This window comes from Notamacropus eugenii, chromosome 5 (genome assembly GCF_028372415.1).
Source record: "Notamacropus eugenii isolate mMacEug1 chromosome 5, mMacEug1.pri_v2, whole genome shotgun sequence".
Taxonomy (NCBI): Eukaryota; Metazoa; Chordata; class Mammalia; order Diprotodontia; family Macropodidae; genus Notamacropus; species Notamacropus eugenii.
Window position 1 is genome coordinate 153773384 of NC_092876.1, and position 72089 is coordinate 153845472.

Genomic DNA, 72089 nt, shown 5'->3' on the forward strand with positions numbered 1-72089 from the left:
AGATGCTCTCCTCCTACAGCCTATAAAATAGCTGTAAAAAATGACTCTAAACAAATGCTAGAGCAGCAGAAGCCACAAAATGACAGAGTGAAAGAGATTTTCAGCCCAAGGCAGCCTGGAAGGCTGACAGAAAATGTCTATCACACCAAGTATGGAGCAAAGCACAGCACAGTGTGGGCCATGCCTCAGCAAGGACAGGACTGGAGCAGTCTTAAAGGTGCCACTGGCAGCAGCTGCAGGTCCCAGATTCCTCAACTTATAAATGCCAAAGATAGCTTCAAAGGTCAGTGATAAAGCTCTTTCACTTGGGTGAGAAAGGAACATAAAGGTCTAGCCCCAGCCCCAGGCAGCTGCAGCTTCCGTTGTTGGATACCTAAAGCCCCTGGGGGAATTGATTAGCTGGTCTGGATCTCAGCCCTGAGGTATGGCCCTGGGGTGAGGAATAGCACTGGCATGGTGGAGCTAGTGTAGGTTCTGGAGAAGGAATCCTGCTCGCAGACCAGAGTGCAGGCCAGGAGAGGAATAAACTCCTCTCCCTTGATTGTGCCACCTTGGAGGAACTGAGAACTTACAGGTCCCCAGAGTATACACTCTCATTGACAAAGAACTCAGAAGTAACAGGCTGGGAAAATGCTCAAAAAAGGGAAAAAGAATAAGACTCTAAAAGCTTACTTTCTTGGTGAGCAGGTATTTTCTTCCATCCTTTCAGATAAGAAGGAACAATGCATACCATTAGAGGAAGTCAAGTCTTTTGCATCCAAAACCTCCAAAATAAATATGCAATAGTCTCAGGCCATGGAAGAGCTCAAAAAGAATTTTGAAAATCAAGTAAGAGAAGTGGAGGAAAAACTGAGAAGAAAAATGAGTGATGCAAGAAAATCATGAAAAACAAGTCAACAGCTTGCTAAAGGAGACCCAAAAAAATGCTGAAGAAATTAACACCTTTAAAAATAGACTAACTCAAATGGCAAAAGAAGCCCAAAAAGCCAATGAGGAGAAGAATGAGTTAAAGAGCAGGATTAGCCAAATGGAAAGGGAGATTTAAAAACTCACTGAAGAAAATAGTTCTTTAAAAATTAGAATGAGCAAATGGAAGCTAGTGACTTTATGATAAACCAAGAAATTACAAAGCAAAACCAAAAGAATGAAAAAATAGAGGACAATGTGAAATATCTCATTGGAAAAACAACTGACCTGGAAAAGTAGATCCAAGAGAAACAACTTAAAAATTATGGGACTACCTAAAAGCTATGACCAAAAAAAGAGCCTAGACATTATCTTGCATGAAATTATCAAGGAAAACTGCCCTGATATTCTGAAATGAGAGGGTAAAATAAATATTGAAATAATTCACTGATCACCTCCTGAAAGAGATTCAAAAAGAACAACTCCTAGGAATATTGTAACCAAATCCCAGAGTTCCCAGGTCAAGGAGAAAATATTGCAAGCAGCTAGAAAGAAATAATTCAAGTACTGTGGAAATACAATCAGGATAACACAGGATCTGGCAGCTTCTACATTAAAGGATCAAAGGGTTTGGAATATGATAATCCAGAAGTCAAAGGAACTAGAACTAAAACCAAGAATCATCTACCCAGCAAAGCTGAGTATAATACTCCAAGGGAAAAAATTGTCATTCAATGAAATAGTGAACTTTCAACCATTCTTGATGAAAAGACCAGAGCTGAATAGAAAATCTGACTATCAAACCCAAGAATCAAGAGAAGCATGAAAAGGTAAACAGGAAAGAGAAATCATAAGGGACTTACTAAAACTGAACTATTTACATACCTATATGGAAATATAATATTTGTAACTCTTAAAACTTATCTCAGTATTTGGGTAGTTGGAGGGGTTATAAACACACACACACACACACACACACACACACACACATATAGACAGAGGGCACAGGATGAGTTGAATAGGAAGGGATGATATCTAAATAAATAAAATTAAGGGATAAGAGTGGAATATATTGGGAGGAGAAAGGGAGAAATGGAATGGGACAAATTATCTCTCATGAAAAAGGCAAGAAAAAGCTTTTTCAAAGGAGGGTAAAAGGGGGAGGTGAGAGGGAAAAAGTGAAGCTTATTCTCATCACATTTGGCTTAAGGAGGGAATAATATGCACACTCAATTTGGTATGAAAATCTGTCCTACACTACAGGAAAGTAGGGGAGAAGGGGATAAGTGGGGTGTGGGTGGGATGATAGAAGGGAGGGCAAATGAGAGGTGGGGGAGTAATTAGAAGTAAACACTTTGGGGGAGGGATAAGGTCAAAAGAGAAAATAGAATAAATGGGAGGGGCAGGATAGGATGGGGGAAATAAAAGTAGTCTTTCACAACATGACTACTATGGAAGTCTAGCAAAACTACACATTTATAGCCTATATTCAGTTGCTAGCCTTCTCAGTGGGGATGAATGGGGAGGGATGAAGGCAGAATAGTTAGAACTCAAAGTTTTAGGAACAGATGTTGAGAGCTGTTTTTGCATGTAACAGAGAAATAAGAAATACAGGTAATGGGGTATAGAAATTTATCTTGCCCTACAAGAAAAGAGGGAAGATGAGGATAAGGGAAGGAAGGGCTATGATAGAAGGGAGGGTAGACTGGGAGAAGGAGTAATCAGAACACAAGATGTTTTGGGATGGGAGGAAGAGAAAGATGGGATGAAAATTTGAAACTCAAAATCTTGTGGAAATGAATGTTAAAAACTAAAAATAAATAAATAAATTGGAAAAAATAAATTAAAAAGAGCAGAGTGCCTCAAAAAAAAGAAGACTTTCATGTTGATCCCTGAGGAACACAAAGAGCAATTATATTTGATTTCAGAGAATAATGAAGTTTGCTCCATATCCATAGCCAGCCAGACAAGAGATGGGCTCAAGAAGTAGAATAAGACAACACCTATTTGGACATGACTAATGTGGAATTGGTTTTGTTTGACTATGTACATTTGTTGCTTGTCTTTTTTTTTATCATTTCCCATTGGATGAGACGGTAATAAGACAAATTATGTATTTGTTAATTTAAAAAATAAAATTTAATTTTTATAAAAGAAAGGACATGTCAGTAGGCTATCATATTGTTCCACTCACCATCCCTGACTTCCCAGACCAAAACACTATGTGTGTAAGCTCCTTGGAAACAGAGACTGTTTCAATTTTTTCTTTCTTTCTCTTGCATGTGGTACAATTCCTGATGCATAGAAAGTATTTAATAAATACTTTTTCATTCACGCATTCATTCAGTAAAAACCCAGATCAAACACATTATTACTTCACTCTATCCTCTTCCTATACCACACATTTCTTTATTTAAAGACTGCCTAATCCCCCAAAAAAGATAGCCTTGACCTAAGGAATAAATTACTGCCTGAGTCATTGTCAGATTATTGGGTGGGTTGGTAAAAAGAATTTGTTGGTAGCACATACTACATGTCTCAACCACTATTAAGAATTGTGAAAACTGGAGTTCATGAATTAGCAACTTCCCAGGAAATTACCTAAACTAGACAAACCAGTATAATGGAAAGAGCACTGGACTTAAGGTCAGAAGACCTGGATTCTAGTTCTGACTTTGCTATTTACTAGCCAGGGGATCTTCAGCAAGTGTTTTCCTTCAGAGGCCTCAGTTTCCTCATCTCTAAAATTAAGGGGGTTGGAAAAGAAAGCCTAGTCATGAAGCAACAGGAAAGGGAAAGGAAACTAGCCACTTTTTATTGGCACTGGAGTATGGCAGTCATCATGGCAATGAAAAAAATGGGATGTAGAATCCTGCATAGTTTCACAGGAGAGGGAAAAAACGCTAATTTCATCAGGAGAGCAAAAATTCAGAATCATTTAATTGCAGCCTGAATAAAAGGTCAAGTAGGGTAAGAAAGATAGAAGTTCCAGAATCCAGATCCCAAAGAACAGAGAAATGGGCAAACACATGCCAAGTAAGGCAGACTGCCTGATACTTAAAAGGAAGAATTCTTGAGGCAAAAACAAGAAACAAGTAACTTTCTTTTGCCAGTTTGCTGGGAATTCTCTGTATGTGTATTGCTAGGAGGAGGAGAAGGAAAAGGGAGGGACTTCCCTAGGTCTATGGCCAGAAAGTCAAAGATGGAGGAGCATCAGATAACTCTTTATAGGCCTGAAACTTGTAAGAATAGACAACTATGGAACAGCAAGAGAAAATCACCTACCACAGGTTCTAGTTTCCTTTCCTCTAGACTAGAGGTGGGGAACCAACTTCAATAAATACTGAATCAGTCATGTCAAATTGCAGAGGAAGCAGGCACAAAGTTATTCTGGGAAATATTCAACATGAAAAGAATTTACTTATCATATAAAAGCGCATCATGTGCACAGATCCCTTGTATTCCTTTATGAATTTAGAAAGTGGTGTATTGTGTAGATGACAGACCACCAAGATACCCCCTGCCATCATTTCCCTCTGCCATGTGGTATCATCTATTTTCTTTCATACCGGTAGGTCTAGAACTTAGCTTATATTACTTACCTTGTGTTTCAAGATGCTAACACATCTTTTTCTTCCATTTTTTTCTTTTATCATAAATCTTCCACCTGTTGGTTAAATTTTCTCTCATTAAGTGCTCTAGAAAGTTGTCCAGTATCCCCAAAATGTCAAAATATGTCCCAGATCCTGGGCCCTAATAACTATGGCTACCTCCAGATAGTCAGGTTTGGCTCAGTGATTAGTAATATATACATATTAAAGCCTCTAATAGGGGCTTCTCATTTTCTGTAAGTCACTCCAAAAAGGATCCAGTGCATTCCTAAGGGACTGAAAGAGACCAGGAAAGCTACACAGCAGACAGATACTAAGAGCCATGAACTCCTCGATGATGAAAGGATCTTTGCTTTAATTACATATATTTGCTCAAATAAACCTTAGCATCAGAATGCAAGAATCTCATCTCTTGCTTGGTATTTCAAGATATCAGCATGCAAATCAAGTCAAGTGATGGTAGACTAAAACCAAGATCATGTCTAGTGAGAGATTTTAAGATAGGCACTGGAGTAGCCGGAGTTTCATACATCACGGGGTTGCTAATAGGACCATGGGATCATAGATCCAGGACTGGAGGGGACCTTAGAGATTCTAAATCTAACCCCCTCATTTTCCAGATAAGTAAACTTCAGGCTTAAAGGAGTTGAATGAACTTCCTAAGGTCCCACAGGAGGTAAGTGGCTGAACACAGATTTGAAACCCAGATGTTTTGACTCCAAGTTCGGTGTTTAAATGAGAAAACCAGAGAAGAGTCAAGTCTCACTTCTTATAATATCTATGGATTACCTGAAAGAGGAATGTAATCAAGTTAGCAATATATTTCATCCCTATAGAAGTTGGAGGGATGGGGGGGGGGGTGCTGTTTATAAGGAAAATGAATATATCAAATGAAAAACAGAGCACAAATTAAAGGCAAGGATGAAGGTGGAGGAGAAGGTAGAAGACATCCTGTTGTGATATAGCATTGTGGACGACTGACTGGTGATTAATGACCACAGGGGAAGTGGAGATAGGAAATCAGAGGCTTGCTCTGCCTGGGGCAACTCAACCATTGAACTTCAAAGAACAAAGAGAATTGGAGCAGGCTGCCTGAAGGAAAAGAGATTGGAATTTATTTGGGTCCACAAGTTACTTGGTGCAGGGATGGAGGCTAGTCAGAAATGAATTCCTGGTGTGGTAACACCTTTGAATTCTGGCCTTCAGGGGATCTGCAATCAAAAGAAAGGGAATCAGAAACTGAGTGATAGAGGAATAAAAGAAAAAAATACTAAAATTATTTTTAAAATCAGAAGAAAAAAATTCAGTTAGAAACATTGAGTGCAAGCAGATAAGTCAACAGGTTAGCTTTTAGTAACAGAAGGGAAGATGGCCTCCAAGGCATTTAAATAAGCCCAGAAAGCTCTGAGTAAATATAACAAGGCACAAAAAAAAATGAAGAAATACATGATAAATGAAAAAATACAAAAACTTTGGGTCCCCTGGAGAGTATGGAATCACAGCAGGATGTTCCTGAATGGTATAAAAAAGAAATAAGAATCTTCAAAGCAGTATATATGGTCTATACAGGAGAAATGATTGACAGAATCTAAAAATTTGGATTTGCATTAGCAAGTGTCTCCAAAGAACAAAAATAGAAGAACCTTTAATTCTACGAGGAACACAAGCTGAAGAAGAAATTTAAAAGAATAAGAATCATGAAGTAAAGAACAAAAGTTTAGAAAAGGCGGAAAAGAGGATTAATAATGACAAGAGTAAAAAATACTTTTGAGAAAAATACACAGAATATTTTAAAAACTAACAAAATAAGTTGAAGGGGAAAAGAGGAAGGGGCACTGAAATACACTACAAATAATTACATTCAGTGGATCAGATGGACAAACCTCTGTTCTGCTCTTGGCATTTTTCCTGGGGTTGCCAGGTAGCAAACACCACATCAATCATTCCATAGCCCTTTTTGGAGTCATACTGACTCTCAGGTATATGACCATGTTCCAAGTGGAAGATCAGAGGAGTTTGGCAAGAAAGCACAGGTTGTCCACCAGCCAGTCCCACATCATCCATGCATCGAACCGTCAGTTAAAACAAGTTGTGAAGTTTTGAATATTGTGCATAAGCTTCCTTACCATGGCAGTATACTTTGCAGGGATGTTTACATTGATAATGAGGTAGACACATGCATTGCCAGAGCTAGCTCAATGTTTGGGAGGCTCTGAAGGACAGTATAGGAGAGAAGAGAAAATTGACTACCAAACTAAAGGTCTACAGAGCCATTGTGCTGACCTCATTGTCATATGCACATTTCTTCCATTTTCATTTTTGTTGTTCAGTCATTCAGTTGTGTCTAACTCTTCATAACCCCATATCTGGTTTTCTTGGCACAGATACTGGAATGATTTGCCATTTCCTTCTCTAGTGGATTAGACAAAGAGGCTAAGTGACTTGCCCCAGGTCACAAAGCTTGTTAAGAGTCAGAAGCCAGATGAGAATTCAGGTCTTCCTGACACCAGGCCAGCCCCTCAATTCACTGAGCCACCTAGCTGCCTCCTATTTTCATGCTCAGTGAAACAGAAACATCACATCTAGACCCTATGCCTCAATTTGTGATGTGCTATATAAGAAAACAGAAATTTAAAAAGATGATGTTAGGAAAGATGGATCCAGTCTATCCAACTTCCTTTTCTTTTCTCCATAGCCAAGTAACAAATATCTCCTATGAATTGCCATAGCATTATGTACTTTTTTATTTCACCTTCACATTCTACCTTATGTTAGAGAGAGTAAACTCATGAAGTCAGGGACCATGTCTCATTCTTCTTTGTACTCCTTGACATGCCCACCACATAATAAGCATGAAACAAATAATTGCTAAATTTAACTTTATTTACTCTAAAGGTTAGAATTGAGTTAGATAATATCTGACTTATACAGAGGAAATGATTTTATTGCATAACATTTTCTCTTATCTTACACAAAGGGAGATAGAACTCAGACTATGACATGATTCTCCAAGAAAAGGCTTCCATTTGAGCTGTCATCTATATTTGTTTCCTTTGGAATTCTAGAAAGGAGACCGGAATAGAAGTCACATGTAAATTGAGCTGTTTATGCAGCTCACTTAACAGAATAATTTATTTAAAATGACTATTGTTTGACAGAAATGACTGACCACCTAGTCAAAATCATTGAGCCAGCTACAGGTGTAGACACAGCTACTGGAATAGGGGAGGGAGGAGAATACGGGTTCCCATAAGCGAGAAAAGAAAACTAAAGTTAGAAGGGGTAAAATTATTCTGAAAAAGTTAAAAATGGAGATTTGTATCCCTTTGAAACATAAGAATAATTCTATTTTATTAAATTTAAGTGAAAGATTCTAATCACCGTAGGTCTCATTTTAGTCCAAACAGAATAAACAATTGATCCTGGGAAGGACAACTTTCATCACAAAAGGTAGATGTGACATAATCGCCAATAATGTTGGAAAACAAGCAATCGATAATGTTTTTGATTGATTATTGAGGGCTTGCAAATAAAATACTTTGTTTAAAAGTACCTTAGAAATTCTATGACAATTTAATCAAAATAATAGCTTAAGTAAAATATCAGTGATAATTTATTAAGAACTTAGTAGATTATAAGCACTGTGATAAACATGGAGTTGCCAATAAAAAGCAAAAAGACTATTTTAAGGCGAACTCACAGAGGGCAGACGATCACATGGTAGTCAGAAGAAATCACACAAGGACACTCTCGTGGTCTCTTTCAAGAACTCTGGATTTAATTGTGCAACATGGGAGATACTGGCACAGGACTGCTCAGCGCAGTATGCCCACATCAGAAAGGATGCTGTCCTCTATGAGCAAAGCAGAATTGAGACAGCACAAAGTAAACATAGGATGCATAATTTTGGAGAATCCACCCCAAATATTCACATGAACTATCTGTGCCCAACCTGTGGCAGAGCATTCCAAGCTCGTATTGGTCTGATCAGCCACAAATGGACACTGGAATTTCACTTTTTTGTGGAGATGTCATTTTGATCCTCTTCAGAAATGAAGGACAATGACCAATGCCTTTGCATTAGTGGCACCAGCCCCCATACCTTGACAACTCTCCTTTTTCACTTTCACTTCTTAACTTTAATGACTTCCTTCAAGATTCAGTTCAAATCTCACTTTCTGTAGAAGGACTTTCTTGGGGACCCAGATACTTTCAGATTACTTTCCATCTATTCAGTATATATTTTATATGTACCTAGTTGCTTACATATCTCCCCATTAGAATGTGTATTCCTTTAGGGCAGGGTCTGTTTTGGTCTTTCTTTGTTTCTCCAGCACTTAGTATGGTTCTTAAGCACTTCAAGCTTTTAGACTGAGTGTGAGAGAAAATTTCTAAAAATAAATAAATAAATAAGGAGTTTTATTGATTTTTGTCTAAATAAACTCATGAGAACTTTTTCACTTAAGTTCATTGATAATTAGTTATACTCTTTGGCCTTAGTTACATAGCACAAATAAAATGGCATGTAGTTGTAAGTGTTGATTCACAGCTCAATTTTTATTGATCTCTACATTTCTCCAGAGTCAGGTAAATGGTAAATAATATTTTTGCATTATAACATCTTGCAGCTATGATGCTGTACAGTAAGTAGTAAATGGCTATGCTTTCTTTTGGCTGTATTCTCAGTTCATTAGATGGTGAAAACTTTGCCTTTAGTATTCAGAACTGTTTTGAGAGGACATATCAGCTAATTAAATCTTTTGCTATCTTCATAAAAATATGGCAATATTTTGCATGAAAGGAGTTAAAGTGTTCTTAGACTGAAGATAGTCACTCCTGTGATGTTGTGGAAGTGATACTGAACAAAAGCACACCAAAAATAATAATGGAAGAATATGAGTCAATGCTTCAGATAGAATTAGCACATTATAAGCCTCTGCCTTACTATAAAAATAAATTGGAATGAATATAAAGGAAAGGGAAGAAGATATACATGATAGATACCAGGAAAAAATCTGTATGAAAAATAATCAAAGACACAGAAAAAAACAGTCTGTATGAAACCCAAACTAGGATGGTTAATTTGACCAATTTCTTTTATAAGCCTTACATATAATCTCATTTCAATTGGCAACACTCCCAAATGCATCTGTACAGTAGCTTATGTAGCACTTGGGAGCACATGCCAAACCCATACTCCATAAGCCCCACGGATGCAAACACATCTATTAGTCAGCCAGAAGACACAATCAGTTCACAGGAAAGACATTTAAAGAGACACTAGATCTCTTTGGCATTCAATTGTCAAATGCCATGCTAAGTAGTATGAGTTTTACTAGGTTGGTAAGAAATGACTCTTATAGGATTCTGAACAGCAATTTATAAGGACAAAAGATTTTTAAAATGAAAGTGAGCTAGGGCTGTCACACCCACAGGAAAAAAAAATGGGAGAATTCATCTAGTAACTACAAGGTCTAATATTAGTTATCTTTTTGCGTGGGAGAGTGGAGAATTATTTCCGGAGCTCTATCTCAAGAGATAAAGTGCTAAGAAGGATAAAGTTTGAATCCATTATATCCCATCAATGTCTGATCACTGGGATCCTGTTTCTATGCATGTGTCTATGTTTTCTCTGTGATAAGTTCTATATAGGTTCTGAGGAGATAGGTTGTCTTTTTTTGCATCCTTAGGAGATCTCCTTTGCACATCTGTTCTTGCCTCTGTATATCTATGTAGGGCTGGAAGGATTTAGAGAACCCAAGCTGGTCAAGTTACTAGGAATTAACAGTTACTGATGAAAGATTACTTCAGCCTACTATGTATCTAGCAGTAAAGGAAATAACCAGAGAAAATGTGCTATCATTTCCCAGAGAAGAAGTTTTTGATCTGAATAATAAAAATTTTTAAACTTTTTAAATATAAGGTTCAAGTTTGTTGACCGCTGAGCTCCATCCCCAAATTCTCCTTGCATCAGGCAATATTTACAGGTTAACCAGCCTGCTCAAATGATTGAGTATATTAACCAAATTCTTGTTTATTTGGAAGAACACTGAAAAGGTGTCATCCTTATGATATTTGGACTTCAACTCTTAAATAGTCTCTTCATCCTTTGGGTAAAGACCATCTGAGGAATTGTTTACATATAATATACCGGGAATAGGAGCCAAGCAAGGAGCAACATTTGAATGAACTGGTCAGACTTCAGGAAAAATCAGTGTAGTAGCTAAAATGCTGAATCGAATATCCATTGATGAAATTTGGAGCTGGTTGAGTCTTAGGAAATGACTGCTTCAGTTGTTTAAATAAAAAATTCACAAGATATCTGCTTTATAAACTTAATCATATGAATGATATGCAAATGTGGTTTTCACATGCAAAGGCTTCTATTCCAAGTATCTATTAGCCCAGTTGTTATAATGACTAAACAAATAGGCTGCAATAATTGGCTGGCCTTATTAATGCTCACATTTCATTACAGTTAATTGTTGTTAGACTGCCATATGAATTTATAGAGGAAATTGGTTACATGAAAAAGAACAATATCTTGAAAACGGAACTTGCTTCTATAGATGTCTGTAATCTATTTCCTATACAGTTCCACATACAAATAATCCCTAAAAACCCAGAAATGATCCTGTTACTTGCCTACTTTAAAATTTGCATTGGTTTTTCTATTGACTCTGGTATAAAATATAAAAACTTTGACCTGGTATTTAAAAGATGACTTTTACCCACCTTTCTTAGTCTTCTTTCACATTACTTTTTTCTCATACTCCATTCTGGTTAAACTGGCTAACTAGTTTTTCCTCATACATGACATTTAATCTTCCATCTTTACACAGATGATCAATTATGTCTGAAATATACTCAATCATCTCTATTTCTTAGAATCCTTATCTTCCTTCTTTAGTTATGAGCCTGGTTGGGAATAGGCTTGAGATAAGCGATAAAGCCAAAAGGGGAGCTCCCAATTTTAGAATTAGAAGTTGTTGCCCTGGTCCAGTCACTCCTTTTCTCCTCCCTAACTCCTATCCACAAACTACTGGACTTCAATATACATATTGACTCTCCCTCTAGCACTCTAACCACTATAATTTTCTCACTTCCTATGACCACCCCACCTCTGTCACACACACACACACACACACACAGATAGCCATACCCTTGATCTTGCCGTCACCCACAAATGTATCATCTCCATATTCAAGAATTCCAAAATTTCTTTATCCAACCACGATCTATTGGCTTTCTTTTCTTCATCCACCTTCCCTTATATAACCTTATTCTTCTTCTATATCATGTCTTCTAATGTCTTGACTCCTTAGTTCTCTCTTAGGCTATCTCTCCTGACTTAGGCTCTCCTCTTTTTCCCATCTTTACACCTTGGTCAACCAATTCAGCTCTATACTATCCACTTCTCTGGAGTCCCTAGATGATTTATCACATCAGCTCTTGCACTCTACCAAGCTTCAGCCTTGGATCACTCCCACCATTAACCATCTTCCCTCCTAAAAATATGCTAACAAATGAATATGGAGAAATCATGTAACCATTCTAATCAGATCCACTATAAATTTGTATTATACCATCTCAACTGGGCCCTCACTGCTGTTAGGCAATTCTACTTTTCATCACTTATCAACTCACCACAGTAGTTCTTCCAAACCTTTTCCTCCTAGATCAAATCTCTCATGGCTCCTATTCTTTCTATATTCTCCCATTCTCAGTTGAGAATCATCTCCCATTTTACAGAAAAAATGAGATGATTTGCCATGAGTTCCTTCTTTACTTTAAAAAGAGAATTTCTCTCTTTTCTGTTCTCTAATTTCTCTCTTTTTACTCTCTTCTTAATCCCATACTACTTCCAAATTCATCATTCCACCAAAATTGTTTTCTGCAAAGTCACCAATGATCTCCCATTTGCTAAATACAGTGACCTTTTTTCTCAGTCCTGATTCTCTTCAACCTCTTGGCAATTACAGCTCCAGCCCAATCAGAAGCCTGCCAGGGAATAATCAGGGCATGAAGCATAGACCAAATGGAGAGGACCCTGCAGTTCTGTCGCTCTGAACCCACAGAGTTTTCCAGCTTTTCCAGATAGTAGGTGATTCAAAGTAACAAGCTTCTGGAACCCCAACTAGAGCATGCCCACAAGTATGCTGCTCAGTCCCAAATAAAAGTCAGAAACTTGCAGAGCTTGAACAATGATCAGACTTAACTCTTGATCAACCACTTTGAGATCTCTACAATCTTGCAAATCTTCAACCTGAACTGTCCATGAGTGCTAGAATAACACAAATCTGAAAATCTAACAAAGTAGGACCACCCTTGACATTCCCTCTGAAAGTACATAGGGGCCATCACTAAAAATCTAAAGTCAGAAAATAGAGAATCCCAACATAAAAAGCTATTATGGTGATGGTGACACTCAAGAAAAACCCAGAAGAAATGAATGACTCCAAAATATCTACAAGCAAAACCTCAAAGAACAAGGTACAGATTGGGCATAAATTCAACTAGAATTCCTTTAAGACATGAAGCAAGAGTTTTAAAAAAGCTTAAAATATTTTTATAAATGAAACAAAAGTACTAGAAGATTTGGAGGAGAGAGGGGGAGGGAGAGGAAAAGGAGGGGGAGAGGGAAAAAAATCTAAGATATATGGAAGTGATTGTAGAAAACAGAAAACAAATAGAATAATATTTTTAAAAGTACTAGAATAAAGTGGGAAAGAAGTGAGAGCTATATAAGAAAAAAATGGAAATTGAATTATTAATTTGACTTGAGGCACAAAACTTTATCCAAGAAATATACTCACCGAAAAAATAGAAATGAATGACTCCATGAGACAACAAGAAATATTAAAACAAAGTCAAAAGACGAAAAAATATAGAAAAATGTAAAGTATAGCGAAAAGATTACTAGAAAAAAACAAATCAAGGAGATATAATTTAAGAATCATTGAACTATCTGAAAATCAATACCAAAAAGAGATTAGGAATCATATCTCAAGAAATCATAAAAGAAAACCCTCCAGATTTCTTAGAACCAGAGAGCAAAATAGAAATAGAGAGAATACACCAATAATCTCCTGAAAAAAAAAAACCCAAAATGAAAACTCCAGAATGATTAAAGCCAAAATTCAGAGACTCTAGGCTAAAGAAAAAATACTGCAAACAGCCAGAAAGAAAGAAAAAATTAAGTAATAAGGTACTGTAGTTAGGATCACATATGATTTAGCAGCATCATTATAAAGAAACAAAGAATTTGAAATATGATATTTCAGAAGAAGGAATATGTAGACTTGTAACCAAAAATAGTTTTATGTTATAAAACTAAGTATAAATCTCACAGAAGGAAAAAATTAACCTTTAATGAAGTAGAGGTCTTCAAATCATTCCTGATGAAAAGAGCAGAGCCACATAGAAATGTTGAAATTTAAACATTGTGGTAAAGAGAAACATAAAAATTTTAACATGAGTTAGCCCAAGGGACTAAACATTAATAAACTACATTTTATGGGGAGATGATGCATGTGTCACCTCACAATACTATCATCATGATGAAAGATAGCAGGAATCTAATTACACAAAGGGCATCAAACGGTTTTGTTATGTTTTGATACTCTTGAAAAGAAGAATGGGAAGAGGAGAGAAGAAGAACAATTAGTGGACAGATGAGAGAATAAGGATGAGAAGATTATCTCACATAATTGTGGATACAAGTAGAAGTCTACTCCAAAAAGCAAAAGCAATAGGCGGAAGCACATGACATTTAAATCTCACTCTCATCTCAACTGGCCAGAAGAGGGAGAAATACACACACGAACACACACATGTACATATGATGAGTAAAGAAATACATTTCACGAAACAGAGAAACAGGAGTGAAAGGACATGGGAAAAGGAGGAATAATAGAGAGAATAGGTTAATGGAGGACCTATTCCTAAACAAAACAATCTCTAGCTGGCAAAGTTGATGCCCCAAAAAGAAGAAAATGACAAATGCTCTTAGGGAGGGGCAACGGAAAAACATTAATATACAGTTAATGGACCTGTAAACTGGTCCAGCTATTTTGGAAAGCAATTTGGAACCATGTCCAAAGAGCTATTAAACTGGCATACCCCTTGAACCAGTGATACTGCTACTAGGAGTATTGGAGAGATTGAGGATAGAATAAAAGGACCTATTTATAGTGGTGCTTTTTACAGTGGCAAAGGATTAGAAATTGAGAGAGTTCTAATCAATTAGGTATTGACTGAACAAGCTATGGCATACAAACATCAAGAAATGCCATCTTAAATGGGATTGTTTCAGTAAAACCTGGAAAGGCTTCAATGTGATACAGAATGAATTGAACAGAGTCAGGAAAAAAAACCAATTTAGACAAGAATGAGGATACTATAAAGACAAACAACGATGAGAGACTTAGGAGCTCTGTTCAGTTCAATGACTAACCATCATTTCAGTGAACTACTTCTGAAACATGTTACATATCACCAAACAGAGTAGAGAAAAGATTAAGATAGATTCATTTGGACATGGCTAACATGAGAATTTGTTTTGTTTTTACTACTTATGTCTATAGTGGGGCCCAACAAGGGAGGGGGGAATTGGAGAGAAGGTTCATTTTTGTTGAATGAAAAAATATATAACTGAACTTTTAAAATTATGGTGTCAAAGGCTTCTAGTTTAATTAATTATGAAAGCCAAATGCAGAGTGAATTGAGCAAAAATAGAAGAACAATTTATATTCTAACAGCATTATCGTTAAAAAAAAAAAAACTATTCTGAGTGATCAAAAACCTCTGATCAACTAAATGATCGGCCATGATGCTAAAGAACTGATGAAAAAAATGCTGGTCACAATATGACACATTATGTCAGCATAATATTCAGAATAAGAAATGAATTTTTGGATTTGGTCAATGTGAGAATTTGTGTTATTTGACTATGTTTAAAATAATAGATAGCAGTTATATGGTGCTTTAAAATATGTCAAAGCACTTTTCAAATATTATGCTCCTTCATCCCCACAGCAACTTGGGGATGTAGTTGCTATTATTATTCCCAATTTACAACTGAGGAAGAGGTTAAAAACTTGCCCAGGGTCACACAGCTAGCTAAGTATCTGAAACCAGTGAGATTATTTATACCATCTATTATTAAAGTACTCTGATTCCAGAACTAGTGTGCTTTGCCATTATATATGCTATCTCCAAAGCTACTGTTGGGGAGCTTTTTATTAACGCAGGCAGGCAGTAACAAGAGCCTGGATTAGTAACAAGAACGGGATTAGTGACAAAAAAGTCATATGTGAATATGTTGCAGTGATAGAATCAACAGGATTTGGTAACTGAGTCAATAGAAGAAACAGAGGTACAACATAACAAGTAAAACAGAGCAACCATGGCATTGAGCCAGGGTACTTAAATTCAGAGGATTCTGATAGCATTTGACAATTCCTAAGCAACTTAGAAACAATTGCACTTAATGCCTGTTTAATAGGAATGACTCATTAAAATAGGAAGCTACCAGATGTCTTATTGGTGGCCACATCCCAAATAAGCTCTTTCCTGGCTCACAACTATCCTGACCTCTTCCAAAAAGTTTGAGGGCTTATCTCATGGTACTTTCTCTCTCTCAGCTGAAGACCTCATCTCTTGTTTTACTAAGAAAATTTACCAAGAAATAGACATGAGCTTGTTCTTTCCCCTTCTCTTCATCTCAAAATCCCATGGCATGATTTCAGACCAATTCCTCTACATCTGCCCTTAATCCCATTCCCTTCCATCTTCTCCACCAGTCTACAACCTCAATCATTACCCCACCTCTAATCTTCATCATCTCCCCATCACCTGGTTTTTCCTCTGCTGTTTGACCATGCCCAAGTCTCCTGTATCCTTAAAATTCCTCCTGCTATGTGAATCAATATTCTCCAACTGAATTTGCCACTGTGATAGATGGGAAGACAGAGAATCGTTTCTATATTAATCAATATTACATCCCTTCTTATAATTAGGACTCCTTTTTGTTCAATATTTTATTACCCATTTGTGTCTAATTGCAATTAGACCCTGACTCTGAACCTCTGGACTGGCCCAAGTTAAACTTGACCCAGAACAAGTCATCTATACTACTGGGAGAGTTACCTAGAAGCTGATAGATGACTTGGGCATGAATGAAGTGAAGAAGAATACGAGTATTGCATTGATCTCAAAAGACAAAAAGTCATTGAGGTATAATGGCAGAAAAATGGTCCAGTAACAGCAATGTGGAACAAGAAATATTCATATCTCTTGATTATGCATATCATCTCATGTTGTGGAAAAGTATATACAGGGAGTTGCCTAAAGTGGAGAGTTTTGCAAGGGACATAGTGTCTTCAAGGGATCCCTAAGATTTGGTTAAGGTGAGGAAGTGGGAGGAACAGTGACTAAAAAGTTTCAGGATAGGAACTTGCTGAAATATTTCTTGAATGAATAGATGGATGGACACTCATCCATTCAATCAATAATCATTTACAGAGGACCCACTATTTACAGGTACTACAGGAAGATAAAGCATTGTAATGAGATATACTCCCTACTCTCAAGGCACTCAAAATGGTGTAAAGAAGGGATATGTATAAATAAAGACCTGAATGTAAAGAAATATTGGCATAACTGAAGTAACTAAAGGGACGTGGAGTTACTTGAGGGAGATTTCACAAAGTAAGTGAGTTTAGAGTTTTGAAATGGAAAAATATAGAGTATGGCCATGAACATAGAGAAATTCCATGTAAAGTCAAGGACTTTTACATATTTGAACTCAAACTGTTGTCTACTTTTGCAGCCCTACATAGAGTTTCCATACTTGATTGCACCAAGATCTTCCCTATACATTTGGCTTTCTTCCCAGTATAGGGTAGACTCATGAATTCTAGATGAAAGGATATCCTTAAAAAAAAAATTTTACCTTTCCCAGAGAAGAAAATTACTTATTAACCTTTTCCTGGTACTAGTCCTTTGTTCTTTTGTTCTATTTGTTTGTCTGATTTTTTTCTTCTATTCTTACTCAATCTTCCTGGTCCTGCCTATATCTTTATCACAGCTCAGATGGGAGTCCCTTTAGAAAAGACCAAAATTCATTGAAATTTGATTTTCTGATCTGCAAGACAAATTGGCCTATTTTGGGCCACAGCCTTTAGTTCATGACTCCACAGAACAGCTTTACGTACATTTATCTCTATACTCTCACTTGTTTCTGGTCCTTAAACTCATCTGGAAAATGAGGTGAAGCAATGTGTTTTCCATGTCATTCCAGTACACAGTTGCAGTACACCTAATGCATCAGGTCCCTGCTTCTCTAACTGCTTTAAGAGCATCCTTTAAAAAAATGCAGGAGTCAATTGTTTCCTTCTCCTTGGTCCTCATAACGTTGTTGGAAGAAGTTTCAGAAAATGAATATTGATCATTGGAAGGAGGAGGAATAGTTGGAATCAAAGTACTAATGAGAATGAGCATGGTGTTCTGTACTTTTACTAGTGATAGAATCGTCTTTTTTTGTTTTGACCGCAGTGTGGGATTTCCCATCTGCCATGGTAATTGGGCTGGGATTGGGTAAGCAGGCAGTTTTTAGGGCACCTTTTCTAGTCCCTTCCTCACACCAGGAGATGAGCAGTGTGATCCTTAAGAGGCTGCTCACTCAGGAGGCCAAATCTCACTGTTGCTTCCAGTGAGAAACGACCCTATGGCCTAGGCGGCCTGTGAGCAGGGCTGTGACTACAGCTCCTACTGTATCCACACCTGTTGCTTCAACACTTGCCTATCCCCACAGGACTGTGAGATAGATAAAATGATAAAATGGTATGGGTGATGTCTTTTAATTCATGCATAAATTGGATTGAAATGAGGCAGAGTTGTACGAATTCCTTGGCCTCACTCTCTCCTCCAGAGTCATCACAGTCCAGTGGCAGGACAGAGTCAAGATGAGCACTGGTAGTTCAAGATGCATTGAATGACCTTGGCATCTAACCAATCTCTGAGTGCTCCACAGTAGGCCTTTGTGGCCATTGGATAAAATTGTTCTCATCCATCCATTCAACTAGGGGAAATCTTCATATGCTGGGGTAGACAACCCCATAACTCACCAATAGGTTTGAAACCTCTCAGTTACCCTCAGATTCTATTCCAACTGAGATATATAAAGTAGGGGGTAAATTGCTAATTGAAATTTTCCAGGTTATATGGCAAGAGGAGGTTATCCCCCAGAAGTTCAAGGATGCCTCCATTGTCCATCTCCATAAAGGTAAAGGAAATAGATTGTTCTGTGACAATCACGGCGGGCGAGGGGGATGTCTCTTTCTTAGTCATTGCTGACAAGTTTCTTGCCAGAGACCTCCTTAATATGCTAACCCTTCCCTTAGAACATGGTCATCTACCTGAGAAAAGTGTGGCTTCAGAAAGGATTGAGGAACAGTCAATACGGTATTTGCTGCCCAACAACTCCAGGAGAAATGCCAGAAGCAGAACAGAGGTCTGTACACAATATTTGTGGATCTGACCAAGGCCTTTCATACTGTCAGTCATGAGATCTTATGGGAAATTATGTCAAAATTTGGTTGCCCAGAGAAGTTCATCAGCATTGTATGTCAATTTCATGACGGTACGCTTGCATGGCTTCCAGATAATGAACAATGCTCTTGTGCTTTCCCAGTCACCAAGGGAGTGAAACAAGGCATGCTCCCATGCTTTTTAACATGATGACTTCAGTCAAGTTATCAAATGCTTTCTATAAGGATGAGCATCAAAGTCAACTACCACATTGATGGTAAATTCTTCAACTTGAAAAGGCTGCTCCTTCCACAGTCCAGTGAAGCTGATGGACCCTTTCTTAGACTATTTTTAAATGCATAAAATACACACAAAAAAATATTACAAAGGAAACCAATTGCATTGAACTATGAAACTATTTGAAAAAAATTCATGGATCCCTGGTTTAGAGGCATCTGGGTGGCACAGTGAATAGAGTACTGTCAAGAGGTCCTGAGTTCAAATCCAGCTTCAGACACTTACTTAGCTATGTGACCCTGGGCAAGTCACTTAATCTCAATTACTTCCCCTTCTCAAAAAATAAGCAAAAGTAAATTTGAAAAAACACCTGGTTTAGAATGATGAGATGAATTTTTTTAAAAAAAAAGGAAAGTAAATAGAAATTGAAGTAAAGCATTTCCACTTAATTTTTTAAAAACCAATCATATAAGTATAGAATGTGATAGCCATGGCTCATTGCTAAACAATAGTTGTTATTTTTAACTCCATTGGAACTTTGATCTCATTATTGTGTATCTTGTTTTTACAGTTACCCCTTTCTCATTACAACTTTCCCCATCATAGTTTCAATATGTCATGGGTCAGCATACGAAATTAAATGGGAATTTGGGGGAAAGGGAGTTTTACAGAAGTCACAGACAACACTTGAAGGCCAGAAGATACACTGAAAAAGTTTAGAAACTCAGAAATGCATGAAATAGATGTATAGTGCCATATAATTTCAACCCAAAGTTTGCAGTAAGAATCCAGACTTCTTCTCCAATACAAAGGGAGGCTCAAAAAATTTCATGCAGATTTTCCAGATTGCAGAGGGCACTGAGGCCCTAACCTCCATGATGTGGGAGGGATAATTGCTATGGTACCGATGCCCACATCCTCTCCCAACAATGTCAGCACATATTGACCTCTCCCTTCTAGATGACCTCAAGGGTCTCTTGCAATTCTAAATCTTATAATCTTAGGAACTGGATGTTAGTGTCATCCTAAATATCTATATTTAACTGAAGATAGAAGTTTCATATTTCATTCAGCACTGAATATTTCATTCACCACAAATGAGTGCTAACTTCTGCAGAATAATGTCATCCCTTGTAAAAAACAATTGTCAGCTTAGAATTATGCATATGTGTATAAATTACATTCTTAGACTACATACATACTCATACATATGGGTATGCCAAGCTTTAGAATTTTAGTTTATTACTTAAATGCCTACTGTTTAGGTGAAGGAGTAAAAGTTTGAGAATATTGATATGCTGGAGAGCATACCAAGCAGAGCAATCAGAATGGTGAACGACATTGGGTCCATGCTATGCAGAGACGGGTTGAAGGAATTGGGAGTGTTTAGCCTGAAAGAACAAGAAGGCACTTGATGGTCATTTGTAAATCTCTGAAGGGCTGTCATGTGGAACAGGAAGTGAACTAGTATTTTTTGTTCCCAGAAGAGGAAACCAGAAGGAAGGGGTTACCTTGGGAGGCAGTGGGCACCCTTTGTGAAGGTCTTTAAGCAAGAGCTGAATGATGGCTTGTTGGACATGAGGTCAAGGATGTTCTCATTCAGGTATGCGATGAATGAACAACGTGACCACTGAGGTCACTCCAACCCCAATATTCTGCGATTCAGAGGTATAGTCAGAATCTTCTGTATAAGAAGACCAATTGGGCAGATGCAGCTTGTTCTGAGAAGTGAAGCAAGGATAATTCACTAGCCTGTTTCCTAATGTAGTTATGACTGAAATATAGGGGAAATTTTAAGAAAAGATCCAGGGCTATCACTAAATGATAGTCAAATGAAAAAGGAAGGGGAATATGAAGAATGTACCATTGTTCTTTCTTTGCCTCTAGCAAAACTTCCCCTTCCCCCCAAAGCATTTACTGGCAACCATGAACTGGAACTATTAGGCACTTTTGAAGACCCCATAATGTCCTTGGTGATATTGTTTCTCAAGTAGCAAGGAAGACATTACTGTATTTTATATTTGTTTGTACTGACAATTATAGATGTGTACATAAATGTATATCTGTGTATATATGTACATATATGTTATATAATCTCACAGAATTCTTCAACCCCATGGAGAGTCAGTTGTTATAGAATGCTGAGTTCCTGTCAAAAATATGTGAATTTTATGCCAAGGGACACTCTATTTTAAAACTTAAGATATCAAAACATTTGTAATTTGCTCATAGAAGATAAATCATCTACTTTGAAAACTGCTTTAATTGTGTTGAATTCTGGGTACTGTTTTTTAAAAAATAACTGAATTCCCTAACCCCTTCTTACAACACACACCACACACACACACACACACACACCACACACACACCACACACACACCACACACACACACACACCACACACACACCACACACACACACACACACCACACACACACACACACCACACACACCACACACACACACACACACACACACCACACACACCACACACACACACACACACACACCACACACACACACACACACACACACACACCTTTTTGATATAAGTTCTAAAAAATAATAGCTAATACGTATGTATTACTTTATAGTTTTAAAAAACACTTGACAAATAGTATCTCATTTTCCTCCCAACAACCCTGGGATGTAGGTGATATTATTATCCCCAATTTACAAATGAGAAAACTGAAGCAGAAAGAGTGTAATTTATTTGTCTAGGATCACAAAACACTTAAGTATGTGAGGTCACATTTGAACTCAAGTCTTTCTTATTTCATGTCCAGCAATCTACCCGGCGTATCATTTAGCAGATCTGCCAGGAATATGGTAAATACAAGTTGGATAATCTTCAGTACATTTGCACCAGTCACTTTCTCGCAAGTTGTATGAACACAATATAATCATACAGTCTGGTGCCTGAGGCATTCATTATGAAGGACATTCAATTAAAGTGGGTGATTAGTAGGGAAAGATTGAGAGAAAATGCTGGAAAAAAATAGGTTTTACCTTTGGCAAGGTCAAGAAACTTATCAAACCTGCTGCTCAGTCATCTGCAGCAATAGATTTGAGTGGTGTGATCGTAAAAGCACTGGGCTGGAATAAAGAAACCCTGAGTTTGAGTTGTTGGCTCAATCATTTACTACCCTTCTAGCCTGGGGAATGTCCATTAACAGAGATACCTTACAAGCAATGGTGCTCAAGGTCTGGTGCTTAGACCCCTTGGGATCCCCAAGATCTTTCCAGGGGATCTGCAAGGTCAAAACTATTTTGATAATATTACTAAGGCCTTATTTGAATTTTTCACTCTCATTCTCTCATCTGCATACAGTGGAGTTTTCCAGAGGCTAAGTGACCTGTGAATGAAAGATTTCACTACAAATATGAACAGAGTTAATCTGTAGAATAGTAATTTTGTTATGAAAATGGATGAATCTACAGACACAGCTAGACTTGCTGTTTTGCTTGTTTCATCCAAAAAGATCTTCTTTTATGTGAATGCCTGGCAGTTTACACATATGTTGCTGAAATATTCAAAGTGCTGACTATCTTTATTGAATCTCCCAGTTTGTCCAGGAAAAACTTTTAACTGATGCAAAAGCAATGATGGATAAACTGCTTGTTTTTAATATTCTATATAACAAAATGGGAAGTACACACAAAATATTTCTACTGCATTCAGAAGTATGAATGTTGTTTCAAGGAAAATCATTTGTGTAAATTACCTGAACTAGCCATTTTTTCCCAAAGAACACAACCTTTATTTGAGAAAATGACTGACAAACTATGAGTATTCAGAGTTGAATTTGGCAGACATTTTTCTCAAAAACAAATGAAGGGAGCTTGCTACTCCAAAGAAAATAAATTATAGTATTCATTGTCAATGATAAATTTGAGCTTTCAAGAGAAAATCAGAATTTTGGAAAACTTGAATCTGCCACCCTGAGCCTGACAATTTCCTAATCCTTAAAGACTTCTCTGATGAGATCAATGGTGATATTAACGAATGTGGATTTTTTTATATTGTACAACAAAAGGTGTCAATATTTGGAAGGACTGTATAACTGAAGCAATATTTTCCAAATGTTGAAAAATCATTCATGGATAAAAGATCCATTCAAAATATAAGATAATGGATTTTTATTTTAACAGAGAACAAAAAGTTCATTGTCATAGTTTCAGACTCTATAATGCAAGTAACTATTAGAAAATCACCACTTGTTGAGTTGTGATGTAATGTAAAAGAATATCCACAATTGTCTAAAAAGTCTATTAAAGTACTTCTCCCTTTTCTACCTACAAATCTGTGTGAGGTCAGATTTTCTCCATGTATGGCAACCAATGCAGAAGCAGATCTGAGATTCTAGCTGTCTAATATTAAAGCAGGCACTAAAAAAATTTGCAAAAATGTTTAATGATGCCATGCTTCTCATTAATTTTTCTTACTTTTAGAAAATAAAATTTTTCATAAATATATTATTTATGATAATATGCAATGAGTTTATTGTTATTTTAAATGAATTAATATTTTTAATTTTTCATTTTAATTTCTAATATAGAAACATCCATAGATAAAACCCACACAAACAAAAGCTCTTTGGAGTCTTCAATAATTTTTGAGTGTAGTGCTAAGACTAAAATGTTTGAGAATCACTATTTTATAGTGTGATTATAATGTTCAAAAGAGATAAAGGACTTTGAAAATTCTAGCAAGCTTTTTGTAAGACAATGGGAGAATGATTTTTTAGACCCTTCATGGTCTCCAGCAATATTTAGTGTTACAAGGTTTTGGTTGGAGCTCTCTCTCTCTCTCTCTCTCTCTCTCTCTCTCTCTCTCTCTCTCTCTCTCTTTGTCTCTTTCTCTTCCTCCCTCCTTCTCTGCAAGCTGGAGCAGATATTTTTATTTGTCTTCATCATAATTTCATCCCTTAAAAAGTGGAGGAACCAACAAGGAGAAATTATATTCTGAATCTGATTCTCACTAATAGGGAAGTGGTTGGTGATTAGAAATAAAGGAATCTGTGTAGGAAAATAATGACTCCTTTTAAAAAGTGATGATAAAAAGAAGTTGAGAGATATCATAGATTTGAAAAGAGTGAATTTCAGAGAATGGACAGTCAGGATTTGACTTTCTCAGGGGAAGTTAGCCCAGGAGGAAGGGGATGTTCCAAAAAAGTGAAATTTTTGAAAAAAAAATCATTCCTATGAGAATAAATACCTTCAAGTTGCCTAGAGATATGTGTAAACACTGACTGGGATGAATTCATCAACTTAGAGTTTAAAGACATGTCGCCAAAATGGAAACAAGGTCAGTTAATGGAGAAAGAATACAGAAGTATGGCTCAGTCTAGCAAGACTCATAAAGTAGAGTCCTGGGCAAGTCACTTAACCCTGTTTGCCTTAGTTCCTTAGCTCTAAAATCAGCTGGAGAAGTAAATGATAAAACTACTCCAGTATCTTTGCCAAGAAAACCCCAAACTGGATCATGATGAGTGGGACATGACTGAAAATGACTGAACCAAAAAGAAAAAGTTAAAGACAAAAAGGTTTTAAGCTAGGTGGTACAATGGATAGAACACTGGACTTGGAGTTCAAATCTAAATTTAGATATTCACTGTGTGACCATGGGCAAGTCACTTAACCTCTATTTACTTAGGTTCCCTGAACTGTAAAATGGGATCATAATAGCAACTACCTCACAAGGTTATTGTGAGGATCAAATGAGAATATAATTACAAAACATTTGCATAGTGCCTGCAAAGTTTGTGTTTAATAAATGCTTATTCTCCTCCCCTTCCCTAAGCTATCTTGTGGGAAAGAAGAATAGCCTTAGAACAATTTTTATTTTAAAAAAATGTTTTCCTAATATTTATAATTATGGTTTTATTAAATATCAATCTGTTATCCTTGATTCTAATTCTAAATTCTTCATTCTATTCCACTAATATAGTTTTCTATTTTATATCCTATATGAAACATTTTTGTAACAGCTATTTAACAGTATATTTTGAGATCTGGCAAGATAATTGAGCACTTCATCATCATCATCGTCAGGTGATAATTTTTTCAGACACAGTGACTCACAAAAATTGTAAGTCAAGGCACAGAGGTGCCGGATTCTATTGATACAGGTATCCAGTGAAATTACAAATCTTGTATTTTTTTAATCAAATCCCTCTTCTCTATCTGTTCATATAGTGGTATGATTTTCAATGTTGTTTTGCAGTTAGTTTATTCTACTAGTAATTTTCCCAATATTGAAACATCATTGAATTTCTGGTGTAAATCCAACTTAATTACATTGTTTGGTTTTTTTAATATTTTGTCATATTATTTACTATTATATGACGAGACAAGGCAACATTTATTAACTGTTTAATAATTTTCAGGCACTGTGCTCAATACTGTGTTTACAAATAAAGGAAAAAGACAACCCCTCTCCCCAAGGAGCTGATATTCCAATAGGGAAGATAGGACATGAAAGACAACTGAAATGGGGAGAGAGAAGAGGAAGGGATGGTACCTCCATTGTTTCAAAGGTCCATAAAGTCAGAAGAAGGGCCAGTTCCCCTTCCCAAAATGGAAGCCAGATAAGTAACTCACCAATGGGAAAAGGGGACTGGCATGGCAACAGATTATTCCAGGTTGAGAAGGCATCAGGGTCTGAGGGAAGTTTCGCAGTCAGATGGCAGCTAAGGCACAGTGACAAAATCCAGAGAGTAAGAAGTAGAGTGGAGAGTGTGTGAAATATAGATAATTTTTGCATAGCTATCGATGAATAATGTTGGCTAGTGATTTGGGTTTTTTCTACCTCATGCTTATCAAGTGTGTGGTTTAAACTCCTATCTGCTTACTTGTAAGAATTAGATACAATCCCATTTCATTCTCTATGTAAATCAGCTTTTGTAATACAAGGATTATTTATTATTTGAAAGTTTGGAAAACTTCATTTGTGAATCCATCTGGTCAGGTGACTTTTTACATAGCATTTTTTTCAATAGCTTATCTGATTCCTCCTCAAATTGGTCTGTACAGATTATCTGTGGCTGGTTTTGTCACATTGGATATTTTATATTTTTATAAATCATCATCCACTCTTTTCAATTCCCAATTTTGTTATCACAAAACAATGCCTAGTATTCTCTGAATAATTTTCTTAATTTTGGCTTTGTTGTAGACTTTTCTTTCTCATTTCTAATTTTAGTTACTTGAACTATCCGTCTCTTTTGGAGAGATAATTATTTGTTGATTTTATTTTGATTTTTAAAAAATAGCTCTAGCTTTTATTCATTTCTTCAGTTGTTCTTTTATGTTCCATCTCATTAATTTCTGTTTGGAACCTGACAATTTCCCTTTCTCTTTCCTCTAAGGCCAGCAGTAACATTATGTTTAAGTAAGATTTATACCAGAAAATCAAGTATGTGCAATGTTAGGAAATTTTTCAATCATACAAACTATTTAAAGTTTTTTTAATATATAATGCAAGATTTGATTGGTGTAGAAGGAATTGAAAGAATAAACTATGAGACTCCAGCAGTGATGTCAGAATTTTGGTATGGAATGCTATAACAAGATCGCTGTGGCTAGTAGCTAACACTTTACAAATATGATTTCATTTTATCCTCACAATAATACTGCAAGGTAGGTGCTATCATTATCTTCATTTTACAGATGGGGAAACTGAGAAAGACAGAAGATAAGAGACTTGCCCAGAGTCACACAGCCAGTATCTGAGTTTAGATTTGAAATCAAGTACTGTGAATTCCAGAATCTGTACTCTATACACTTTGCAACCTAATGGTTATTTTCATAGAATTAATAAAAAATTTTTTTTTATCTATTTCCATCTTAGAGCAGTGGCAGGGACAGACCTACCCAGTTCCTGTCCAGGTGTCCTAGAGAGAGGTTCTCATACTCCTCAAAAGATCTATTTATACTGTAACTTTGCCAGTCGCAATTGTCTGGTTAAACCACTGTCTTCCCATCTCCATGAGTCCTACAACTTCCTAGCCTACACATCCAGTAACACCTTCTGCTGGTTTTGATTTCACCTACCAAGTAAAGTGATTTAGCATGAAAATGGATGGTGTTAGCTAGTTATCCTTAATAACCCAGAACACCAAAATAGTAACAAAACAAAGGAGCACTAAAATGGATTATAAAGGCCATTGAATTTGGAGTCACAAAACTTCAGATCAAGCCCCAGCTCCAACAGTTATTTTTTTTGTGACCTTGGTGAATCATTGTAGGTAACTGAGCTTCAGTTTCTTTATTTGTAAAATGGGGATTCTTGTTCTATTTACTTGACAAAAGGTGCTAAATAAATGTGAAAGTATTTCTGACAGGATTTCACATGTTTAAAGTGTCAAATAGGATAAAATGGGATATATACATGTTGAGAGAATACAAGTAGGATTAGTTCAGAGTCAACCTATGACAGAACAAACTGAGTTTTGCTACCAGGACACCAGAATTTAGAGGATTCTGACAATACTTGTTCTTCTGCCTGGTTTCAGAACAAATGAGTTTAGCAAGAGGCTACCAGACACCTCAGGCAATCTCTTTACCAGCCTTGTTCCATCTCTCTCCCCCAACTCCCAGGCAACAACAGATTTCCACTAGCTCTCACCATAACAAATAAAGAAAAGAATGCATGAATGAATGACAAATAAAAAACTAAAAATAAAATCCCAGTTGCATATCTAGTATGATTAATCCAATAAGGTTAAGGTGACATGATAAACTACCAAACTTTCATGTGTTGGTGGCATTTGGACACATATTTTTTTTTTCTATTCCCTTGAACTTCTGGGTTAAACTTTATTTAACTAAGTGATTGATTGCTTTGAGCCTAAGGTCTTCCCTTCCTCTTATCCTTCCTACTTCTGTGTACTTTCAACAGTCTTTCTCATCAATTTCACCACCAGTCAATTAGGCTAAGAGATTAAACTAAAGCTGATTAAAACTTTTGCCACTTGTTATAAAGATGTTAGGGGTTGAGGGAGGAAATTACAAACAAAAATAAGTCAGTATTGAGTAAAATGAAATTTTAGCAATTATCTGTGAATTTCAGCTCCTGTGATCTTTCTTGCTTTCTTATTACAAAAAATCAGGAGTTAGAAACATTTTCTTTAAAATAATTAGATTTGTCTTCCAAGGTCATTGGGATGTGGGGGAGGATGCATTTAAATATGATTGAGTGAATGATAGGCACAAGAGGTTTAATATTCCCTTCTTTACAGACATTTGAATCAAGTGAGAGTAAGAAGAAAACATTCTGACCTAATCTTGGGCAATGCAAATTATCAGCAAATGTGGTGTCCAGTAGATGAAATCTTTTCTGAGTTGCCAGGCTTATCTTTCACAACTTTGTTTGAACTTTAGCTCTGTCCAGAATCAAGCAGATTAATCTTTTAGGAGCTGCCTTCCAAAAGTAGTTGAAGGGGTCAGAAAAATGAGAGAACCCTGACTCTAAAATGATTGTTCTTGTTAACCTGCAAATTCAGACAATGAGAATTTTAAAGGATTAAAGTTGAGATCATTTCAATTTCTGGACATTTTCTTTTTATAAGATTCTATTGTCCAATTAATGCATACCCACAAGAAAAGGATATCATCAAAACAGTTTCATTCATTCAACATTTATTAAGCACCTATTTAGTGCAATAATAATTGTTGTCATTCAGTCATTTCAGTTGTGACTAACTCTTCATGACCCCATTTGGGGTTTTCATGGCAAAGATCCTGGAATGGTTGTCCATTTCCTTCTCCAGCTCATTTTACAGATGAGGAAACTGAGGCAAACAGGGTGAAGTGATTTGTCAAGGGTCACACAGGCTGGTCAATGTCTAAGGGCAAATTTGAACTCACAAAGATGAGTCTTCTGATGCTAGACCTAGCACTCCATCCACTGTGCCACCTAACTGCCCTTGTGAGAATTAGTCAATAATAAATAATAAACTGAAATAATAATATCTTATACTTAAGTGGTATTTTACTATTAACAGACCATTTTCCTTAAAATAAATCTACAATGTAGTGCAGGCATTACTATTGTCATTATGCAGATGAGGAAACTGAGGAGCAGAAAAATGAAGTAATTTATGCATAGTTACACATCTAGTAAGTAAGTGCCAAGGCTCAAAGGCTGGTTTTCTGACTTTACTCACCTTCAGTGATCTTCCTTCAGTACTTCCAAAAGGCAACTCACTGAGAAGTACAGTGGATAGAATATTGGAGAAAGAAGGAAAGAAAAAGAAAGAAAGAAAGAAAGAAAGAAAGAAAGAAAGAAAGAAAGAAAGAAAGAAAGAAAGAAAGAAAGGAAGGAAGGAAGGAAGGAAGGAAGGAAGGAAGGAAGGAAGGAAGGAAGGAAGGAAGGAAGGAAGGAAGGAAGGAAGGAAGGAAGGAAGGAAGGAAGGAAGGAAAAAGAAACGAAGAAAGAAAGGAAAGAAGGAAGGAAGAAAGATCTGAGTTTGAATTCATCTCAGATTTACTTGTGTGACTCTGGGCCAGTTATTTAGCCTCTCTCGGTCTCCTTGCCATGTTGACAGTTTACAGAGCATTTTCTTCACCACAACTATAAGATAGGTAGTAAAAATATTAGTCAACATTTCATAGATGAGGAAATTAAGGCCCAGAAATGTTAAGTGGCCATAGAGCTAGTAAATTAATCCCAAATTTTGTAACCTTTCTCCTCTACCAAGCTGCCTCCAAATACAACTATATTTGAGGAAGAAAACATTGTGGAACTATGTAATTGAAACTAAATAATGTTGTATGCAAATGTTTCTTACCGTTTTCCATGGTAAGGATTTATAAATATTTGATGAACTTCTATTTAGGAGGGGCAGCACAGTTCACTGAAAATAAAACCAGATGTTCTGACCTTAGCCCACATTATGCTCCTTCACACACTCTACTTTTGAACCAAACTGTCCCTCCACCTCACTTTAACATTCCACCTCCCTTCTTTGTATATTTAAATTGTCCCCCAAGCCTGGAGTTCATTCCTTTTTCATCTCTGCCTTTCAAAATCCCCACCTTCCTCCAAGACTCAGCTCATATTCCAATTATCAGATTCCCCCCCAGCCCTCTCTTCATCCTAGAGTTACTATGCATTTTACTTATATGTATATAGGTGTTATATCACTTGCTCATACTCACACACATACCCAACCCAGAAAAATATAAGTCCTTAAAGGCAAAGATTATTTAATTTTTGTATCGCCGGAACCTACCTCAGAATTTTGCATATGATTGCATGATTGTATCATAAATTCAGAGTTGGAAAAATGTTGGAGACTATCTAAGTCAGATAGTTCATTTTACAGAAGAGGAAAGTGAGCACCATAAAGGTTAAATGACTTGCCCAAGGACAAATAGCTAGGGTCAAGATCTGAGACCAGTTTCTCTAACACTAAATCCAGCACTATGGATTCAACTGTGCCAACTGCATCTGATAGATACTTTAAAACTATCAATTTTGTTGACCTGAAATTAATGGAATAGATTTGGAAATGGTACATGAGAATCTTTTAGCCTAATTCCTGTCTTTTCTTCCTTCCTCTAATTAGCACTAAGAGGCAAATGAGTTCATGCAAACATTATATGAAAAAGCCAGTCCTGCTTTTGTGAGAAAGATTAGCATTTGATTCTGCAGAAACAATATTCACTCTCAAACAAACATGTAGCTTGACTCAGCACAAGCGTACCTTTGGTCATGATCCATCCAAGAGTAGTAGATTACTGCAGTTGCAAGGGATTTTAGAGTATGTCTACTCCAACCTCTTCATTTTAGAGAAGAAACTGAGATCTAAAGGAGATGTAAAGTGACCTGCTTAGGTTTACATAGCTAGTTACATAGCAGGACTCGATCTCATTTCTGGTCTCTAAATCCAGTTTTCTTTCCTCCATATCCTACTCCCTTTCTTTAGCACATATTCCTTTAAGGAAGGCAGAGCTGTTCTCTGGTGGGATGGACCTTGCAGGGGCCACCATCATTTTCACTGGCAGGAACTTCCTTATACCATTTTCAAATGTCCCAAGGCAGAGACCTGAAATGAAGACAAATCATACTTTGTACTGTTAATTGCACTTGACTCAGAAGCATTTAACAAATCTATATTGAATCGAATTAGATATACTTGGCTGAAGGAAGAGTTCAGATGAGTGTCAAGAGATAAAGAATCTAATCTCCCCTAACAACATACTCTTGAAGATGCAGAGGACACAGTTGTGGGAAGAGATGTTCAAATGCCTGTGGAAAATGATTGGATTCCAAGGATAACTTTGGAAGTTCATTTGGGATAAAAGAGTCTCCCTTTGAAATATTCCCCAAACTTGGATTGTAATAATCAAGGGATACTATGACAGTGTTATGGTACATATGCTACGGTAGACAGTACTCTGTTTTTATGTAATATCAGCAAAATGGATTATATCAAACCACACAATCTCAGAAGTGAATGCAGAGATAGAACTCACATAGTCCAATCTTTGCATGAACAAGAACCTGATCTATTATATTCTAGATAAGAGGTCATCCAATTATCATTTAAAGACCACCTCCCCTCAATAATGGAGTGTTCACTATCCCTACTCAAGACAAGCCATCACACTTTGGGGCAGCTGTCATTGTTAAGGAATTTTCCTTAGACTGAGCTAAAAAAAACCTGCATCTCTGTACCTTGTGTCCATTGCTCCTAGTTCTTCCCTCTGGGGTCAAGCAAAGAACCTGACTAAATAACAATGAATTTGCAATATCGGATTATGATGTAGAAGAGTGTATCTTCCATGCCCACGTATAGTCACAAATTTTATACTGAATCAGAAAGATGCTGGCAGATAATTCCAAGAATATTTCAGAAACAGTACATTTATTAAAAAAATTTTAAAAGACTGGTTAATTATAGGAAAGTTATAGTGATAGAGCCCTGGAGTCAGGAGGACCTGAGTTCAAATCTGATCTCAGACACTTACTAGCTGTGTGACCCTGGGCAAGTCACTTAATCCTGATTGCCTCCAATAACAATAATAATAAACAGTAGATTTCAGCCAAGATGGCCACCTAAACAGCAGGCAGTGCTTCTGCCTAGATCTTACATACCTAGTCAAGCAAAACCCTGAAGTTCACTCCAAACCAAATAATGTCAGTGCCAGCTCATCTTAGTACAACCAAAGATGGACAATAACACTCCCTGATAACAAAAATAGAATGAATAAAAATCTATAACTCCATGAAAAAGCAAGGACTACCGGAACAAACTCAAAAGATTGCCATATTTTGATACAATTGATTCTGTTGGTATCTGATTGACATTAATTGACCATATTGATATCTAATATTATGGCTTAATTGGTATGTGACATAAAAAATGACTCATCTGGAAAACAGGTCAAAGAAAAATAATTCAAGAATCACTAGACTAGAAACTACAACTTTAAGAAATCTTAGACCTTATATTCCAAGAAATCATAAGTGAAAATTACCCTTATTAGAATGAGAGAGCAAGGTGCAGATAGAAACGTATCAATCATGTCCTAAAAAAAAGAAAAAAAGGAAACAGTGTAGGAATAGCATATTCAAAGTCAATACTCTAACATCAAAGAAAAAATCCTGTAAGCAACCAGAAAGAAGCAGTTCAAGTACCAAAGAATCAATCAGGATGACACAAAAATTGGCAGCTTCTATTAAAAATAAGGGGAAAATCTTAGAATATGGTACATTATTGCAAAAGACAAATATATAATCTTCCTACAAAGAATGACTTACCTTGAAAAACTTAACATAGTCCTATAGGGAGGAAAACAGACCTTTAATGGAAAAGAAAATTTGCAAGCATTAGGAACTTTGAAATCTAGATGTGAGTTACATGGTCCAATGTCACAGAACAGGTGGCAATACCTTACTTAGCAGGATATGTATTGAAAAGGCTGCTAGGACCTCTTCTATCCTTCTCAAGGGGAGTACTAACCTTCTCTCCTTTCATACAACATACATAAGGTTTAAGAGAAACTTAAAAAGATAAATTTATCTGATGAATCAGAAGGGCTTTTATGATGATGAGGCTAATATTTTAATGGGGAGAAGAAAGTGTCTCTTTAGAACTTCAGTGTCTTCAAAGGGTACCAAGAGGAATCCAAAAGTTCAAAAAGAAGAAAGAAAGTGATAAAACTTGCTAATTTTCATAATTTCATAATGAATGTATGAGAAGAATATAAGATCATAGAGGAAAGAGTAGGAGGAGAAGACATCAGATGAATCTTGTTCATCTGAAATGGACAAAGGCTTTATGCACAGAGAGAGAGAGAGAGAGAGAGAGAGAGAGAGAGAGAGAGAGAGAGAGAGAGAGAGAGAGAGAGAGAGAGAGAGAGTGTTTGGTATAGAAACACATCAGACAATCAGGAAACAAGAAGGGATTGGGAGGGGAGATGAAAAGGAAGTTAACACTGGAAAGGGAATAGTCACAAGCAACATAAACTTCCTTATCTTGAATAGGGAATTAAAAGACAAAAAAGGAAACTAGAATCGAAATAAATTAGATTGTCTCTTAGATGACTAAAGAATGACTAAGCAAATTCTGATATATGAATGTAATAAAATATTATTACATGGTGCAAAATGAAGAAAAAAGACAGTTTCAGAGAATTCTGGGTAGCATAACTTGAAATAGTGTGCAACAAGCAGAATTAGGAGACAAATTTATATAAGAACAATATTATAAAGACAAACATTGAAAGGCTTAAGGACTGTGCTCAGAACAAAGGCCAGCCGTCTCTCCAGAGGACCTATGATGAAGCATATTATTCATCTCCTGACAGAGAAGAAATAGACACAAAAAACAGAAACATAAATTTTGGGACATGGTCTTTGTATGGATTCATTTTGCTTGACTCTGCCTATCTGTTACAAGGATTATTTTTTGCTTTCATATTCAAGATTTATGGGGGTAGAGTTATTGGGGGAAAGAAGGATTAGTAATAGTGGTGCTCCAAAAAATAAGGCCATTGTAATGTTTTTAAAGTGCACACAGGAGAACAAAGGGAAATTCCAAAAGAAGCACAGACAAGCAGGACAGTCTTGAAATAAAATACTTAAAAAAAAAAAAAGAGCAAACTGTGTGAAATGGAGGTTCATGGTTTTCTATAGAATCTTCTTTTTACTTTCAACTCTACCTATGAAAATGGTCTTTTTTTTGTGCTTAAATTCAGAATAAAAAAATTAAAATAAAAAACCACTACATTCTAGAATTTTGCCAAGGATCAAATCCATTGACCTAGATTTTGCCAATCCTACTTTTCTTCTCCTTGTTTTGAAAATTTCGGCATTTGTCCTTCTCCAGCCTTGCATCACTTCTACAATTCTCTGTTTTTCACTAAGAGTAATTCAGCAATTACATCTTCCAGACCTTTTTGGTATCCTAGGATACAGTTCTTGCTGTTTTTGCTGCTTCTGGGTTCAAAGACTTAAACTTATTAAGTGTTATTAAGTACCTTGAGCTTCACCTCCTTATTAACAATGTTTCTGCTGTCCTTTCCAGTCCAAAGATAATTCTTCCTGGCAGGAAAAAATACATCTAGAAAGGAACTTATTGAACCCATTCATTTTACAGATCAGGAAACTGAGGCACAGAGAGGTTCAGTGACTTGGTTGAGAACAAGATTTGAACCTATTCCATTTGACTCCAGATTCAGGGCTTTTTCCACAATATCAGAAGTCCCAGAAATTAGATCCAGGCTGGAGAATCCAAGGCAGACTAAGTCAAGAATTCCAAGCCCCTCCCTGCTCCTGGCTGGAGGGCAAGGGGGGCGAGGAGAAGAGCAACAGCAACCATGCAAAGTCAGGGCTACAAGAACCAGAGGGTCTTTGCAGGTGTACCGGATCCACCAGGGAGACAGAAATAAGTGTCTCAGATTTTTAAAATATGACTAGCACTGATATAATCCATTGTTTATCCTTGCAAATAGCTTGAAACTGTTTACTAACAAGACAGATGAAATTGAATCCAAGAACTGCTCTTATTGGAAATTTAAGTCTGCTCATATAAAAACTATTCCCACTTAAATGTCCAGGTAGATCACTTGTTCACCCCTGCAGATCTAGATGCACTTTAAACAACTCCTTCCTATATTTTAAATTCTCTATTTTTTTCAGTCCTCCATAGGATCCTTCTCTGTTGCCTCATCTTGGCAAGGAGTGGACTCTAGGTTACTGAACATTAGCCTGGTAGGTGCTAAGGATGGAATCAACTTCAAGGATGGTTCCATGATGGTCAGTCTAAAGACCAGTCAAGCTAATTACAAATAGACCCACCATATGCTTAGTCACAAGGTAATGAATTTCTTGGCCAAATTAACTGTGGAAGACTGAAGAGGCATTGTGATCAATGTCAGTGGAGACAGCTACACACCAAGGAATTACAGAAGTAGTACTTCTTTTTAATCAGTTAATAAAGTCTAATAACTAACAACTAGTAAAGGACTTTTAATCAACTAATAAAATCACCTAAAATCATGTAGCCATAAATATAGATGAGAGAATTGGATTTGGAGATAGAGGATATGAGTCTAAATTCTGTTTCTGCCAACTCACAACCTATTTAACCTTAAACAAACCCCTAACACCTATGCATCAATTTTCAGAATTGTGAAATGAAGGAGTAAACTAGATGGTATCTGAGATCCCTTCTAACTCCAAAACTATGAGCCCCAGATTGTAGTAGGAGGTAACTTATTGGTTTCCTCTTCCTTACAATTGGATAAATGTTCCCTCCAAAGTTTTCCTTCTCTATAAAAGCACTTCTTCCTGAGCTTTAATAGCAAATTAATAAAATCTCAGAGCTGGGGGAAATCTATGTAGCTATATCTGTCTTTTTGTAAAGGGGAACAAACTATTGGATCAGCTTCATTTAATTTTTTTTTCTCAAATTTCAAGTGATAAGGCAGTGGATAAAGTGCTGGGCTTGGAGTCAGACAGATCTGAGTTCAAATTCTGTTTCACACACTTACTATCCATGTGACTGGGAAAATCATTTAACCAATCTGTGCCCCAGTTTCTTCATTTGTAAAATGGGGATAATAATAATCCCTATTTAACAGGGATATTGTGAGGATCAAAAGACATAAATATATGCAGTGGTCTGCAAACTTTAAGGTACTATATTAATGCTAGTTACTATTATTAAACTAAATTTTCTCTTTTTATTTAACAAAAATTTATTTTCTCAGCCTCCCACCATGGCAAGGGAGGAGAGGGGGAGGCGAGGTAGCCCTTGTAACAAATATGCACTCAGTGAAAATGAAGTCCTACATTGGTCTTATGCCAGGAATGAGGAACCTGTGGCCTCAAGGCCACATATAACCTTGTAGGTCACAGTTAGCCTTCTAGATCCTTGGGTACAGTCCTTTGACTGAGTCCAAGTTTCAAAGATCAAATCTTTTTATTAAAGGGATTTGTTCTGTGAAGTTTGGATTCAGTCAAAGGGCCACACTTAAGGACCTAGAGAATCAAATGCAGCCTCAAGCCTGCAAGTTTCCCACCCCTGAAACTCTTATCACACACACACACACACACACACATACACACACACACATACACACATACACACACACACACGCACACACAGCTTTAAAATACACATCAAGTGGAGTATGAACCAGTGTGAAAATGTGGGTAGTCATCCACAGCTCCTGGAAATCCGAGCTCTGGCCATGTCCCATAACATTGCCCTGAAATTATAGTCAGCCTTCAAGGACCTCATGCCTAAAGTCCAAGGTCTCCTGAGTAGCCTACAAAACAAGCTCTAACAGGCTTGTTATGACATGCAGGAGCTTTATGCCACCTTTTTCCTAAGTAATGGGTTTGAAGATCTAGACAAGTATCATCTGACCCAGAGCCAGTTTAAGTTGACCCAAGCCCAAGGAAGTATACAAGAATCGTTTTGCTTCTTGGAAGATAGTATACTTTCTAGCTGGATTGTAGGACCACTTTGTCTAAGTGAATATCCCTTCTCAGAGATAATGGCAGTCCCTAAAGAAAAACATCTTGAAATATGATATGGAATCAGGCCAATACTTTCAGACTCCTGGCAAGCTAATAACTGCACTTTGTATGCATTTCTGATTATGCAAATTAAACTTGTATTGAAAATTTTAAAAAATTGGGGACATCATGTCTACATGTGTGAAAGTGTAAAATCTATCATGAATCCTTTGGAATTGTGATTGATCATTGCACTGGCATTCTTAAGTCTTCAAAGTTGTTTGTCGTTAGTGTTGTTATTGTATGAGTTGCACTGGTTCTACTTGCTTCAATCTACATCAGTTCATACAGGTCTTCCCAAGTTTTTAATAATTTCTCACAGCATGGTAATATTCCATTCCATTCCTATAACAATAATTTTAGCCATTTTCCAGTTGATGAGCACCCCCTTGGTTTGTGGGTTTTTTCCACTTTTATTAGGAAGTTTTTTTCTGACATCAAACCTAAAGGTACTTTTTTTCTTTTTGCATTTCTTTACATTGTTCCTGGTTCTGCCTTCTGGAAACAAATATTTGCATATATTTAATGCTAAAGTTTAATCATTAGCTACACAATATGTTACTAATTATAATTATTCATCCGAGTTGTTACATCTCTATTTTGATTCACTGTAACCTTCCTTAGATTCAGCGGTATTTTGCCATTCTCAGTGCTCTTATGAAGATTTGTTTCTACAATCTGTGTTATCCTTCAGATTTCAAGAAGCATTCTAAAATCAATCATAAAGCTACTTCTGAAGTCCTCAGAATGAGGATAAAATAAGTTGCAATTCAATTAAGTTGAAATTTCACTCAAGAAGCATTTATTAAATGCCTTTTCTGCTCAGAGACCAGCACTAGGAGCAATATAATAACTAGTCAGGGAGATATTTAAGAAATGAAAATGATTATGAAGTGCTAAAAATCATGATGTTTCTTTTGTTTAAAAAGTCAGTAGTTTTGAATATTGTTTGTGGATATTCCGGAAAGTGACTTGTCCATTCATTTCAGTCATACCCTACTCTTCACGACCCCATTTGGGGTTTTCTTGTCAAGAATACTAGAATGGTTTGCCATTTCTTTGTCTGGCTCACTTTACAGATGAGGAACTGAGGCAAACAGGGGTAAGTGACTTGCCCAGGTCACATAGCTAGTAAGAATCTAAGGTCAGATTTAAACACAGGAAAATGAATCTCCCTGTCTCCAGGAAAGTAGGTAGGGAAAGGCACTGGAGCGCATATTGTTCAATAGAGTCAAAACCAAGAACAGCTGCTAATGAGAAATGTAGGTGCGTTAGTGCTCCAACCCTCAATCAGAGGGGAGAGGCAATTGATGGCATTGAAGAGGTATTGAGTATCAAAAGCTGAGGTCATCAGGATTAGGATAAGATTTCAGCTTATTCGTTTCTTCTGGGTGAGACACGATGTTGCAGGAAGTTAAAATCAAGCAGAGCTAGTGAGGGAAAATTCATGCACATATATACATGAAACAAACATTATGAAGAAGCATTTGATGCATGCCAGGCACTGGCCTGGGTATTAGATACAGACAAAAAAAAATGAAATAATCCCTGCCCTCAAAGAGGTTATATCATGAAAAAAATAACATTAGCAGAAAATTAAATACAAAATATATACAAAGTAAATCTAAAGTAATTTTTAGCTAGAATGAGGAGGTATATCAACTAGGGGAATCAAGATAGGCTTCCAGTAGGAAGTTGTCCTTGAGCTGATTCTTGGAGGAAACCAGGGTTTCAATGAAGCGACCATGAAGAGGGAATGCATTCCGGACACAAACAGGAGGGAACAGCAAGTAGGCCAGCGTGGCTGGAATATTGTTGTGTGTCTGTCCTTCATTCTTGAAGAGGACCACCACATCAGGGAGATGATGACATGACTTGCAGTTGATTCTGATTTGAGTGAAGGAGGGTTGTGCAAGGTTACCAGCCTCACTTTCTCCTCCAGAGCCATATGGATCTAGTGGTCAGATACTCATCAGCACAACTGGAGATGGCCCAGAATGCAATGGGAGACCCTGGTCCTTTTAGGCTAAGGTCTTTTCAGGCTCTCACTTTGAATGAGGTAATGTCCATTCAGTGAATAATCTTCTTTAAGGAGGGAGTCAAGGGATAACCTCTTTAATTTAAAAAAAAGCTGGAATATAAATTGGTGAAAGAGAATGATGTACAATAAACCTGGAAAGTGAGCTAGAAGCAACTGTAAAGAGCTGTTTTAAACCTCTACTATGTTTTTCAAGTGTTACTTTTGAAGTTCATATGACAAAATTAAAAAGGGAGGATTGATCCAATTCTCCTGCCCATATATTAATTTCTACATTTAGTACCTCTTGTCCCCTAAATGAGTTATTTTGTTATCAACTATCACACCTTGAGAAAAAATAAATACACAGGACTAATTTATCTTAATGGGGTTTATAAAGAAGATTCCGAAACTAGTAGAGATTTTGAGAGAACTGTAGGTGAGAATGAATGCTCGCCAGGTCTGGGTTTCCATTTGGGTGTCCCAGAATTACCTAGACAATGCAGAGGTCTGCATGTCCTATCAACTAGTGGATATAGAGGGATGATAACTTCCAGATGGCTCATGGGGACTGAACCACCAAAGATGAGCTGTCAACACCAAGGATGGTTCAAATGATTTTGCTTTCTTTGCAGAAAAGATCCCATCCCTGACCCATCAGTAATGTTTTAATTTTCTAGTTCCTAGGACAGTGACTCTCTACGTGGGTTGGTAAATGTCAGTTCGAAAGGTAAATCTTACTTATCTTCACCTAGGATGCAAAAATCTATTTCTAGGGTTCCATGAACTAAAGTGCTACCAAAACCAAAATGTATGTGTTCATCCTTCTTTGCCAAAGAAGACCATGCCATCAGAGAAATAATGACATGACTTGCACTTGACTTTGTTTGAGTGAGGGAGGGCTATGCAGGTCACCAGCCTCACTTCTCCTCCACAACCATCTGAATCCAGTGACCAGATATTCATCAGGATGACTGGAGATGACCCAGGATGAGGCAATTGGGGTGAAGTGACTTGCCCAAGGTCACACAGATGGTGCGTGTCAAGTGTCTGAGGTGACATTTGAACTCAGGTCCTTCTGACTCCTGCACTGGTGCTCTACCCGCTGCACCACCTAGCTGCCACCAAAAACAAAATAAAACAAGACAAAAAACCCTACTACTTTATTTGAGTTGAGAAAAGCATTATTTTAATTTTGGAAATTTAGAGATATTGTCCAAGCAGTTTAGAGACAAATAGTACCTGACAACAGATTGTAGAGGTAAAAAGAATAAATCATCACTAGTAGGAACAGAATTCCAGATTTTCCTGTTGCTGCTATTTTCATCTCTGAATAGATTGACTACTACCAAAGGAAAGTGCATTGAAGCAGGTTCTTTTAATGAAAGGATAACCTAGCCTTTGTGTTAAGGAATTACAGCTTCCCACACACACACATTTCTAGTTACTCATTCACTAAAAGTAAGAATAGCATTTACAGCCACAAAAATCTGACAGAGTGGATTACATGTACTATCAAAAGGGATGTAGTAACTACAAGTCAGACCTTATGGAATGTCCAAGTTTTGTTGGCATCAATACAAGAACTTTGAAAAGTTAAAGAGGTTCTTTTTGTCCTAGGGAAAAGAGGAAGCATTGGAGTTTCTAGAGCAGGAGAGGGATATGGCTAGACCTGTGCTTTTGAAATATCAATTTGGTTGATTGTGAAGGGAGTGTCTGAAGAAAGAGAGACCACTGAGGAGACTATTGTAATATGGTCCAGGTGAAACATGATGAGAGACTGAACCAGGGAGATGTCTATGTGAGAAGAGAAGATGATAGATTTGATATATGAAAATAAAATGAATACTTGGCAGCTGATAGATTATGAAGGATGAGGGAGAGTACAGAGATGAATACCACTCAAAGTCTGCAGACTTAGATGACAAAAAAATGGTAATGTCCTTCAAAAAAAATAAGAAATGTGGGAAGATAGGGAAGGTTTAGGAGGATAGATAACTAGTTTTGTTTTGGACATATCAAATTTGAGAATCCTTCAGAATGCCCAGTTGTAGACATCCAATAGGCAGTTGGTGGTATGGGGACAGAGGGTTTAGAAGAGAAGGGGGAGAAAGTGGAGATCCTAATTGTAAAGTTTTTTTAAGGATTTAGCCAAAAACAGGGGAAGAATATAGGATAAGGGTAGAAAGAAAGGTAGGATCCAACGAGAGGGTTTTTTTTTTAAGATGGAGGAAACTTAGGTTTGTAGGCAGCAGGGAAGGAGCTAGTAGAGAGAGGAAAGGAAGCTAGTAGGAGCTAGTAGAAAGGGAAAGATTGAAGATTTGGCAGGGGGTGATAGTCATTTCCCCCTCCCCTGTCTAGCAGGACCATCTGTGCTAGATATGTCAAGAGGGCATAGAATTAAAGGTACATATAGATGTTAACTGTGGCAAACATAAGAATCACCAAGACTGAAGTGGGTGATGAGGTCAAACAAGATATAAGATGAGGAGTAGATAAAATAGGGCTCTTAGAGAATGGTCTCAATTTTTTCAGTTAAGTGTGTGCCTAAGTCCTCTGGAGAGAGGAAAGGGTGCTATGAGAGGCTTCAAGAGAAAAGAAAAGATTTGGAAAAGTTACTGTGAAAATATACATATAGATACAGATATTGAAGTCCCCTGGAGTGGTAGGAGTTGGGGTAAAGAAGAAGACTCTAAGAATTCATGGAAAAAGTTCAGAGAATGTTCTGAAGTTGATAGATCACAACTACCAGAATATTCACTAAGTATAAATTTAGATTAAGTGATCATTGAAGAATGAGACATTTATGAGTGATTTATGGTAGAAGGATAGCCTTGAAGTGGGAAGTGAGAGGAAAGCGCATTCTGAATATCACCATGACCATGGAGTCAACATAGGCGGGGATGAATGAAAGTACAACCAGTCTAGGAAAGTGTGAAAAAGTGGTATAGAAAGTAATGTCATCAAGAGGGAACAAAGCTTCAGTAAATGCCAAAAAGATGGAAGAAATAAAAAACAGAGGTTTAAAATAAATATGATATTGTTAATTATGGAACAGGCTTTCCATATGGCACTGTAGGAGAAGGCAAATCTAGAATGGGACATCTGGGAGGTAGGATTGAGGAGGAAGAGAATGAAGGACTATGCAGCTAAAGGTGCAGGAGGAAAAGTTGTTCTTCAGTAGCTAAGAATTCAGTTTCACAAAGATGGGAAAAGTGGGAGGTGGTGGGAATATTCTAACCATTTGGGAATAAGTAGACAAACTAATAGTGAAGTTGGCTGATGAAGGCAGGTGATTAGAAGGCTTAATGATTTGTGTTGGCACAACTTTGGTGTACACAACTTGGTGTATGTCCATATATAGGGCAAGTGTAGAGATGTCATAGCCCTAGTCTTATCCAGTTGAGAGACCTAGCAAAAAGCCAGAAGCAGTTTTTCCCAGTCAAGAAGCCCCAACAAGTTGGTAATGATGATTAAATAGATAATTAACTTTAGAAGGGCTGTACAAAAACAGACATGGTTCCTAAATGGTGCAGTGGATAGGGCACTGGCCTTGGAGGACCTAAGTTCAAATCTGACCCTTACTAGCTATATGACCATGGGCAAGTCAGTTAATCCTGAGAAAGAAAGAAAGACTTGAGCACTAATATTCTTTTGGTGGAGCTGTGAATTGGTCCTACTGTTTTGCATAGCAATTTGGAATTATGCAAAGAAAGTTTCCAAAATATCCATACCCTTCCAAATGCTAAACATATTCCCCAAGGAAGTCAAAGATAGAAATAAAGGTCTATATACAATTATTAATATTATAGTAGCATTGTTTGTGGTAGCAAAGAACTAGAAACAAAACAGATGACTGTCAACTGAGAAATAGATTAATAAATTGTGGTACGGCAGAGCCAAGATGGCGGAGTAGAAAGACGCACATACACATAGCTCTGAACCCACAACCCACAGAACGGCTAGAGGGGACCAACTCACGGTGAATTCTGCACCCAGAGGCCAGGGAATATTGGAGCGAGGGAGATTTCTGTTCCGGAGAGACCTGCAAACCTCTCGCGGGGGGTCCTTCGCGCTGTGGACTGGGCGCCGGGACTGGGAGCAGAGGGCAGCCCTGCAGCGGCCGTGACACCGTGAGGAAAAGATCAGAGAGGGCTATGGGGACGGGATCTCCAGCGGCCACACGGGTCCCTCCACCCACAGAGGGACCTGCAAACCTCTCACAAAAGGTCCGTCGCGCTGCAGACGTGGAGCCCAGCCCAGACCTGCGGCGGCCGCAGCTCCGAGAGGTACAGATCCGAGCAGGCTTCAGGGATGGGATCTCCAGCGGCGGCACAAGCCCCTCCACCCACAGGTGACGGGGGTTGGTGAGAGAGTCTCTTTGGCGGGTCGAGAGGGGAGTGGGGTGCCCCCATGGCTCGGGCCCCCCCCGGAGATAGAAGCTGAGAGGCGGCTGCAGACAGGGGCTCCCCAAGCGGGCGGGAGCCTGGATCCATTGTGGAAGGTCTGTACATAAACCCCCTGAGGGAACTGAGCCTGAGAGGCGGCCCTGCCCCAACCTGACCACCTGAACTTAATTCTCACACTGAATAGCAGCCCTGCCCCTGCCAAAAGCCCTAAGGCTGGAAGCAGCATTTGAATCTCAGTCCCCAAACGCTGGCTGGGAGGACCAGGAGGCGAGGTGGGTGTGAGGAGAATATTCAGAGGTCAAGTCACTGGCTGGGGAGAATGCCCAGAAACGGGAAAAGAAATAAAACTATTGAAGGCTACTTTCTTGGAGAACAGACATTTCCTCCCTTCCTTTCTGATGAGGAAGAACAATGCTTACCATCAGGCAAAGACACAGAAATCAAGGCTTCTGTGTCCCAGCCCACCCAATGGGCTCAGGCCATGGAAGAGCTCAAAAAGAATTTTGAAAATCAAGTTAGAGAGGTGGAGGAAAAACTGGGAAGAGAAATGAGAGGGATGAAAGAGAAGCATGAAAAGCAGATCAGCTCCCTGCTAAAGGAGAACCAAAAAAATGTTGAAGAAATTAACACCTTGAAAACTAGCCTAACTCAATTGGCAAAAGAGGTTCAAGAAGCCAATGAGGAGAAGAATGCTTTCAAAAGCAGAATTAGCCAAATGGAAAAGGAGATTCAAAAGCTCACTGAAGAAAATAGTTCTTTCAAAACTAGAATGGCACAGATGGATGCTAAGGACTTTGTGAGAAAGACAGATATCACAGAACATAGCGAGAAGATTGGAAAAATGGAAGATAATGTGAAATATCTTATTAGAAAAACAACTGACCTGGAAAATAGATTCAAGAGAGACAATGTAAAAATTCTGGGACTACCTGAAAACCATGATCAAAAGAAGAGCCTAGACATCATCTTCCATGAAATTATCAAGGAAAACTGCCCTGAGATTCTAGAACCAGAGGGCAAAATAAATATTCAAGGAATCCACAGAACACCGCATGAAAGAGATCCAAAAAGAGAAACTCCTAGGAACATTGTGGCCAAATTCCAGAATTCCCAGGTGAAAGAGAAAATATTGCAAGCAGCTAGAAAGAAACAATTCAAGTATTGTGGAAATACAATCAGGATAACACAAGATCTAGCACCCTCTACATTAAGGGATCGAAGGGAATGAAATAGGATATTCCAGAAGTCAAAGGAACTAGGACTAAAACCAAGAATCACCTACCCAGCAAAACTGAGTATAATACTTCAAGGGGAAAAATGGTCTTTCAATGAAATAGAGGATTTTCAAATTTTCTTGATGAAAAGACCAGGGCTGAAAAGAAAATTTGACTTTCAAACACAAGAATGAAGAGAACCATGAAAAGGTGAACAGCAAAGAGAAGTCATAAGGGACTTACTAAAGTTGAACTGTTTACATTCCTACATGGAAAGACAATATTTGTAACTCTTGAAACATTTCAGTATCTGGGTACTGGGTGGGAGTACACACACACACATGCACACATGCACACATACATAGAGACAGAGTGCACAGAGTGAATTGAAGAGGATGGGATCATATCTTAAAAAAAAATGAAATCAAGCAGTGAGAGAGAAATATTGGGAGGAGAAAGGAAGAAATTGAATGGGGCAAATTATCTCTCATAAAAGAGGCAAGCAAAAGACTTATTAGTGGAGGGATAAAGAGGGGAGGTGAGAGAAAAACATGAGGTCTACTCTCATCACATTCCACTAAAGGAAAGAATAAAATGCACACTCATTTTGATAGGAAAACCTATCTCACAATACAGGAGAGTGGGGGACAAGGGCACAAGCAGGGTGGGGGGGAGGATAGAGGGGAGGGCATGGGGAGGAGAATGCAATCCGAGGTCGACACTCCTGGGGAGGGAAAAGGATCATAAGAGAATAGAAGTAATGGGGGACAGGATAGGATGGAGGGAAATATAGTTAGTCCTATACAACACAACTAGTATGGAAATCATTTGCAAAACTACACAGATTTGGCCTATATTGAATTGCTTGTCTTCCAAAGGGAAGGGGTGGAGAGGGAGGGAGCTAAAGAAGTTGGAACTTAAAGTGTTAGGATCAACTGTAATGTTCTTACCACTAGGAAATAAGAAATACAGGTTAAGGCGTCAAGAAAGTTATCTGGCCCTACAGGACAAAAGAGAAGATGGAGACAAGGGCAGAGGGGGATGATAGAAGAGAGAGCAGATTGGTCACAGGGGCAATTAGAATGCTTGGGTTTGGGGGGGAGGGGATAAAAGGGGAGAAAATTTGTAACCCAAAATTTTGTGAAAATAAATGTTAAAAGTTAAATAAAAAATAAAATAAAATAAATAAATTGTGGTACGTGATTGTAATGGAACATTATTGCTTCTTTAGAGAGAAATATCAGCTGATGCAAAGTAAGTAGAGAGTAGAGATAAGTAACACAAGGAGAATATTTAGGGGGATAGGAAGAGAGTTTGGAAGTGAAAGTGAGGAGGGCAAAAAAAGCATACTGACTCCTCTTCTTGGCCCAATGGAATGGATGAAGATAAGTCCAGTGTTGGAGAGAGTGGACAAGTTCATATCCTTGGTCCTGACTCTCCCTTCTCCATCATGCCTAGTGGTATTGTTTCTTCCTCTACAAAAATCTTGGCCATCCATTTCTCTCACCTGGACTATTATAATGGCTTATTAATTAATCTTTCTGCTTCTATTGTCCATGCTTCCTCCACTCCAGACATCATGCCCAAGTGCTCCCCACTGGAAGCATGAACTCTGCCCCAAGGAACCACTGATTAGAGCCACCTAGGTAGCACAATTGATAGAGCACTGGGTCTAGGACCAAGAAGATATGAGGTCAAATTCAGCCTCAAATACTTACTAGCTGTGTTACCTTGGGCAAGTCACTTGACCTCTCTCTGCCTCAGCTGCAAAATGGGAATAATGATAACACTTAGCACTCAGGATTGTTGTGAGGATCCAATGAGATGATATTTATAAAGCACTTAGTGCAGTACCTTGCATATAGTAAGCATTATAAAAATGTTAACTATTATTATGATAGGCCTCCACCTCACTTCCTGGCCACCAGTGCAGCCTCCACTCCAGTTCTTTCCATATCCTCCCTTTTTCCCCACTCCTATTTTTGTTTTCTTCTACCAGAATATAAATTATTTGGCTCGTCCTCCTTGTCCTCCTCTTCTTCCTCCTCCTTCTCCTCTTTCAGGGAAAAAATACCTCCCCCAATACCTTGGCAGTTTCTCTCCAGCTCAGTCTATTTGGAGGGGGCACTGAAAAGGTTAAGAGCCTTGACTGGGGGCACGAGAGTTACAAAGTGCTTTTCTCTCAACAATCAGGAACTGTTCTCTTTACCCCTGCAATGGCATTTTTAAGTTCTTTTCACTTGTCCAATATATAAACTGGTATTTGCTCTGCTTAGACTCCAAAAAGATCAGAAGAAACAGATCCATCCATACAAAAATATTTATAGAAAATCTGAACTGATGCAAAGTGAGGCGAGCAGAACCAGGAGAACAATTTTTAACAGTAACACTGTAAGGACAAACAACTTTGAAAAGACTAGAAAAGTCTGATCAACTCAGAGACCCACCATGATTCCAGAGCAATCATGCTAAAACTTCTGATGGCAAGGTGAATGACTCAGAATGTGGAGGCAAGGCTTTTGTGAGGGAAAGGCGGAAGGGGATATGGCTAATAGGGGAATTTGTTTTGATTGGCTACACATATTTGTAACAGGTTTTGTTTTTCTTGCTTTCTCCATGGGGAGGGGAGAGAAGGGGGAGATGGGAGAGAGAGAATTCAGCACTAAAAAGAAAATAAAATTGAATTTTTAAAAAAAGAATGTAAGTTATTTGAAGGCAAGTATGGTCCTACTTGCTTATTTATTTTATTTCTATTCCCTGCACAGTTCCTGGCACATGGTGCTTAATAAATGCTTATCGATTATGTATCTATCTACCTATTTTTCTAAACATCCTCACTCAATCCATTCACCAAAGAGATGGCAAAATAGTCTTCTTAAGACAAAGATCTGATCATGCCACTCCCTTGTTCAAGAATCTTCATTGGCTGCCTATTGCCTCAAATACAGATTCCTCAACCTGACCTGTATAAGTTACTCTACAATCCACCTCCAATGTTCCTTTTCAGACTTATTTTACATACTTCCTTTGGTGAAACTGAATTGCTAAGTGTTCTCTGAACTTGACATTTAACTTTCCTGTGTCCAAGCCATCTCCCAGGCCTGGAAGACACTTCATCCTCCTGACTGCCTCTTGAAATCTTAGTTTTCTTCATGATTTAGCCTAAATTTCAATTTTCTTTTTCCAAAGCTTTACCTGATCCTCCCAGTTGTTAATGGTCTCTTCCTTCTTGAATTATTTTGTACTTATATATCTCTGTGTTGTATTCCACCAATATAATATGAGTTCCTTGGAGACTGTTTTGTTTGTTTCTGTATCTCCAGCACTTGGTACAAGATTTTCTACTTAGGAAACTTTGTTAAATTAAATTGATTTTTTTTTGAATCAGTGAAGTGACAGACTCCCTCAAAGTCAGTAAGACCTAGGTTTCTGGTCCCACATCTGATACATACTCTCAGTGGGACTTTGGGCAAGTTAAATAACAGCTCCTTAAGACTATAAAGTACAGAAAAGGTGCCCATCTGCTTTAAGGGAGGGAGTTTCCTCTCCCAAGAGTGTCCTAGACCAATGCAATTGCAGATCCACTTCCAGTGAAATCTCTATCTCTACCATTTATACCAATTCACTAAGGAAAAATTAGAATTCCAGAAAGAAGGTAAATGTTTAAATTATGTCTTCAGGGCATCTCTCAGTAAATGTTTGTTGAACAGTAACATATTTACCTAGTGTTTTATGATTATAAACTTTACAAAGAATTTTGAGCCAAGGAATACTTTAGAATGATCTAGTTCCACGCTTCCTATTTAACTGAGGCAGTGAGTTGACTCCAGCTAGAGTGCTGAGACTGAAATAAGGATAGACCTGAGTTCAAAACCAGCCTCAAACACTCACTGTGTGACACTGGACAAGTCCCTTAACTTCAATTTCCCCAACTATAAAGTGGGAAAAATAATAGCACCTCTCTCCAAGGGTTGTAAAGATCAAATGAGGTAGTATTCGAAAGGGCTTAAGATGGAGCCTGGCGTATAGTAGTTTCTTAATAAATCCTTTTTCCTTCTTTCCTTTCTTCGTACATGGGAAAAAGAGGCTCAGAGAAATAACTTGCCTAGGGCTTACAGAGTAGCAAAGCCAAGATTTAAACCCAGGTCCCCTGAGTGCAGAGCAGATGCTCCTTCCAGAACATACATACCCTCAGAACAGCTCTATATAAGGTAAAATCCAGGTAACTGCTATGCCAGGCTGACTGTTGAGGAAATCAAAAGATGAAATGGCTTATCCAGATTATATGGCTCTAAACTGGGACTCATGCCTAGGTCTTCTGGTGGCACCTAGGTAGCGAAATAGATAGAATACAGACTCCAGAGTCAGGAAGACCTGAGTTCAAATCTAACCTCAGACATTTACTACAAGTGTGACTCTGGGCAGATAACTTAATCTCTGTCAGCTTCCATTTTCTTAACTGTAAAATGGAGATTATAATAGCATCTCCTTCATACGGTTGTGAGGATCAAGTGAATTAATATTTATAAAGTACTTAGCATAGGGCCAAGCACACAGTAAATACTGTATAAATGCTTATCCGGTTCTTCTTCCCCCTTCTAAAGTTCAGTCACTGTATTGTGCTGCTACTCCTATGAAAAGCTCATATCCATCTACCAACTCTATGACCAAGACCAGCATCCTGATATTTGGGGCATATAAACGATGTGACCTTTCCATTTTGCTGTATTTTTAGTGGATTGTGGTTTTACATAGTCATAGATGCAACAGGAATTTATGCGTGTTCATCCTTTGTTGCCAAAGAAGACCATGCCATCAGAGAAATAATGACATGACTTACACTTGACTTTGTTTTGAGTGAGGGAGGGCTGTGCAGGTCACCAGCCTCACTTCTCCTCCAGAGCCATCTGAATCCAGTGACCGGATATTCATCAGGATGATTGGAGATGACCCAGGATGAGGCAATTGAGGTTAAGTGACTTCTCTAAGGTCACACAGCAAGAGTGTCAAGTGTCTGAGGTGAGATTTGAACTCAGGTCCTCCTGACTCCTGCACTGGTGCTCTATCCACTGCGCCACCTAGCTGCCCCCAACAGGAATTTATAGACCAAGGAAGAAAGTTGAAATGTATAGACCAGAGAAAAGAGGAATTTACAGACCGGGGAGGAGAGAGGACAAACAAAACATGATCCAAATATTGAACAACAAGAGATGTCACCAGGTCTCACAGTCCAGAGGAGCTGGAGGGAACAAACTGACAGAAGCTAAACAGAAAGTTTCTATTGAGAAGCAAAGTCTTCAAAATAAATTTGAAAGAGAGGGATATACACGTTCTGCCAATAGAAGGAGGAGGGTTATACCAGGTAAGAGGAAGAGTTTTAGAAAGTCTTCATGTCCTGGAAGAGTTCTGTTGGATAAAAGGGGACCAGTTGGAGAAGGGTATTCAAGTTCTTGACTGTAACCGTTCATTTAATTCCAGAGACACCTGGGAGCCATTGCATAAAAGGGAGTAACATAATCAGTGATACTTAAGGGAAATAGCTGCCTTTGCTTTGAATAAGGAAACCCCAAAGGGATAAACATTAAGTCTAGCTCATGATAAACAATTTTCAGTGACAAAAAGAATCAATTCATACTATTCCAATTTCCCCAACCTCACCTTCCCTTCCTAAATGTATGGGAGTGGGAGGGGAGAAGATTTGCTCTAAAGAATGCATGTGTTTGTTTAATTAGGAAAAACAAACTTGAACCAATACATTTCATGTGATTGGCTGAAGCTATAAAGGTGACAGGGAGGAAAGGGGGAAAAAAATCTTTTGAAAAACAAATATAGATGAAACCTAATGCTTCCTCATTTTCATTAGAAAAAAAATTGAGAAATCTAAAGGAACAGACAAGCAAGAAAGCACTTTAAAAAATGAGTCACCTATTGACACATTCAGGATGAAAAACTATATAAACATTCCAGGCTGGATCAGCAATTATTGCACCAACCGTAGGGCTGCGAAAGGGAGTATCTGGGTAGAAATCATGCACCACTCCACATTGTGCATGCTGAGTCTTTTGACATGCTGCCTTGCTCTTCCACTGCCCCGGGAAGCTGGAAAAATGAATAAACAAGAATGGGGAAAAGCACAGGTAGGTGCCTGCATTTTCTTTCCTGAGACCCTATTAACTCAAAGGAGATATTTTAAGTGTATTTGTGCCAAGATGCTCTGGGTTCATTTAGCAGTACTATTTGTCCTTTTACATTTCTTTGCATAGAAGACAGTGTCTGATCTGTTGGTCATTGTTTCCTTTAATACTAGGGTCCATGAAACTATAATTTTAATGATAAATAGGTCAAAACTTATTTTTATTGTAGCTTTCTACTTAGAAAATATATTGGCATAACTTGTCCAAAATGGATCAAAAGTTGTTCAGACCCATCTCTGAACCCTCCTGTGCCTCAGGAGTTGAGTTGTCATAGAATTGTTAAGGGAAGTCAGGATTGTAGTTCAAGAGAGTAAAATCTATATTAATTTAAGGAAAATTTTGATGTCAAAGAAAAGATATTCATTAGAGACAGTATAATATAGTAAGTAAAGAATCACTCTCAGAACTATGAAGATATTGAGTCAAGTCTCATATCTGACACACAATGGTTGTGTGACCTTTGGCAAGTCACTTAATTTTTCAATGTTCTAAGGAAGACTGCAGACTGCAGGGAAGGTGCCAACTTGTTTTCATAAAGGGAATTTCCTTACCCAGGAGTTCTCTCCCAATATCAGTGAAATCATAGGTCCAGGAAATATCTTATTCAATAATAATTAAATTCCCCTCTCTTTACTATGAGATGCAGTGACAATGTTTTCCTTGTTTTTCCTCAAACACCGCATTCCATCTTCTGACTTTTCTGTCCCCCATGCCTCGAACTAATTCTCTCTCTGTCTCTCTCTCTCTCTGTCTCTGTCTCTCTGTCTCTCTCTGTCTGCCTCTCTGTCTCTCTCTCTGTCTCTCTGTCTCTCTCTGTCTCTCTCTGTCTCTCTCTCTGTCTCTCTGTCTCTCTCTGTCTCTCTCTGTCTCTCTGTCTCTCTCTCTCTCTCTCTCTCTCTCTCTCTCTCTTGCTCTCTCCCTCCCTCACCCCCTGTGTCTCCCCTTTCATCTCTGATTCTTGGCTTCTCTGACTTCCTTCAAGTCCCAGATAAAATCTCACTTATACAAAAACCGTTACCAATCCTTCTTAGTACTAGTGCCCTACCTCGACAGTTTATTTGTAATAAATCAAATATATATGTATATTTATATATACATTTATCTATAATGTATGTACATATATATATGTATATATATATTTGTTTGTATGTAGCTGTTTGTATGTTGTCTCTCTCCTTGAGATCAGGGACTGTCTTTTAGCTTTCTTTGTAACCTCAGCGTTTAGCACAATGCTTGGCACATAGTAGATGCATTATCTTAATAAATGTTTATTGACTGACTTACTAACCGACAAGTGTCTGAGTCCAGATCTGAAATCTAGCCTTCCTGACTCCCCTAACTACTAATAAACTCTTAGTCTCTGACTTAATGAACAAAAACTATCATCCCTCCTTTTCCTTATATCATGGAAAGAGCCTAGAGTCATATCATGGGTCTGGAGTCATAAGATTTGACTTCAAGTCCTGACCCTATCATATATTTGCTGTATGGTCTTGAGAAAGTAATATCACTATTGAGATTTAATGGGGACAATTAAACTTGCCTTATTGCATAGGATTGTTGTGAGGACCAAATGAGATCATAGATGGGAGAATATTTTTTAATTGTAAATTGCTATGTAAATGAAAGGTATGATTACCGATGTAAGTGAAAGGTGCTAAATTAATGCAAGTTTTATTGTTAGTATTATTAGCCATAAAATAGCTAGACAATCTTCAGTCACTTGTAAAACAGGGAAATTACTCAAAAATGTATTCTGTAAATATATATTTATCTAAATCTGCAAATGTAGCTACTCAAGTTGTATTTTTTATATCCACATAGCTTTACAAATGAAATGAACAAATCTCAAAACAGATTGGGAAAAAGTTTTTGGGTTTTGGGGGTTTTTGTTTTTTTGTTGTTTGGGTTTGGGGTTTTTGTGTGGAGGCCACGTTATGAGTGTGTCCTGTGGATACCAAAGGGGTGAAACGAACTATTTTGTCAGTTGGTTTTTAAATCAATGATTTATTGATTGGCTAATAGACAACTCCCAATAGGAAGGGAAAACATAACAATTTTGATCAAATCCTGGAGTTTTAAAGCAAATAGACTTTCCTTGCTCCTCTTAGTGAACTAGGATTTGGGTGCAATGACCAGGTGGGCAACTTGACTTAAAAAGGACAAGAAATAGTAAAAAAAAAATTACTTTCATTCTCCATAACAGGAATACCTCAAGAACTTCTATTCATATGATCCTGAAGCCCGAATACACAATTTAGAAGACAAAATAAAAGCAATGCAAAAATTCTTTGGCCTAGAACAAACAGGAATTTTAAACACCAACACCATGGAAATAATTCAGAAACCTAGATGTGGGGTACCCGATATGGGAGAATACAGTTTCTTTCCTGGGAGACCTAAATGGCATTCCAAAGTAGTGACCTACAGGTTAGTTTTATTTTAGTTCATTTTGGCAAAGCAACAAAAACCATTTTATAAGGTATAAAAAATATTGCTTTCTTGTCTGTCTACCAGGATTTCTTCTTATACTGAGGACCTGCCTCACTCAACAGTGGATAAGTTAGTAGAGAAGGCTTTTGATATGTGGAGCGAAGTTTCAAAGCTGACCTTCAAGAAAGTGAACACAAGACATGCAGATATTGTCATTGATTTTCCCAAAAGAGGTAAGGCTGATTCTTTTAAACAAATCCATCTTTTCTCCATTTTTATAATGAACTTGATAGACATCAACAAATACAATCATTTCCCTACATAAAGAACAGAAGAGAATTGCATGTGAAATTATGCACTTCAAATACATATGGCTAATTTTTAAACATATAAATTTAATACTAACTAAAATATTGCCATGCTTGTCTGTGATTTTTTTACAGAACTTCCCTTTTTCCTACTGTGTATATTTTCTCAGTGTTTTGTTAAGATTTTTTAATTTATTTTTTTCCATACTGAAACAGACAATAAATCAGTATTTTAAACATTTTTAGAAAATATGTTATTTTCCTAAATGCTATTATAACATTGAGAAACCACTGCTGGCTCAACGCAGGCTAAGAACTCATATGCCTTAAACCCAGGAACATAGTCAAAACCAACTTCAGTCCTGAAGGAGTCTGACTTCAAAGGAGAAAGAGATTATGCTCCCTTTTATTTGTCACATTCTTTGGTGTGTTTTTTCATCCCCAACCTTGAGGAGATAATTTATAAATGGCCTAGGGATGGCCTTGATCTAGGGTTTTCCCATGACAGGAAATAGAAAGGTATTCAATGTGCAATAACAATCAGATATTCAATAGGTGTTCATTTCCTTCACACAAAAGTAATGCTAAATCAAATGCACATTGACAATAAGACTTGAATTAGACAACAAGCAGTGCTAACTACTATATTTAGTCAAAAAGTTGATACTCCAAAAACCATCTAAAATTTAAAGCAGTTTGTGTGACTACTGATTAAAGCTTCTACATTTCACCTTGGCTCTGCACTGTCCAAACAACTCCTAGTACTTGACTTGGACTGATTATCTCATTAGTGGTCTTCTTCTCCAAGAACACTTAAGCAATTGCTGGGAATTCCTTCTCTTGCCACCATTCACTCTAACAAAAGGTACTCAGATCCCTCAGACTAACAAGGTCTCCTATAAATCTGGACATGATCATCTAGAAGATAAATATTAATTCACCTAAAACCAGGAAAGAAGAAAACAACAAACACAAAAGCGGAAAAAAAAAAAAACAGACAAGAGCCCAGGCACAAGTTCACCTAGTTTAATCCCCCAGCATTAGTTGCCATGTGGTTGAGGTCACCATGATGCCGGAATAAAGAAGGGTCCACCCTTTCTCACCCCTGACTGAAAGCCTAAGAATTACATGATGCTATATGGAAAGTCAAAGAGAGAGGGGAAAGGAAGAGAGAAGAGAGAAAAAGGGAAACAGAAAGAGGGAGACAAAGGGGGAGAGAGAGAAGAGAGAAAGCATCTCCTCTCTTAACTCTCAGTAGCCCATCACTCCCCAGTCCCTGTCACAACCAGGAAGGGGAAATGAAGGTGACACTCAGGGTTTGTCATGCTATCACAAAACGCCAAGTCCTTTCCGTGTTGGATACATGACAGGAACAGCAGCATCCAGGTCTCCATCATATTCAATGCACCCAAATACTGAGTCACACTCAGCTGTCCAAAAGCAAGCTAGGAATGGGTACATGTATGTACATTTCTACAAACCACATCACATTTATAACTTTTCTATCTTGTTAAATTACAATAGCAGCCCTTCTGATCAGCAATTATGTTGTATCTTGACAGGCCACAGGGAAAGAAAGTACATTGCTTGGTTAATGCACCAATATTCTCATTCAGTAGTATGGTAATTTAATTAATTTATGGGTTGTAACTTTATAGCATAGTTACAAAATTCATCACTTACAGTTATAAACTAACTTACAATTATAAAATTTAACAGAGTTGACTGAGGCTGATAAATATTAAGTGACTTGCCCAGAGTCAGACAAGTAGGAGAGGCAGAATTTGAATCCAGATTTTTGTGACTTCAATTTCAGAAATCCATCAAATAAGATTATGTAAAACATTTTTGCCACAATATGCTATTGTCAATGTCAGGTATTATGTTTTATTATGTTACATTATATTATATTTATTATATTGTATTATATTATATTACATTATATTATCCACTAAACCATTCTGTCTCTTCCAGGATGTTTAGTATCAGCATTAAATGTGATTAATAACAAGAATTTTTAGCATGAACAGAATTGAAAGATGTCACCCATATATACATGAATTGCTAATATTTGCTGATCTCAAATGATGCAAGTTGATCAAGATCGTTCAAGATTGAATGGTCTAGTAAATAAAGTCAATGTACACATTGAGAGAAAGCATGTCACTCAGCCAAGGAGAGCTGAATTTAAATCTTATCTTTCTCACATACTACTTGTGTGACCCTGGGAAAGTCACTGAACCTCGGTGACCTGGAGGTTGTTTTTCTATATAGGTTAAAGAAAAAGTGCTGATGTGAATTGATAGAAATTCTTCAACAGGAACTCCTTGTATCACAAAGTCACAAAGCCATACAAAAAAAGGATTTTTAAAGTTTACATTCTCTACCATTAACTAGTTCACTTTGAACTTTAGCTACAGTATCATAAAGACAAAGAAAGCTATTAGTGATATAATATTAGTGATATTCAATGACCAAGATTTAATTGAGCATATATTTACTAATTACCTACTGTTTGCAGAGAACTACACTAGAAAATGGAGAAGATATAGATAAGACAAGGGTTCTTTTCTCAAATAGCTTAATAGAGCAACGACACAAGACTATAATAAGTAATAATATATGATAAGTACTAGGTGAAGAGAATCCTGAACCTGGAGTCAAGAAGTCAAGAAGACACCTTCCTGAGTTCAAATCTGGCTTCAGACACTTAGTAGCTGTGTGACCTTGGGCAGATCACTTAACCCTGTTTGTCTCAGTTCATCAGTAAAATAAGCTAGAAAAAGAAATGGTAAATACTTCAGTATCTTTGCCAAGAAAACCCCAAATGAGGTCACGAAGAGTCAGATATGACAAAAAATGACTGAACAACAACAAATAAGAGAGATGCATGATAATCACATATAATGCATTAAAGAGTATATAATAATAGCTAGTATTTACGGAGTGCCTATTATGTGCCAGGTGCTGTGTTAAGTACTTTACAAAGATGTCATAAGATCCTCACAACAACCCTGGGAGGTAGGTTCTATTTTTATCCTCATTTTATAGATAAGGAAATTGAGATAGACAGAAGTTGAATCATTTAATCAGTCACACAGTTACTAAAAATGTCTGAGGCAGGGTGCGACCTCAAGTCTTCTGACTCCAAACCTAGCATTCTACCTACCTGCCAGTCTTGAAATATTTACCTCCAGGAATATAAATGTGATGAATATCAAAAATCCTCCAGATTTTTGTTCTAAGTCACCAATTATCTAAATGTTTCCATTCAATATTAGTGATAATTTATAGTCCTTTTTATCTCCCAATGAGTCTGGGAAATAGATTAACATCTAAGGCATTTCAGGAACATTGGACTGAAAAACAAAACCTGCGCTGGAATCCCAACTCTAGTAGTCATGTCTTCAGGCAAGTCATTTCCCCAATCTGGGTCTCAGTTCTCTTAACCATAAAATTAGAGGGTTAGATTAGATGATCTTTAAAATATTGTGATTCTGTGAACTTTGTGCCAAATGATGCCCAAGTAATCAAAAAGTATCAACATGCTTCCCAAAGAATCCAACTGCTCATAACAAAGTATAAGTCTACTTGGAGCACCAAGTTCATATATAAAATGGACTAAAAGGGACACAAAACTACATACAAGGTCATGTTGTATTTTCTTTCAGAGGAAAAAAAGGATATCACAACAACCTTGTGCTCATTTTCCATTATTCTTTCCCCACTGCTGTATGTGTGCAAAGTCCCCATATTCTACGTTGATCAGCTTGATAAGAAAACTATCACTTAATGCGTTAGATGGCACAGGAGATTGAATACTGAACCTGGAATCAAGAAGACCTGAGATCAAAACTAGCCTCAGACACTGACTAGGTGTATGACCCTGGGCGAGTCACTCAACATCTCTCTGCCTCAGTTTCCTCTACTGTAAAATGTGGATGATAATAGCACCTACCTCATAAGACTGGATCAAATGCTGTGAGGATCAAATGTGATAACATTTGTAAAGTGCTTAGTATAATGCCTGGCACATAGTCGATGTTTGATAAATATTTATTCCCTTCATCCCTCCCTGATAACACATATGGCTTATTGTAAAATCAGATTTGTGCAACCAGCTGCTTGTGGCCAACTCTAAGTGCTTAAGACAAGATACCTTTTTCTACCCAAGGAATAACAATGGTAATAACTGTCTATGTTTACCTCATTATACATACATACATATGTGTGTGCCACTAAACTGCCCCATATACATATAGTATGTGTGTATGTATGTATGTATGTATGTATATGCACACAGAGGTATCATGTGTCCCATTTTCATATATGTACATATATACACATATATAGATATGGACAACATGTATCCCATTCATATATATGTATTTACACATATATACATACATACACATGTGTGTGTGCATGGCAGCTAGGTGGTACTTACTGGAGTGCTTAGATGGAATCAGGAAAACCTGAGTTCAAATCCTGCCTCAAACACTTACTGTATAACCTTGGACAAGTCCCTTAACTTTTGTTTGCCTCAGTTTCCTCATCAGTAAAATGGACATTATAAAACACCTGCTTCCCAGGGTTGCTGTGAGGATCAAGTGAATTAATAATCATAAAGTATTTAGCATATTTCCTGGAACATAGTAAGCACTATATAAATGTTGGCTATTATCATTATTATTAAACATATGAAAATATATGTCTATATAGTGATGTGGATATAGACATAGAGGATGAGAGATAGATTATAGATATAGCTATGGATATAAATAAATATGGAGACAGATATAGAAAAAGATGTGGATAGAGATACAAATATATTTAATCCATGAAGAGCCAGTGTGGCATAGTGGGTTGAGAGTTAGCCTCAGAGTCAGGAAGACCTGAGTTCAAGACCTCCTTTGCTTTTTCTTTGTTTTGCTAGCACTTAGCACAGAGCCTGGCACATAAAAACGACTTTATGAGGGTCTGTTAATTGGCTTATTAATTGATTAATTGATCAACATATATTGGCTATGTGAACTAGACAAGCCACTTAACCTCTACAGAGAGCCCAAAGCATGTCTAATTACGAGTAGTTGCTGGTCAGTATAGAGAAAAAATTCCCTGCCTAATACAATCACAGGTCTGGAGCAAAAACATAAAGACCATTCTGGAAAGAGGTAGGGTAGCTAGGTAGTATTCTTACTTCACAAGTGGGAAGATAAGAGGCTTCCAGATGTGAGATGGTTTGCTCAGGGTCATATAACTTGTAAGTGATAGAGCCAAGGAATCAGATCCAGACCACAGAATTAGGGAATCATAGATTTAGAGTTGGAGAGGGTCCTAAAAGTCCTCTGATTTAGCTGTTTTATTTTACAATTGAAGGAACTGAGGCTCAAATCTAGGATGATCTAGGATCATCCAATTTTACCAGACTGTCTCCAGTCTTCAGGCTTTAAGCTCAATGCCCATTCCACTTTACCATGTTTGACTCTAGCTACATAGATTCAATCATTAGAATATTTCCACAGGTTAAAAAAACAAAACAAAACAACGTAGTTTGATACTAATTTATTTCCTCAGGCAGGTCAATGGCTATTGGTTTTTTTTTCCTCAGTTCATTGGGACTACCAACCATTTGATGGACCAGGAGGAACCCTGGCTCATGCATTTGCACCAGGAGAAGGACTGGGAGGAGATGCTCACTTTGATAAGGAAGAACTATGGAGTGATGGCCGCACAGTAGGTAATGGTTTTCCATGTTCCTTCCTGAAGGCAAAATGTCTCACTGGATACTTAGAATGTGCCATTTAAATCTGAAAATGGGAAAGTTATGATACTAATAACTTTAAGCTTCCTCCTTTACACTGTGACTAATGAGGGGGTGGGAGAAAGGTATTGTACATTCTATTCAATTCTACCATCATTTAAGTGCTTACAATGTGTCAGAAACTGGGCAACATACTGAGTGATAGAAAAAAATGGTACAGGCTCTTGAACTCAAGGTGCTCACCCTCACGGGGAGGAAGTGGGCTCTAACATGTAACAAATAAGAAGGGAGCTCACTTAGTAGCAGGAACTTGGGGTTTGATATGTTCTAGGAAGTCATAGCACTTCAAAGTAGTGAAAGCCAGGAAAACTTCATTATGAAAACCCAGACCAGGAGAAAATATAGAGCTGCTGTTCACTTTCCCCAACCTGCCCCTCTGTTCAGGTGTCCCCATGTATCAAGTAGTCAGCTGTCAGACAAATGCAAAGCAGTCCCAGTTCTGATGTCTCCCTTTATCCTTGCACTCTAACTGGATCACATCTTACCATAGTGTAAAAGGAGAGAAGTAAATCGTTATTTTTCCTTAAATGTCTTTCTTAGAAGCAGACTGGAGTTTATTCAGGCAGTTCAGTTACTAAATTAAACGTCCTGAATTGCGCAACCTACTTAAACTTTTCATTTCTAGCTTCCTGAAACAAGGCTATATGAGAAATAAATAAATTTGTTGTTGTTTTTTGGTCATTTTTCAGTTGTTTCAGAGTCTCCATGACCCTATCAGGGATTTTCTTGTTGCAGATACTTAAATGGTTTGTCACTTCCTTCTCTAGTTCATTTTACAGATGAGGAAACTGAGGCAAACAGGGTTAGTGACAAAAGGCAAAAAACCCAAATTATGCTTGCTGCAGCTCCTACTCCACCCCACTCTCCCTCCAACTCTACCTTCCAACTCTGTTAAAAATTTTAAAAATATGTATCTATACTTCAAATAATTGAGGATTATATTTTGAGAAGTTCTGGAATTATAATAATTTAACACAATGCTGTAATTGTAATAACAGTGATTTTGTAATAATTTAATGTCTTTTTTTACTGTAGGAATTAACTTTTTATGGGTTGCTACTCATGAATTTGGTCATTCCTTGGGACTAGCTCATTCTTCTGACCCTGACGCTGTGATGTACCCTACCTATGGCACCAAAAACCCAATGGACTTCAGTCTGTCAGAGGATGATATAAGAGGGATTCAGAAACTTTATGGTAAGGTTCAGAATTTTCAATACAAAATTTTAGAGCAATTTTCATAACAGACTTGAAGAAAAAAACTGGGAAATGGGCATCTACTTGGAAAGTAAACATTATAATCTGGGATTTTTTTTTCTTTTAGCTGTTGAGACCACAATTATTTATAACATATCAGCCATTTTTTTACCTCAGGTGACTGATTCAGAATGCTTAATAAATGAATGTTTTGATCATTTAATGAGATTAAAACATCTTACTGTTTTATCAATCAATAATAGCTCACCTTTACATAGAATTTTGCTCACAACGCTGTAAGTAATGTAATTTTCGCAGAAACTCAAGGAAACTTCCCACCTTTCCAGTCCTCTTACACTATATTTTCCTCTTTGTACTCTGTGATCCAAAAACAAGACCTCATCGTTCTTCCTCACATACAACACTCCTTTGCTGACTCCAGGCACTTTCATTAGCTGTTCTTCATCCCTAGCATGCTCTTCTTCATCATCTCCATCTCCTAGGTTTTCTGGTTTTATTCAAGTCTCAGTCAAAGTCCCACCTTCTTTCTCTGTCTTCTTTCACCTGAATACCTTCCTTTGCAGGTTATTTCTAATTTATCCTGTGTATAAGTTGTTTATACATAACTGTTTGTGTGTTGTGTCTCCCTTTAAACTATGGGGTCTTTGAGCTCAGGCAGTTTTTTGCCTTTCTTTTTATCCCCTGCACTTAGTACATTGCTAGATAGCAGGCATTTAATAAATGGTAGCTAGCCAACTGATTGACAGTTCAAAGTTACCTGGAAGCCACCTAGCCACACCTGTGCCTGGAGGAACAATCCCTACCGAGTGCTCTTCCAGCCTCCACATTCCTAGACCTCCCATGGCAGGCCATTCAAATTATGGATAGCTCTAACTGTTAGGAAGTTTTCATTCCATCATACTTAAATCTACCTCTCTATAATCTTTTACCCATTATTCCTGGTCTTTGGTCCTCTGAAGCCAAGCTAAACAAGCTTGACAATCCTCCAAATGTAACCACCAATTCTTCTTTTCCTCACATTAACTATCCCCAGTTCCTCCCACCAATCATCACATGGCATGGTTTACAGGTAACTTATCATCCTGATCACCCTTCTTTGGATATGCTTCAGCATGTCAATGTTCTCCCTAAAATGTAACATTCAAAACTAACTACAATTTCAATATGTCCTAACCAAAGCTGAATGCAGCAGAATTTAACCTCCCTCATTCTAGACACTGTGCCTCTCAATTAACCTAAAATAGCTCATATTGATCTTATTGTTGGTGGTGGTGTTGTTCAATTGTCGTTCAGTTATGTCTAACTCTTCATGACTCCATTTGAGGTTTTATCAGCAGATTTTATGGCGTCATTTGTCATTTTTTTCTCCAGCTGATTTTACATATGAGGAAACAGAGGCAAGCAAGTTAAGTGAAATGCCCAGGGTTGCACAGCCAGTAAGTGTCTGAAGCCAGATTTTTAACTCAGAAAGATGGGTCTTCCTGAGTCCAGACCCAACACTCTCTCCAGTACCTGACCTAGCAGCCCCCATCAACTTAATTATTTATTTATTTTTAGTTTTCAACATTCATTTCCATAAGATTTTGATTTCCAAATTTTCTCCCCATCTATCCCCTCCCCTCACCTCAAGATACCATGCACTCTGATTACCCCTTCCCCTGATTTTCCCTCCCTTCTATCACACTCCTCCCTTCCCTTATTCCCATCTTTTCTCTTTTCGTGTAGAGCAAGACACATTTCTACATCCCATTAAATGTATTTCTTATTTCCCAGTTGCATGCAAAACCAATTCTCAATATTTGTTCTTAAAACTTTGAGTTCCAACTTCTCTCCCTCCCTTCCTCCCCACTCATCCTCACTGAGAAGGCAAGCAATTTAATATACGCTATATATGTGTAGTTAGGCAAAAGACTTCCATAATAGTCATGCTGTGAAAGACTAACTGTATTTCCCTCCATCCTATCCTGACCCCATTTATTCTATTCTCTCTTTTGACCTTGCCTCTCCCCAAGTGTTTATTTCTAATTACTCCCTCCTCCCATTTATCCCCTACCCCCTTACTTTCCTGTGCTACAAGATAGATTTTTATGCCACATTGAGTGTGCATGTTATTTCCTCCTTAAACCAAATGTGATAAGAGTAGGCTTCACATTTTCCCTATCACTTCCTCCTTTTTCCCCTCCATTGGAAATGCCTTTCCTTGCCTCTTTTATGAGAGATAATTTGCCCCCATTCCATTTCTCTCTTTCTCCTCCCAATATATTTCTCTCTCATCCCTTAATTTTATTTTTTTTAGATATCATCCTTTCCTATTCAACTCACCCTGTACCCTCTATGTATATGTATATAATCCCTCCAACTACCCAAATACTGAGAAAAGTTTCAGAAGTTTTAAATATTATCTTTTCATGTAGGAATGTAAACAGTTCAACTTTAGTAAGTCCCCTATGATTTTTCTTTCCTGTTTACCTTTTCATGCTTCTCTTGATTCTTGTGTTTGAAAGTCAAATTTTCCATTCAGTTCTGGTCTTTTCATCAAGAATGCTTGAAAGTCCTCTATTTCATTAAATGACCATTTTTTCCCTGAAGTATTATACTCAGTTTTTCTGGGTAGGTGATTCTTGGTTTTAATCCTAACTCCTTTGACTTCTGGAATATCATATTCCAAGCCCTTCAGTCCCTTAACGTAGAAGCTGCTAGATCTTGTGTTATCCTGATTTTGTTTCCACAATACTCGAATTGTTTCTTTCTAGCTGATTGCAATATTTTCTCCTTGACCTGGGAACTCTGAAATTTGGCTACAATATTCCCAGAAGTTTTTCTTTTCAGATCTCTTTCAGGAGGTAATCAGTGGATTCTTTCAATATTTATTTTACCTCTGCTTCTAGAATATCAGGGCAGTTTTCCTTGAGAATTTCCTGAAAGATGATTTCCAGGATCTTTTTTCATCCACAAGCTTTTCTGCCCAGGATCTGTGAGTAGGGTTCCCTCTCCAGAGCTTCCACCAGCTCCAACACACCACCTCCTCACCCCAGGATGGCCACTCAGAGCTGAGACCCACATTGGCTGATTAATTCCCCCAGAGCCTGAGGGCTCCAAAAATGGACATTGTTGCCACTGCCTTGAGGCCAGGGCTAGGGAAGGACTCTGCTCCCTTCTCACCCAGGAGAAAGAGCTTTCTCACTGATCTTTGAAACTATCTTTGGCATTTGTGGGTTGAGTAATCTGAGAACCACAGCTGCTACCCATGATTCTGTGCCCTGAAGCCTGCTCTAGTCCTGTCTCTGCAGCACCACATGGCCAAGACTGGGCTGGGCTCCCCTCTGAGTCCTGTGGGATAGGCCTTTCTTGTCAGCCTTCCAGGCTGTCTTGGGGTGGAAATCTCTTTCACTCTGTTTTTTTGTGGCTTCTGCTGCTCTAGAATTTGTGGAATCATTTATTACAGGTATTTTATGGGTTATAGGGGGGGAGAGCTAGAGCAGGTCCTTCTTCTACTCCACCATCTTCCCCCATCGACTTTATTATAGACCAGTAAATCTCCCAGATCTTTTCCACACAAACTATTAGCCTTGCCTCATCCAACTTCTTTATGCTTTTGAAGTCACTTTGTTGGTGCCAATTTAATTGGATGTAATTTTCCATAACAAGGTTTGCATTTCTACTGATTAAACGCAAAGTCCTCTTTCCTCTCTGTGCACATATTTCCATATCTAGAATGCTCAGAATTTATACAGTGATCAAAGTATAGTTAGTCAACTGCCATCATACCTAGCCTTGGCTCCAAATCTGGATCCACCAAATTTATGACAAGCTTTGTGGAATTCTCCCTTTCTTCTAGTACATTTTGTTAACCTCCTCAACAGTGTATCCAGAAGGCAGAGACTGATTTTTTTTAACCTAAATGAAGAATTCTACTTGCATCTCCATTAAATTTCATCCTAGGAGATTCAATTTCATTGCCTATCAACATCCTTCTAATTCTAGTACTGTTGTCCAAAGTGTTAGTTATCCCTCCCTGCTTTGTGAGATTAGCAAGTTGGAAAGCATGCCATCTAGGCTTTACCTCCAAGTCACTGATAGTTAGAACAAAATAAGAAAAGATGCATAAGGACATCCACTAGACAACTCCCTTCAAATTGACATCCATCCATCACTGGGTCTAATGATTCAACCATCTACAAATTTAGCAAACTACACTATCTCCTACCCTACGTCTCTTCAAATGTTTGCTGAAATATTATTATACTATATATACAACATTCCTCTGATATAATAATAAGAAGAAGAATATAAGAATAACTAGCAATTACATAATGCTTTACAGTTTATAAAACACTTTACTAATGTGATTTCATTTGATCCTCCCAATAACCCTGGGAAGTAGGTGCTATTATTATTTGTATTTTATAGATGAGAAAATTGAGACAGACAGAGGATAAGAGACTTACCCAGGACTATATATGAATCAGGATTTGAACCCAGGTCTTCCTGGCTGCAGGTCCAACATTCGATCCACTAAGCTACCTCTTAGATGTTCCTGTCTGATTATTCTGTCAAGAAAGAGACTGGGGTTAGTCTAAATAAAACTATTCTGACTTTTAATTATTAGCCCTTAGAAAGAGCATCTAAATCAGCAAAATAATAAATTCAATTAAGTTGGAATTTAAGTTTTAAGCCAGGACCTTTCTCTCTACTACCCACTCCCAAGGATTCTTTTCTAAATTGTTAGAAGTGGCCAAATTGCCAATTTTCTGGTGGGACTTAGGTGTGTAGAAATAGGATGAGATTGGTGTTGAGACTGGTGACTGGGTAGATAGGTCTTTCAAAAAGTATGTGTTGATTCTGTTGCCATATTCACAATGCTGGGCTGGATAAACCACAGCCCTATCTGGTCTGACAAATCCTTTGTTTTTATCTTTGTGATTTTTTCTGTGTTTTATACAATGTCATAATGTTCTCTTCTCTTCTCTCGACAGGAATAAGAAAATAATTTCAGATCAATTACAAACTTAACAGAAAAATACACATTCAACAGACTTTACTATATTCCTGCTCTATCAAAATGTTTTTATTTTATCATGAAGTCCTATAACCACTGAAATACTTTTAAATGAATGGCTTTATATGGAAATCAAGAACTAAGACATGAGAGTACATTTATTTAGTTAATTCGTTAATTTTATTCAGCAAACTTTCATTTAAGAGCCTACTAGGAACAAAGTACACTAAGAACTTGAGCCATGGACTGCACATATTATCAGGGATGACTGGTCTCATTACTTTTATTCATGTTCACACAGTCCTATGATTGATATCAACATCAGAACTTCAGATCCTCAGATCCTTGTCATATCTGAAGTAGAAGCAACACAACCACAACTGAGTTGACTTGAGCCCAGGGCAAGTTTGTCTTAGAACAGAATCTTACAACTGAGACACTAGCTAGACAGGTGACTTGGTCCAAATCACACAGCAGTCTGGTTGCAGAACTAGAAATAGACCTTAGGTGTCCCAAATCCTAGCCTAAATGTTCTTTCTACCACACTACTCTACAACCTCACTTTCTTAAATGAACAAGGGCATCCAATTCTCTGCCACATATGCATCTGCCAAGTGTTGATATTGAACTCTGCCTGGGCAGGAATTCCAAATTTTTCTTCTACTTTTCCCAGAAAAATCTAGATTCTCCTTGGAAGTGGTCACCAATTCACCATAGGCATATAACAGCTTTTGAAAAGAAAAGTTAATAGTGTAGAAAAGAAAGTCAGTTCCTTTCATTTTATAGCCATTGTCCCTGGAAACCTGACAGTTTTATGTGGACTGACTGGTTTGGGGACTTCTTTGTTAGTTTGTCACAGAAGCATGCCAGAGATTAATTAGATAATCTCTAAGGTCGTTTTGTGCTTCCAGTGCCATCGTTAGATGAAGTATGATTGGAAGCCCATAGAGTACCAAGATTATAATAAGTTGGGGTATTACAGTGGGCATCCACTGTGAGCACTAAAAGTAACAGAATTCTAAGTGCTACATAATTTTTTAATGAAAAAGAGGGAAAGGAGATTTATTCAGACTAGATGGTTACATTCTTGATTTTGGTTTAGTCCCCCAACATCAATCACCAATGATCAATGTTCCAATATCATTTGTCAATGCCAATTAATATCACTATAGTGTCATTTAATGAGTTGATAACTCCTCAATAAGCAATTAGCACTAGATTTTTTTAAATTTTTTTTACTCATTTTGAACTTAAATACAAAAAGATAAAAAAATTACATTACACAGAATAACACAAAAAGAATCAATATGGAACCATGAATCTCCATTTCACAGTGTTAACTTCTCTTAAATCTATGCAATAAATATATTGTTTTTAAAACCACCCTGCTTTTCTGTGCTTCCTTCTGAGTTTTCTTTTGTTCTTTGCAGGACACTTTTTATTTTTTTCTCCCTCCTTCCCCACTCCACACTAGAGAAGACCATCATTTGGCACAGACATGCATATAAATATATATGTGTGTGTGTGTGGTGTGTATGTGCATATACATACATACATATTTACATACATATGTGTGTAGATGTATCTGTATGTGTGTATATATACATAAATATGTAAAATCATGTTATATATACACTTCGACTTATCAGTCCTTCAGATGTCCTTTGTAGTTGATTTGAGAATTTATAATACTCAAAATAACTTAGTTGTTCACAGTTCTTTAAACAATATTGCTATTACTACATACAGCATTGTCTTGACTCTCTTCATATTGCTCTTCATTATTTCATACAAATCTTTGCATGTTTTTTTAAATCAACCAGTTCATCACTTCTTATAGCACAGTAGTAGTATTCCATCATGATCATACATCACAACTTGTTTAGCCATTCCATATCTGATGGGCATACCCTCAATTTCCAGTTATTTGCTACCACAAAGAGAGTTGCTATAAATATTTTAGAACCTACAATTCTTTTTCCTTTTTCCCGGATCACCTTGTGAAAAAGATCTAATAGTGGTATTTCTGGGTCAAAGGGTATACACAGTCATACGACTTTCCGAGCATAATTCCAGAGTGCTCTCCAAAATGACTAGATCAGTTCACAGTTCCACCAACAGTGTCCCAATTTTTTCACATCCCCTCCAACATCTGTCACTTTCCCTTTCTATCATTCCAGTCAACCTGATAGGTATGGAATGATACCTCAGAGTTGTTTTAATTTGCATTTCTCTAGTCAACCTAATACTTCTTCAAGTGCCCTGAGCTCCCCACATTTTACCATCAAGCTTTGGCAAAGGCATTTAGTAGCTTTGTTTGTAGAAATAAACTTTTGAAATGGAGCTCCTTCTTGCACTGGGCATGCACATAATATCAGGTTTAATTGAAAATAGAATTTATGCTTTTCAATGCTTCTAATAAAGTTCTATTTTAATGCTTTATGGTTTGGAGGCAAATCTGAATTTCACTCATACATACATATATGTGTATTATATATGTAACATATGTATATAACATAATATATATGTGTGTATATTACATTACTGATGGAGACTTTTTTAAAAACATCACTATTTAGTGATGTCAGTATCATTTCCCAACAAACCAATGTAGAGGAAATGGGTCTGAAGCATATAAACCTCACTCTGTGCCTATAGTTCATCACCTCTCTTTTGAAAAGAAGGAAGTCTATTCCTCTTAGAAGCCAGAGCTTCCAGACTGCAGAACTTCCCTTTTTAGCTTTCAGACATCAAAACCATGTCTTTGCTGCTGTCTTATCCTGGAACTTTTCTCAGTACCTGGAGCCTCCTTGCCCTGGAACATCAATCCACAACTGTGGCCTTCTCAACCTGGAATATCCCTCTGCAAGGCCTGCCCCTTTCTCCACTTGGTGGGTTCCTCTAGACCCTCCATTTTGTGGAGGGTCCCAGGCCAGCTTTCATTCCCCCTTCCCCAGCCCTGTCCCTGGCTTCCAGATTTTGAAATCATGTTCGTCCCTCCATCCCCATCAGTTCCCTTTTGTTTTTGTCTTCCTGTTAGAATTAAACTTCTTGAGGTCAGAAACTCTATCTCCTTTTGCTTATATTTATGTTCCCAAGCACTTGGAATAGTGTCTGGAACAGATAAAGTGATTAAAAAATGCTCATTTCCTCCTTCCTTCCCTCCTCAGTCTTTGTGCCCCGATATTCTCATGGGCTACATACATGGAATTTAAGCTCTAGAACAGAGGTTTTTAACTTGGGGTCTATGGAACAAGAAAATCTTTCTGCAGAAGGGGAGGTTAAATCTGAGTTCTGAAAGAATCCAGGAGATTCTGGAGGCAGATGTGAGGGGGTGGAGTATTTCCAGCATGGGCAAGATCCAAGGAAAAGTTGGGTCATAGAACACCAAGTGCTAGAAACAGCAAGATCACTATTACTGGATCACAGAGTAATAAAAGAAAGTTAAAGAAGATTGGAAATATAGGAAGGGGACAAGTAGAGAAGACTTTCAATGCCAAACAAGGGATTTTATATTTGATCTTAGTGACAATAGAGAGTCACAAGGAAATATAGAATAAAAAATGGTTAGTAGGAAATTAAAACCCAAGAAATGTGGGGAAAAAAATAGTATAAAATTACCTCAAAGAACAAAATGAGTTCAAATTACTAATCTCTAACAAAATACATCCCAGGGTACTGTAAGAAACTACCAGTGGTATTGTAAAAGTATTGGTAGTTATCTCTGAAAATAATGGACAATTGGAAGGGTACTAACAGGCTGGAGAGTGGTAATTGTTGTCCTGATTTTTCAAAAGGTAAAGAAGGTAAATTTTTCTACCTGTAACCTTTATCTGATTCCTGATAAAATCCCAGAATGTATTATTGAAGTAACAGTTTGCAAAAGCTTTAAATATGAAATAGTCATCACTACAAGATAGTACAGGTTTTTTTTTCATGTAATACAGGTAATATTCTCATATTTGCCCTTCCTGATGGGCCACATTAAGACCAGTGCCAGGTTAGTTCCTATTTGCCAGAGATGAATGACAGCATAAATCAGTTATAAGTTGAGCATAAATTACTGGTCAAGGAAAAGAGATACAGGTACAGATATTTGGTCCAGAAGGTCTCATGGCAATGATACTATGTCGCAGAAGGAGTGAAATCTATATGTAAAACTCAAATGGCTAGATTATAAACAGACTGAAGCAGAGTTGAAAGTTTAGGACTTTCACCTGATCACTTGCCAGTAGCACATGTGAATTTCACTGCATTGAACAAGACAAGCCAAAAAGTTGCCAATGCCCCAGTTGATTCAGGTCCCAATTCCCTGAAAACATTTTATTATTGATACAATGGCAGGAGATGAGACTGTGTACCAGACTGTATATCAGACTATCACTAATCCCATACATGATTCTATATATCCCCTGCAATAGGAGGCAGTTGTTGCTACACAAAATATGTCATTCTAGGACCATGAAAGCTCTACAAGAAAACTTTGACTATGAGAGTTAGGAAAGGATCCAGGGGCTAGTAAGAAATAGATTTTATTGGTCAAAGAACTGTGAAACATGTTCATTGTGTGCAAAAAAAGTGTACTACAAATTTGCATTACTTATCTGCTGAATATAAGTACCAGCAAACTTCTGGAACTTGTGCACACTGGATTTTTATTTATGGAAGGAGATAGCAAAAATGTCATATATATATATGTATATAAATATATATACACCCACATTATATGTATACACACATATATACATATAATAAATGTGTGCATGCACACATTTATACATATATACATGCATATATAGCATAATTTATCACATGACATACCATATTCTGACTTCTATGACTCATCTATGTATATTACTGGTATATACATACATAGACTGATGGTAACTGACCACTTCACAAGACATACATAGGCGTACTTAATCAGGAACCAAAAAGTTTCCACAGTTACTAAACTACTCTAGCTCTCTCCTCCAAAGTCCAGAAAATCCCTGTAAAAATGATTCTAAACAAATTCTGGAGCAGCAGAAAGTACAAAACAACAGAGTGAGAGAATTCCAGTCCAAGGCAGCCTGGAAGGCTGACAGGAAAGGTCTATTGTACTGGGCTCAGAGCAGAGTGCAGCCCATCCTTGACCACATGGCACAGCATGGACAGGACTAGAGTAGGGTTCAGGGAGCAGAATCTCAGACAGCAGCTGTGGTTCCCAGATTCCTTAACCCACAAACACCAAAGATAGCTTCAAAGGTCAGTGAGAAAGCTCTTTCACCCAGGTGAGAAGGGAACACAGTCTGACCCCAGCCCCAGGGTGGTAGCAGTTGCTGTGGCAGAAGCATCCATCTTAGGAGCACTCAGCCTAAAGCCTCTGGGGGAACTGAGCTGCTTATCTGGATCTCAGCCCTGAGTGGCAGTCCTGGGGTGAGGAGGAGCACTGGCATGGCAGAGCTGGAGGCGGTTGTGAAGAGGGAATTCTGCTCACAGATCTTAGGCAGAAAAGCTTGCCATAGCTCCCAGATTGGAATGCAGGCCAGGAAAGGAGTAATCCCTTGATTGTGCCACCTTAGAGGAACTGAGAACTTACAGGTCTCTAGAGCATACTCTCTACTTGACAAAGGACTGAAAAGTCAAGTAACAAGCTGGGAAAAATGCCCCCAAGATGCAGGGGGAAATGGGCCCATAGAAGGCTACTTTCTTGGTGAACTGGTATTTTCCTCCATTCTTTCAGATGAGGAGGAACAAAAGATACCATCAGAGGAAGACACCAAAGTCAAGGCTTCTGCGTCCAAAACTTCCAAAATAAATATGCAATTTTCTCAGGCCATGAAAGAGCTCAAAAAAGATTTTGAAAATCAAGTAAGAGAGGTGGAGGAAAAATTGGGAAGAGAAATGAGAGCAATGAAAGAAAATCATGAAAAGAAAGTCAACACCTTGCTAAAGGAGACCCAAAAAAATACTGAAGAAAATATCACCTTTAAAAATAGACTAATCCAAATGGCAAAAGAGGACCAAAAGCCAACGAGGAGAAGAATGTTTTAAAAAGCAGAATTAGCCAAATGGAAGAGGGTTAAAAGCTTCTGAAGAAAATAGTTCTTTAAAAATTAGAATGGCGCATATAGAAGTTAATGACATTAGGAGAAACCAAGAAAT

The 72089-nt window shown here is 37.6% G+C and overlaps 1 protein-coding gene and 1 pseudogene across 1 annotated transcript; one reads left to right on the top strand and one right to left on the bottom strand.

Moving 5' to 3' along the window:
- Nucleotides 1–33144: 33144 nt before the first annotated feature.
- On the bottom strand, nucleotides 33145–33281 carry LOC140509418 (U6atac minor spliceosomal RNA; annotated as a pseudogene).
- Nucleotides 33282–50883: 17602 nt separating this feature from the next.
- On the top strand, nucleotides 50884–66099 carry MMP7 (matrix metallopeptidase 7). The gene is made up of 6 exons (XM_072611252.1): nucleotides 50884–51103; nucleotides 53367–53590; nucleotides 53678–53826; nucleotides 59513–59641; nucleotides 60761–60922; nucleotides 65920–66099. Exons 1-6 carry the CDS (start codon nucleotides 50909–50911, stop codon nucleotides 65931–65933), a joined length of 873 nt encoding a protein of 290 aa, XP_072467353.1. The 5' UTR covers nucleotides 50884–50908; the 3' UTR covers nucleotides 65934–66099.
- The last annotated feature ends 5990 nt before the right edge of the window (nucleotides 66100–72089 follow it).

What these genes read in the sequence shown, in the direction of transcription:
- MMP7 (XM_072611252.1), top strand. Translation starts at nt 50,909, where the DNA reads ATGAAAAACTATATAAACATTCCAGGCTGGATCAGCAATTATTGCACC. An exon ending in TCCAAAGTAGTGACCTACAG is followed by an intron (nt 53,591 to 53,677) that starts GTTAGTTTTATT and finishes TCTGTCTACCAG; the next exon opens with GATTTCTTCTTATACTGAGG. An exon ending in GAGTGATGGCCGCACAGTAG is followed by an intron (nt 59,642 to 60,760) that starts GTAATGGTTTTC and finishes TTTTTACTGTAG; the next exon opens with GAATTAACTTTTTATGGGTT.